Source organism: Aegilops tauschii, chromosome 7 (assembly GCF_002575655.3).
Source record: "Aegilops tauschii subsp. strangulata cultivar AL8/78 chromosome 7, Aet v6.0, whole genome shotgun sequence".
NCBI classification, from domain to species: Eukaryota; Viridiplantae; Streptophyta; class Magnoliopsida; order Poales; family Poaceae; genus Aegilops; species Aegilops tauschii.
This window is the reverse complement of record NC_053041.3, coordinates 650,813,124-650,884,868: the sequence shown is the minus strand read 5'-3', so window position 1 is coordinate 650,884,868 and position 71,745 is coordinate 650,813,124. Positions and strand designations below refer to the sequence as shown.

General features: G+C 44.9%; 3 protein-coding genes, 2 long non-coding RNA genes and 1 other non-coding gene across 12 annotated transcripts; 4 read left to right on the top strand and 2 right to left on the bottom strand.

Annotated features, from left to right (window-relative positions):
• Nucleotides 1–20,293: 20,293 nt before the first annotated feature.
• Nucleotides 20,294–34,820, bottom strand: LOC109764202 (uncharacterized). Of its 4 annotated transcripts, none has more exons than XR_012189980.1 (17): nt 34,655–34,820; nt 34,297–34,364; nt 33,746–34,195; nt 33,500–33,631; nt 31,829–31,977; nt 31,586–31,699; nt 31,354–31,489; nt 30,653–31,093; nt 26,656–26,726; nt 26,487–26,535; nt 25,735–25,771; nt 23,932–24,191; nt 23,732–23,833; nt 23,489–23,623; nt 22,996–23,141; nt 22,629–22,700; nt 20,294–21,053 (listed from the first exon to the last, which is right to left on the bottom strand). It is a non-coding gene; the product is annotated as an uncharacterized protein (transcript). The 4 variants fall into 4 exon arrangements; XR_012189981.1 differs by having other exon boundaries at nt 20,298–21,053; nt 30,653–31,090; nt 34,655–34,819; XR_012189982.1 differs by having other exon boundaries at nt 20,850–21,053; nt 23,395–23,623.
• A 5,249-nt stretch (nt 34,821–40,069) lies between these two features.
• On the bottom strand, nt 40,070–40,761 carry LOC141026518 (uncharacterized). The gene is made up of 2 exons (XR_012188737.1): nt 40,562–40,761; nt 40,070–40,211 (listed from the first exon to the last, which is right to left on the bottom strand). It is a non-coding gene; the product is annotated as an uncharacterized lncRNA (long non-coding RNA).
• Nucleotides 40,762–45,613: 4,852 nt separating this feature from the next.
• On the top strand, nt 45,614–50,018 carry LOC109764205 (uncharacterized). Of its 4 annotated transcripts, none has more exons than XR_005762988.3 (7): nt 45,614–46,062; nt 46,145–46,271; nt 46,835–47,315; nt 47,897–47,950; nt 48,721–48,812; nt 48,900–49,039; nt 49,563–50,014. It is a non-coding gene; the product is annotated as an uncharacterized lncRNA (long non-coding RNA). The 4 variants fall into 4 exon arrangements; XR_002233118.3 differs by having other exon boundaries at nt 47,897–48,065; XR_002233117.3 differs by having other exon boundaries at nt 46,835–48,065; nt 49,563–50,018.
• A 3,147-nt stretch (nt 50,019–53,165) lies between these two features.
• On the top strand, nt 53,166–55,810 carry LOC109764212 (uncharacterized). Its single transcript, XM_020323061.1, has 3 exons — nt 53,166–54,103; nt 54,802–54,921; nt 55,741–55,810. The coding sequence occupies exons 1-3, from the start codon at nt 53,166–53,168 to the stop codon at nt 55,808–55,810; spliced, it is 1,128 nt and encodes a 375-aa protein (XP_020178650.1).
• Nucleotides 55,811–57,259: 1,449 nt separating this feature from the next.
• Nucleotides 57,260–57,922, top strand: LOC109764211 (BTB/POZ and MATH domain-containing protein 3-like). The gene has a single exon (XM_020323060.1). It carries the CDS (start codon nt 57,260–57,262, stop codon nt 57,920–57,922), a length of 663 nt encoding a protein of 220 aa, XP_020178649.1.
• On the top strand, nt 57,923–58,297 carry LOC141027613 (BTB/POZ and MATH domain-containing protein 2-like). The gene has a single exon (XM_073504702.1). It carries the CDS (start codon nt 57,923–57,925, stop codon nt 58,295–58,297), a length of 375 nt encoding a protein of 124 aa, XP_073360803.1.
• The last annotated feature ends 13,448 nt before the right edge of the window (nt 58,298–71,745 follow it).

The window sequence follows — 71,745 nt, the reverse complement described above, 5'->3', positions numbered from 1 at the left end:
CACGCAGAAAGGGGGTGTTGGAATTAAGGTGAATGACAACATAGGTCATTATTTCCAGACACATAAGGGCCTGAGACAAGGTGATCCAATGTCTCCTATTTTGTTCAACATTGTGGTTGATATGTTGGCAATTCTGATAGGAAGGCTAAGGAGGCTGGTTAGGTGGGCGGCTTGGTGCCTCATCTAGTTGATGGAGGTGTGTCTATCCTATAGTACGCCGATGATACGATCATTTTTATGGAGCACGACTTGGCAAAAGCGAGAAATATGAAGCTAGTGGTATGTTTATACATGACACATGGGTTTGGACATGATTCATCCAGTTGCACCAGCTTGCATTCAACACTGGCACGCCACGCGATGCAATCTTCAGAGTTTGATTCCACAGCTGCAGATACTCCCTGCTTTTATAACAGACCAAACCGTCTTGTACATGTAGAAAAAAAACATAAAGCAACTAAAAAGGCTTGACATGATGTACACTCACCTCAGCCTTGATTCACACAATGTAAAACAAACAAACAAATATATCCCCTGAAGCCTGGGTCAAAATTTAAATAAATAAATACTTCCAACATTTTAACACACCACCTATCATCAGCCCGGTGGTGGATCTCAGCTGATGATTGGTAACATTCAATCTTGGTGTTTATTGCTATGATCATTGTGCCATGGTTGATTGCCTGCCATTCTGAAGACCACACATTGCTTGCAACTATTGTACTCTGTTCTGAAAATGCATGCAGCCTTTGAGATGATCCTAGCATTAACAAAGTGTAACAACTCCACAAAACCTGCCAATAGAGTCAGGGAAATTAGAAATAAAGCATGATGTCTGTAATTTACGTTTCTAGGTGAACGGATACATTTATCTTTTTAGATAAAGGGTGAACAAACACACGAACGGATACATTTATATTTTTAGAAATAAAGCCATTTATCTTTGAGATGATCCTAGCATCCCCAAAGTCTAACAACTCCACAAAACCTGCCAATAGAGTCAGGGAAATTAGAAATAAAGCATGATGTCTGTACTTTACGTTTCTAGGTGAACAGATACATTTATCTTTTTAGATAAAGGGTGAACAAACACACGAACTGTGTAAAAAGCCAATAAATCGAATCCATCACTCGGAATTATTTAGTTCCATATAAGTACAATCAAGGTTTTGGTTACCGAATGAGGCATTTTTACCGAGGGGGACTGGTAAACGTGGTTACCACGGTTCCGAGAAATACCGAGAATATTTCGTACGAACTTTATAGTTGAATTTTGAATTCAAATAAGTAAATGAATGAACATTTGAACCAGATACCTCTCAAAACAGGAACTGGGTTGCTACGAACACAACAGAACCAACTGCCATGGCATTAATTACATCCTACGGACTTTACTATAAATTGAGTGTTTAAATTCAGAAAATTCAAAAAAAATGATTTTTTTGCTCGGTATATGGATTTACCTAGGGGCACGGAAATACGCGATAACCATGGGAAATCTCGAAATTTCAACCGGTAACCAAAACCTTGAGTACAACACGACCAACCCTTACTTGTACCTATAGCAGGGGCAGTAGCATGTCTTCCTTTCACACAATCCTTTCCCATAAGCCTTGGTTAGTTCAACAGTAACTCTTTTGATGTGTTTAATCTTCGTAAGATCATCACTGCAATTATTTGGTTCTCTCTTTTCCAGAAACTTCTTTATGAGCTCTTCTGATGTGTCATATAGATGTAATTCTTCAAGGGTTGTGAGATGCTCAACACCATGAGGAAGAAACGTCAGTTCAGGACACACTAGTAGAAAAAGGGGCTTTCATTCGAGTCTGGCCAGCCCATTAGTTCCGGTTCTTATACGAACCGGGACCAATGGGTGCATTCGTCCCGGTTCGTGAGCCCAGGTGGCCGGCCGGGGCCTCGTGGGCTTTGGTCCCGGTTCGTCTGGACCCATTTATCCCGGTTCTAGGAACGAACCGGGACCAATGGGCCTCGCTCCTGGCTCACACCCATTGGTCCCGGTTCCAGCCACGAACCGGGACAAATGATTTACCTATATATAGCCCATCGCCGGTGAGCAGAGCACTCCACACTGCTCTGTTTTTTGCTGGGCGGCGAGGGGAGGGCATTTGGGTGCTCTAACTCACCTCCTATGCACATGAGGTGTTCGATGAAATGTCCGAGCCACACTAGTTAATATTTCTTCTCTCGAAACTCGACCTCCGAGCTTCATTTTCCCCAAGATTTTTCTAGGTTTAGCTGTCATGACGTCGGCGAGCTGCTGGGTGGTGGGAACATGGACGACGCGAACATCGCCGAGGGCCACCTTCTCGCGGACGAAGTGGATGTCGAGCTCGATGTGCTTGGTGCGGCGGTGATGAACTGGGTTAGCGGAGAGATACACCGCGAGACATTGTCGCAGTAGACCACCGTAGCCTTGGGGACGAACTGTTGATCAAGCATCGCCGTGAAAGATCGGGCCATCTACACGCGCGAATTAGCATCTCGCTAGTCCATGCCCTATCACTGCGTGAGTCCATCTCCGCACATCGGACACCGAGTCTTCGCAGCGCCATGCCCCCGAGATCCGTCGCCATCAATGTGTGAGATGAAACACCGCTCCACCAAAGAATCCATCCTCTGGTCCCTCGATCACGTGTGTATCTCCAAGAATGACGCACCCAAGGGGGGAACGACACCAGAGCGCCGTCGTCATCCAATCATCCGATCTAGGGTTTCCACCGAAGGTAGCAGAGAGTGGCCTTGAACTTCTTCACGGTGATGCCTTCAAGAAGGGCGACGCAGATAGCGCCGCCACCGCCGGCCTTGGCAGTAGCCGAAAGCAAGTTTTCATCCAGATCTGTTCAAAGGAATCCAACTCTCGTGCACGGTCTGCCGCCACCACCAGCACCACCAGGCTGAGCAGACGCGCTGTTGGCACCTCCATGGTGCCCAGAGGCCGCGAGACTCGCCGCTGCCACGCCTGACAGGCAGCCACGGTCCGGCCCGAGCACCGCCCAGATCCAATTTGGGGTCAAGAGCCCCAGGCCGCAGCCGCTGTGTAGGCGGCACCACCGGGTGGGGACAGGCCCTCCACCCCACCGCAGAGAGAGCCGCCGCCGATACTTCGAAGCACCGAGCCACGAAGCCCACCGGGAGCGACTGCGCCTCCGTGAGGAAGAAGGGAGAGCTGTGCTAGGGGAGAAGCCCGGCCGCCGCCGGCACTGCCCAGGCTTTGCCTGGCAGTGGCCCGATGCGGCGGCAAGGGGAAGGGGAGGGTGGAGGAGGGCCGGTGGCGGGGACGGCTAGGGTTCCCCCGTGTCGTCTCCGAGAGGGACGCGGGGGATGGGAGGGACTATCATCTCGTCCCTCGGTCACGCCCATCTGGGGTCCCTGTTGGTGCACATTGACAAGGATGGACCAGCTGGAGACAGTTTCTTAGGTGACATGTTATCGAACATACCGAAGACCATAAGGAGTCGAGCTGTACGCACCAGATCGAAGAGCGCAAGTATCCTGAGTCTTCTTCAAGCAGCTTGGTAATCTTAGAAAGGTACATGTTGAGTTGACAATATCAACGAGAGAGGACATGGACAAACTAAAAAGAATTCCATGTCAGCATGCATTTTTTTGAAATGAAAAGGTAGAAAATTTTCTACCTTATGCATTCAAAACAGGTGTTAACCCGGGTGACCAATGTTAATTACCTGAAGCCGGTGTTAACATTGCACACATAGTGCAACAGGGAGGCCACTACCAAACCTACGAAATCGATAGAAGGGGGGTGTACATTCTCGACGAACACCCTAGACCACCAGCACAGCCGACCAGGATACTTTTCTTCGTCAGAGATCACATCAAATACCCGTGAAGCATGCCATAGGTCGCCATTGAAAACTTGGTCGTCCTCAGCGGCTCAGCCTTCCTCCCAATCCGATCCCAGTCGATGGGATCATCCTTCTTCCTTCGCCTTCATACTGGCTTTGTACTGAACGGACATCTTCTTGTTATGCTCCACGACATGAGGATCTGCGCCGAACTGCCTCACCGTGGGGTCGAAGTACTGCTTCTTGACCTGGAGGTGTTCCTTCTCCTAAGCCTTGGAGCATATCCTCATGTTCTTCGGCTTGAGGAACCACACGTGCCCTCCGTGCCCAGGGAAATTAACACACACACGCATTATCCTCAGAGAGCTCGACCGTCTTGGCGTTGTAGGCATGCGCCGCTAGCTCGGGGGTGTCCCAGTGGCCGAGGTGCTACGTCACACAATCCTTTGTAATCTCGGCATACCACTGATTCCCCTTCTGTTTCACACCACGGTACTTGGCGCCATCTATGACGACCGTGGCAATACCTAACAAGTTACTAAAAATCGCCAAGCCTTGCCTACTAATTGGAACTTGGATGAAACAAATACCTGGAAAAACTATAATGTACAATCTACCACTTACTCCATAAAAAAAATATAAGGACGTTCAGATCACTACACTAACACTAAATTAAAATTACACTAAAATTATCTAAACTATTTAAATTACAGTAAAACTACACAAACACTAGACTAAAATCTACAGTACAACTATCTAAACTATCCATAATTACCCAAAATTCTACATTAACACTACACTAAAACTATCCTAACTATTTAAATTACACCCAAAATCTACACTAAAACTAGGAGAACTATCTAAATTACACACAAAAAACTACACTAAAACGATCCGAACTATCTAAATTTCACACAAAAGCTACACTGAAACTATCTAAACTCCCAATGCAAATCATGCATTTCCATCCTCGATGAGAATCAAGCTGTTAGCCTCATGTGCCCTGCATCCACATGAATACATGATCAAAAAGTCTTCATCAGCACTCCCAAAGCACATAAAACAACTAGCCAAGAATCAGTTTTCATGCACCGATTACAATAAGAACCTAGCTTACCGACGTGCATATTTAAGCCTGTCGGCGCGCGTCTCGCTCGGCAAGATGGGACTAAACAAAAAATTAAACAATTTATTAAAGAAAGAAAGCCGCGCCGCCCAACACGTGGTAACATTGGCCGATCCATGTGGGCCGGCCCAACTCACAGTCAAATCTAAAGAAAAAATAAAAAAGTAATATAAATAGCGGCAGCCCACCGCCTGACGCACTTAATGGGCTGGCCCAACATGTCATCTCGCAACCGTGTGTCAATTGCCGCTAGACGCTATTATTTAGTACCACCTAGCCGCGCTAGGCGCGTTGGCCAGCTTAAATAGCTGGGCACGCCTATTCAGTAAGCTTCGAATAAAAAAAACACAGCCAACCTCGCCCTGTTTGACGGGAGCAACTAGTTAACGAGCACTCCTTTGGGAGCCTCGCAACGATGAGCGCCATTTGGCGCGCTCTCAGCCATTCGCCACGTGTCGCGCTCTGGACGCTCCCTTTGGATTTTGTTTTTTTATTTTTTTGCATGCGTTTTCAACTTTTTAAACGGTTTTTTTCCGATTTTTTTTCAATGCTTTAGTTTTCCCCCGATCTTTCTTAGCTTTTCGATCAAAAATAATTTTTCAAAATATTTTTTGCGCGAAAAAAACGCGTTTTTTTTCTTTTCGCGAAAGTCACGTTTTTTCTTCCGCGAGAGGCACGGTTGTGCTTTAGCGAGAGTCACGACCGTGCCTTTTGGAAATAAAAAAAAACATGTTTTCTGTTTTTTTTCTTTCATGAGAGTCATGGTTTTGCTTCCGCGAGAGGCACGGTTGTGCTTTCGCGAGAGTCACGGCCGTGCCTCTCGGAAAGAGAAAAACAAAACGCGTTTTCTGTTTTTTTTTTATTTCGTGAGAGTCACGATTGTGCTTTTGCGAAAGTCACTACCTTGCCTCTAGGAAAGGGAAAAAATACGCTTTTTCTGTTTTTTTATTTCACGAGAGTCACGGTTTTGCTTTCGCGAGAGGCACGGTTGTGCTTTCGCGAGAGTCACGGCCGTGCCTTTCGGAAACGGAAAAAACGCGTTTTCTTTTCTTTTCCTTCCACGAGAGTCACGGTTTTGCTTCCACGAGAGGCACGGTTGTGATTTCGCGCGAGGCACAGGCGTGCCTCTTTCGGAAAGGGAAAAAACCGTGCTCCCGGTTCGGTTTTTTCGCTCGGTTTTTTTCGTTCGTTTTTTCGTGAAAAAAAATCATCAAAACCTATCAACATAAGATCTAGTTTTGAAGATCTTGACGCGAGGAATCCAATGATGAAAACGGTTCGAGATTTGGACGCACAGTTTAAGAGATAAAACGTTTTGAATAAACGGATCTACGAAAAAAAGGAAAACTCCCAGGTCGCCACTTGTCGCGACCTGGGAAAATGGAGTGTTCTTTGCAACGAGTACTCCTTAATTAGTGATTTCGCTGTTTGACACGATTGACAGACCATCCCTTTCCCCCCTTACGGGCTTGATTTTGGGACGGGCTGGATCGGCTTAGGCCCGGCTGCTAAGTACGGGTCTTTTTTTTTAACTTTTTACACTATTTTTAAAACGTAATTCAACCGGCTAGGGCAGGCATATAAGTAAATTACGGACAGCTAGGGCAGGGTTTTTAAATATTTTTAAACCCAAATTCAAACATCGTTTAGCCGAACATTTCAAATTCCATTCATTTACGATAGTTTACAACTGTTTGAACCAAATTTGAACTAAAACGTAAAAAACCATAATCTAATCCTCGTCGCTCTCGGCGTTGAGCACGACGAAGTCCACCTCCCCACCATCACCGAAGCCCGCGCCATCGTCGTCGTCGTCTCTGTCGCCGGCGCACTGTCGTCAGCGGCTCAGCGCCAAAGCCTCCCCATGCCGCTGCTACCGGCACGGAGAGACGCAACGTCTTGGTCTTGCTGAGCCCCGACATGTCTTCCAGGTCGTCGGGCGCGCGTGACGGAACTCACCCTGGCGCCGGCACCATCTCGTGTACGGCCCAAAACAGCTCCAGTATCTCGTCGGGGTCGCCGGCTTCTCTGGCCGCCGCTAGCACGGGCGGGATCTCCGCCGATGTTGTTGGGGTGACGACCACGGGTGGTGCCGGCGGCGGGGGATGGACAGGCAGCGGCACCAAGGTACAGCAGTGGAGCGCGGCAAGGTGCCCCCGAAGCGCCTTGACGATGACCTCGTCGAAGTCATGACCATCCCAGAACGCGCGGCGGCCGCGCGCGTTGTACTGGCCGCCATGTCCTACTCCTATCCGCTGCTGGCCGCGTGGGGCGGGTCCCTCAACCTCGTAACCAGGTCCGTTGATGTGCCAGCCCCGGCAGGCGGGAGGCTGGCAACCCGAAGATCCCGTACTAGGCGAGTCGTCGGCCTGGTCCACCGTCTGCGATGAGGCCGGCAAACCTGTCTTGAAGCTCGATCCCCAGCAACCTGCAGCTCCACCAACCCCTTGTGCGTGTCTGAAACGCTTACGTAAATGAATTGTCGTTTTTGTAATGTAATGCAGTATTACCTGTGGTCCGAACAGTTAGTTTCAGACTCTCCATTGATGAAAGTACAATGGAAATGTATGATCCGTTGGACCGTGGAAGTTCAATGAAAATACGGCAAATCAAGCCATAGAAAGGCCAAATAACTCCTTCACATGCAAGCGTTGAATCGTGCGCAATAGTCATGAACAATGTGCAACCACACCTGAAGATTTATATCTTGTTTTGCTCGGCTCCATAATTATAAATTTGTCTGTTGTCGTCAGTTCAGTTTTGTAATTTTGATAATAGTGACATTAATAGTGGCAATTGGTTGCTCCATTTGTCATTGATTATAACTAAATATGATCCACCCTCCAAGTTGATGAACCAGCTAGAGATGGCCATGCTCAATTACTTGCAGCAGCATCCAAGCGTGTCCATGAACGAAATGAAGCAAATCTTCAATGGCAATACGTGTGTTATTTCCCTACGAAATGTTTGTTTCTCTACTTGTTTCGGATCAAACTTTTGAATAGTATATTGTGTTCTTTTGTTAACTTGGCCATGAAACTTGGATAAGCTTGGCATTAACATGTGAGGAAGCAGTGTTGTCATTTCATTTCTTAAACTATAGCAACTAGACTACTCACTCCCTAGGTACAACAGATGTTCCATGAGCTCATGCTTCTCCCTCATTCGCAGCAGCATGATTTGTTATCAGCCCAGGTCAAAGAAAAAATAATTCAGCGATAGTTTCAGAGGTAGCGGAAACAATTTGGCGTCAGTATGCGCGTCAAAAGTAAAGAAGACCAAGCAGAAGAAAGTAGTAACTTAACTGGGTCTTCATTAGCACAGACTGTCTGTTCCTCTTTTGGTTGAGTGATCTTTGTATAGGTCTGGTTTTTCCTCCCTGTAATGTATAACTCCCTGTTGATCAAACGTCGACAAGCAAGAACAAAACACTCGCGCGCCATTCTTATAATTGTTGAACATTGTATACTCCCTACAACCTAAAATAAGTGTCTCAAGTTTAGTACAACTTTGTACTAAGGTTAATACAAAATTGAGATACTTATTTTGAGACGGAGGGAGTAGTATGAGTTATTGAACAAGGCAAGGAGGAGTTGATGGAAAAAGGCCAAAGCTTGCGGCGCAAGCTAAGCTAAGCTGGTAAATCAATCAGGCCTTAACGCCATCAGTTTTCAAACCTGAACCCTGAAGGTGTCAAGTTCAGTTAATACTTAATAGAGGTGGTGGATGGTCCAATGCCTGAGTGCCGGGGCGTTGAGTTGTTTAAGACGGCCAGCCAACACGTGGATTTGCTAGTATTTCATTTCTCAAACTGACCAATCATTTCCCTCTTTCTGGATTTCGACGGCCAGCACGTCAGTCAGAAGCAGTGTGAGGTATGAACTTAATTTACTTGGTGTATCCCAAGTATGCGCCGGCTGACGGCCAGGAACGACATCACTGGGCGCCGGCCAGCTGCTTGCATTTGCATATACATACTCAGTAGTACTCCTCCGTCCCAAAATAAGTGACTCAACTTTATACTTGCTTTGTACTCCCTCCGTCCCATAATATAAGAGCGTTTTTTACACTACACATAATATACTTAGTAGTACAAAATTAAGTCATTTATTTTGGGACGGAGGCAGTGATATATATAGCCGTCTTCAGCTTCAGGTGTAAGTGGAGATGATACCCCCATCGAATATAGGTGAATGAACCACCGAATATGTATGTTATAATCCAAGTAACTCAACGCATCTCTACATCCTCTTTACACGGATGTTTTTGTGTGGAACGAATAATAACTTCTTTACTACTCCCTCCGTTCCTAAATATAAGTTTTTGTAGAGATTTCACTATAAACCACATACGGATGTATATAGATGCATTTTAAGTGTAGATTCATTTATTTTGCTCCGTATGTAGTCCACCTAGTGGAATCTCTATAAAGACTTATATTTAGGAACGGAGGACTAGTTTGGATGTGTTGACTAATGATTCATAGGTACTTCCTCCGTAAACTAATATAAGATCTTTTAGATCGAAAATTCACAGGCATGGACGAGCTCGCATGCTCACGGTATCGTTGGGCGTCGGCTTCTATCGAGATATGGAACGGACGACGGCATATTTAATGTGTGATGCGTATGGGAAAGGCTTTGGCGGACAATGGGACGACCAGTGCAGACCTGAAGAGATCAAGTGTGTCTTGGCGAAATGGACTTGCAACCACAGGCACAACATGTGTGTCTGGGCTGGCTCCTTGCACAGCAGCAAGCCTGTCAATGAACTCAGTGTACACGACTCCAGCATCTTCAATTCTTCATCAAGGGTGCCAAATATCTGATGCACAAGGTCGCTGCACTGAGCTCGGTGTTCATGGGACAACTTCAGGCCTGCTGGTGTGTGATTTGTAGCAAAAATGCAAAATACAGAACAGCACTGCGAATCTTTGAGCACACTTCTTAATTCATAATCTGTTCGGCAGTAAACTTCACTGCATCAACTGAATATGGGTAGCCTTGGAGCAGTGTTGGACGGATGTCCCAGGCAGTTAAAGAGACTGATTCTATGGGCTTTGTCTTTTTTTTTTTCATGCGCGCAAAAGATGTGTAACTAGAGTTAGCTGTTGACACCAAATTTTGGCATTGTCAAAAACTTAATTAAGATAGCATCGAATGGAAAAGTTTTCAACATGACAAATTTCGGTATCGTCAAAATGAGAAACTTTGATTTTTGGGTCATCACCATATGGTCTCATCTCGAGGGCCGAAACTGCACTCGAAGTGCCAAAATTTTGTATTCAGAATACTGTTCGGCCGATTACGCCTCCAAGACAACCTCAGATGAAGAAGTATTCTATATGGATTATCTTCTTCTCGTCGAGCTAAAAATTTTTGACATATAAATCGTCCCAATCTGAGGTCGTATGCAAAAGTTGGAGCTGATGCACTGCTGACCGATCATGAGTAAAAACTGCCCCGGGCATCAGACACCCATGTGCGTGATGTCTGATTGGTTACGCGAGCGATTTGGCCCTCAAGATGGCCTCTAATCAAAAAACATTGAACAAGAAAGTTGTTCGTCTCGTCGAAACGGCTAAAATTGCTTTGGGTTTCATTTTCATCTGAGGTTGTTTACCGGCTCAAAAACGCCCGCAAGCTGCAGCTAGTTTTAGACCGAACGGTTCTGGAAAGTTCAAACCAAACCATCCGGATTGGACTAGGGGTTTGGACGTGAATCCAAGTTTTTTCCTTGCACGGTGAAATTTTTGAATAAGAGATAAATAAACAATTGAATTTGAAAAAAAAAAACTTCTTTCTATTTTGGATAATTTCTTTTTCAATAGGACCCTCTTTTTGGAGTGAACGATCGAATATTCCCCTATTCCTTCTTATTTTAACTAATTGTATTTCATATGGAATAAGAGGAGAACAAAAGCATTATGAGAGCCGATTGAACAACACACAATCGCACAATCACTTTTACATTTACTTTTATCTCTCTCCCTTGTTCTTATTCTTTCTCGTATTCATTCGTTCTTTTTGTTGCAGGGGACGAACCCCGAGGCCCTAGCTAGGGCGATCATGTCGACCTAGGGCAGCCCATAGCTGCCGCGTGCCCTGACGGGGTCTCTCCTGGGTGTGTTGGATTCGGGTCCTCAAAAGCACCCGTCGAATTGCTTGCGTACCGCCGCATCACCCTCAGCGTTGGAGGTACACGGTGACGTGTTCGTGTGCAAACATTAGCAACTAAAAACACAATTAGGCTGATGTAAAACAGAAATTGTTGGGTGAGATACTCACTTTGAACTTCAGGCTGCTGCTAGTTGCGAAAGTGAACAGTTTTTTTTTTATAAAGGACTTTTCATTGAATAGATATATCGAGGTGATACGATTGCATCGAAAGAAAGCCCGGCCTCTTCATAGCCAGATACACACAGCCAAAAAGTCAAGAGTGCCCTAAGAATAATAAAAATAATTCGGTACAAAGCAAAGCAAATAAATCATGTCGAGGCTAAGGTGCGGTAGATCCTATCCGTAGATCACACCGTCATCCATGGGGGTAGAAAACCTCCCTGGTCGAACGCTCCAGCCGTGTAGACGCCATCATAAAAAGGTCCCTGTCCTCCGGCCTCTGCAGGATAGACCAAGTACGAAGCCATCGTGTACAAACATGAATAACCTGCATAGGAGATGAGACACATTTGTTATTGAAGATCACATCATTCCTGGTAAGCCACAGTGCCCAGCATAAGGCCGCCGCTCCCACGAGAATATGTGCAGAAAATTGTTTATCAATACCCCGCAACCAGTTGCCGAACATATTCCGTGCACTACGTGGTGGGTAAAAATTAGAAGCTACCTGAACTATGGCCCAAACTGCCCGAGCGAATTTGCACTCGAAAAATAAGTGTCTAATAGTCTCGTCATGTTGGCAAAAGACACATGTCTTAGAACCATGCCAGTTTCGTCGTGCCAGATTATCTCTAGTTAGAATGACTCCTCTATGTAAAAACCAGAGGAAAATCTTCACTCTTAGAGGAATTTTGAGCTTCCACAATTTCCTGTTATCAACTGGAACATCACAATGAACCATTGCATCATACATGGATTTAACAGAAAATTTGCCATTCTGATGCAAGTTCCATCGAAAGACGTCCGGCTCACCTGACAGTTGAATGTCCTCCAGACGAGTGAGTAATTCATTCCATGCTGCCAGGCGAGGGCCAAGAAGGTCCCTACGGAAAGAAATATCAGGGTTTTGTTGTCCTAAAACTTGTTTGATCGTGAAAAATTTATGTCTGAAAATCCTGTACAAACTCAGATATTGCACCATTAGTGGGTTGTTCCCTAGCCAGGTGTCTTCCCAGAATCGAACCTGAGAACCATCCCTAACCGAGAAGGTCCCGAATTGGAAAAGAGAATTCCTTGGCATTCATCACGCCACTCCAAAAATGCGAATCCCCGGGTTTCCAATGAACTTGAGAAATGGCATTGGATCCCACATACTTGTTGTGAATGATTTCCTGCCATACCCCATTCTCAGAGAGTAATTTGTAAACCCACTTGCTGAGAAGAGCAATATTTTTTATCTCAAGGTCTTGAATTCCCAGCCCCCCTTGGCTCTTAGGTCTGCATAATACGCTCCACCTAGCCAGTCGATATTTCTTGGATTCATTATCGCACTGCCAAAAAAATCTGGATCTAAAGTAGTCTAGTCGCTGGAGAACCCCTTTCGGTAGGTGGAAGAATGACAACATATATAGAACCATGTTGCTTAGGACAGAATTGATCAAGATCAAACGTCCCCCGTAAGACAAGAGTTTGGCCTTCCAACTGGCTAGACGTTTCTCAAGTCTCTCTTCCACATACTTCCACTCAGTGATAGTTAAACGCCGATAGTGTATAGGAATACCCAGATATCGAATCGGAAACTGCCCGAGCTGACATCCAAAAATCTCAGCATACTCAGGTGCTAATTCTGCAGCATCACCAAAGTAAAAGAGTTCGCTCTTATGAAAACTGATTTTGAGACTAGAAAGTTCCTCAAAAGCACATAAGAGAAACTTGAGATTTCTTGCCTTGTCTAGATCGTGATCCAAGAAAAGGATAGTGTCATCCGTATATTGTAGAATAGATAGTCCATCTTCTACCAAGTGTGGAATGACACCACTGATTTGACCGTCCAGCTTAGCCCGCTCAACAAGGGTAGCTAGCATGTCGGCCACAATATTAAACAAAATAGGAGAGGCGGGGTCCCCTTGGCGAAGCCCCTTCCTTGTCTGAAAATAGTTGCCAACATCATCATTAACTTTTATGGCCACACTGCCTCCAGAAACAAAGCTCTCTACCCAACAACACCATTTTGGTGAAAACCCCTTCATGTGCAAAGTTTGCAACAGAAAGGGCCACTTAACTTTATCGTACGCTTTTTCAAAATCTATTTTAAGAATGACACCATTCAACTTTTTCCGGTGAAGCTCATGTACAGTTTCGTGCAGAACGACCACTCCATCTAATATGTTGCGGCCTTGCATAAATGTTGTTTGAGTGGGCTTTACGACATGGTCAGCCACCCCGTTCAACCGATTAGTAGCGACCTTCGTAAAGATTTTAAAACTTACATTCAGAAGGCAAATCGGTCGATATTGTTGAATACGATTAGCCTCCTTAATCTTGGGCAATAGGATAATTTCCCCAAAGTTTAAACGAGAAATATCAAGGTCTTCGGTATGTAGTTGGTGAAACAACAGAACCAAGTCTGCCTTAATCACGTCCCAAAAACATTGATAGAACTCTGCGGGAAAGCCATCCGGGGCCGGGGCTTTGTTGTGTTCCATTTGGAACACAACGGTTCGAATTTCCTCCTCAGAGAACGGGGAGGTTAGGAATTCATTTTCCGCTTCCGTAACTTGAGGGATGTCATGAGTAACAGATTCATCTAGCTGAAAATTTGTTTCAGCTGAAGGTCCAAAAAGCTCCTTGTAATACTTAGTAATGAAAGTTCTAAGTGGTGCGTCCCCCTCAATTCGGCCTTCCTCCTGGTCAAGGGCGAATATGCGTTTCTTTCTATGTCTGCCATTGGCAAGCATTTGAAAGTATTTCGTATTATCATCACCTTGCACAAGCGAATCCGCCTTGCAACGTTGGTACCATTTAATCTCTTCCTCGCGTAATAGGCGGGCAATCTGCTCATTTAGATTGATTTTTTGCTCAATCTCAACAGCAGTCAGAGGCCTGACCTCCGCTATTTTATCAAGGGAGTCGATTAAGGTAGATAGTCGCAGTTTTTCTTTTTTGTAAATGCCAGCAGTATGCTTGGCCCATCCACGAAGGAATCAGCGCAAGGCGCGAATTCGATTGTTCCATCGTTGAATGGGTGTGTTACCATGAGGTTGGCGCGCCCACACTTTCTTAACAAGGTCATGAAATCCCTCTCTAGTGAACCAACCCAGTTCAAATTTAAACTGGTGACGGTTAGAACGTGGGATTGGTTGTCCAAAATCGGTTAGCAAAGGAGCGTGATCCGATAAGGCCTCAATACGTTCTAGAGCCCGAATCAATGCTAGGGGGTATTTATATTCCCAGTCGGTGGTAACTAGCACTCGGTCAAGTTTTTCAAATGTTGGCACTGATCGGTTATTGGCCCACGTATACTGACGGCCAGACATCGTGATCTCCCTCAGATCCAGGCTGTCAATAACAACATTAAAGAGGAAAGGCGACCTAGTGTCAAACCGGTCATTGTTTTTTTCCTGCTCATATCGAAGGATATTAAAATCCCCCCCCCCCCAATTAACATGGGGTGAGGATTGTCTCGACAGGTATTAACAAGTTCTTTTAGAAATGCAGACTTAAACTCCTCTTGAGCGGCGCCATATACAGCCACAAAACTCCAAAGAAAGTTGTCGGACTTGTCTCGAAGGTGGAATTTAATATGATAATCCCCCTTGACATGGACAATAGTTGCAAGTAAGTAGAGTTAATACCTAGCAATATTCCACCGGACCTCCCGGTCGGCGGCAGTACGTGCCATTCATAGTCCAAACCACTTGAAAAGTGGTCGAGAGTACGTGTTGGAAAATCACGTTTGCCCGACTCGGTGATAGCTACAAAGTCCAACGCATGATCTTTTACGCAATCGGCAATGTGTTTGTGTTTAGCCAAGTCACCAAGACCTCTGCTATTCCAAAACATGCCTCTCATGCTGAACCAATTTTTTGTTTAGAGACCTTCGCCTTCTTAGAAGAGCGCCCTCTTTTCTTAGCTGAGTTAGACTTATTCTTGGGCACCGACGCGACAAGCTCACAAAGCGTAGTGTCGCGTACAGCATCGTCAAGGTCTACTTCTGTCGTGTCTTTAACCAAATGAGAGAGAAGCTTGCCTTCGTGATTGGCATCAGCATCCTCATCCTCCTCATCTGACACGAGAGGGTCAACAAAACTCGACAATCTAGGAGCAACCGTAAGCAGGTCGAACTCCACTTGGTTAAGAGCCTTAACCGAAAAATCTACCTCTTTCTCATTACGTCCTAGTGACACTCCAAGTCTAGTAATATTTGAAGAAACTTTGGATTTATCAAAAGACATAAAAGGTTTGCGAGAAGGGGTACCTTCGAAGTCAAGGTTGCGAACCGCCGTCCTACGCATGGCCTTCACCATAGAGTCCTCGTCTGTGTCTGCTGAACCATCAGTCCTGACGTAGTGACGCCCGCTGCGCCTCAGCGGTGAAGGAGAAACACCGGCCGCCGAGCCCATCCCGGCGCCCCTGAGAGTCGGAGTAGTCTGCTGCGGCGATGAATAAGGCATCCCGGCGACCCCGAGAGGCGGAGTAGACTGCAGTGGCGATGAAGAAGAAGATCGTATGGGCTGGTCGTCCACCTCCTCGAGTCCGGATGCCGGCGCCCCCCCTGGTGACGGAGGAGTAGATGACAGCGCTCGCAGCTGCGCCATGGCCGACTCCTGGCCAGCTCTAACGGCCGGGGAGAAGATCACTCACCGACGAGTCGGAGAGACAGGTGCTGGCGATGGTGGCGGCGATGTAGCGCTCGCAATCACCCCCGCAAGTGCCACCCCCTCAGATATAGGGCACGCGTGGCTCCCCTCGTCGAGGGGCGGTACCGACGGGTGGGTCGGAGTCGGCGACGCCAAAGACAGGGGAGCCGACGTCGTCGGAGGGGCAGCCATAGACGAGGTAGCCGGCGCCGTCGAAGAAGACTCCTTTAAAGACGAGGAAGCAGCCGTGACAGGAAGGCCTGGATGAGGGAACAGTTATTTCAGGTTGTACGTGGTGTACGCGGCGATGCGCGGCCAAACTTTGCGAGTCACTTTGTCGTCTCTGAAATCCATCCGTTCAACGAGGAACACCTGAGCTTGTCAAGACCAGATCGAGTACAAGTAGGGACAAAAAAACATGCATCAGCCAATGCCATGCATGCACACAGATTCACCACATACGTGAAAGAAAAGCTGGAATCCACCCTTGCATGCATGCATCGACACTGCTCCATGCCGCTGGTGCTCAGTCGTTATGCACCGACAGCTGCGTCCTGTACCAAACGGCGCGGTGTACCTTCAAGCTGTCGTTAAATCGAACGGCAAAGTCACCGTATGATATAGTTGCACGCTGAGCAGTGAGCACCTTTTCCCCCCTACGATCGCATTCAATACACAAGTACCAATGTGTCCTTGTCCCATTGGTACACCAATCGGGAGTAGGCGAGCTCGTTTGCTCTACCGCCGCTCTCCTTTTAGATCACTTATTAGTTTACAGGGAGTATGTCAGGGAGTATGTCAAGACCAATGTGTCCTTGTCCCATTGGTACACCAATCGTGCGATGCCTGGTCTGTCATCTTTTGGCTGTCGAGAAAGATAATTGATGTGTCCATCAAAACGGTCACCACAGTGGTGGGGCGACAGTGCGGGGAGCTGGGGTGTTCTCGCAGGTCATGTTTAGCCCGCGAGATCTGGATAGTGGTGGGGCTGGTCGGACTGACGGCCACCACCTAAATCGTACCTTTTTTTTTCTCCAAGTGCGCCTCCATGTCGAGGTTCTGGTTGCCTCCTCACTTTGTGGCTGCACGACGACCTTCAGGCCATAGTTGCTTCGACCACTCTCTCCTACGATGGCATAACCGGATGGATTAGTAATTGCAGTGAATCCCGTTTCATTGGCATAATCATCGCATAACCAGGTAGTCCTTGCTTTACCATAGTGTATTCTCTTTAATTATTTTAGCGCACATTTGCCCACATTTTTTTACATGAGCCAACCCAGCATATTCCCTTTTACTGGCATATGCCCATGATTACTTTTAATTATAGCCAACCAACATATTCTCTTCTATTGTCAAATAGCACATGAAACGCCAACAGTTCACGTCTGGGCTAGGCCACTGGCAGGTATTAAAACGACCTATGTTTGTAAGGCGCGAATAAGAAAACAATGAGTTGAAGGATCAAACTCATGAGCTCAAAAACTCAACCACGTATTGCTAGCCACTCGAACAAACAGCTCCTACTAACCAATGACCAGCGCGAATGTTTAAGAACATACTACAACATCACATTCAAAACATTTTTTGATTTTTTTGATCTTTTTTCAACTTTCAAAAATAAAGTAATAATTATGAATTGCCGAATATTTTTTGAAACATGAACAATTTTTTCAATCCTATTTTTTTCAAAAATGAGAGCATTTTTTTGATAATTTCATTAATTTTTTAAAAAGGCACACAAAATTTGAAACGGGAAGATTTTTCGAAATTCAGAATTTCTTTTGAAAACATGCACATTTTATAAAAAAAGGAACATTTTTGAATTTCTGAACAATTTTTTAAAGCAGAAACATGTTTTGAACATTCAATTTTTTTAAAATATGTTGCTTTTTTAACACGAACATTATTTTTGAATTTTCGAATATTTTAACAAAACAGGAATACTTTTCTAATTTGTATCATTTTTTTAGTTTGGAAGAATTTTCGAAAACTAAAACATTTTTTGACAAAATGCGAACATTTTGTGAATTTTGGTCAAATTTTGGAACTAGAAGAAAATTTAATCGTTCCCCACTTTTTTCAACATGGGACCAAAATTATGAAATTATGAAGATTTATGAAATTTGAAGAAAAATGGAAATTATAAAAAAAGTGAAATATTGAAAAAAAGCAAAATAAACTTGGAAGGGAAGAAAGAAAAGGAAAGAGAAAGAAAAATAAAGAGGAAAATAGAAATAGAACGCAAAAAAGAACGAGAATGGGCCGGCCAATCTTGGACGCCCTATACGAAAATCTGACTCTTGGCGCACCGTGCAGCAAATAAGGCTTTGCAGCTGCATGGGCAGGAACTAAATGGGCTGGCATCGCTGGGCCGTAACAAGCGCGGCCCATGTATGAAATTCCGGACAAAGTTCTTTTTTTGTAGCAAATGGACGCAGAAAATTTTAGTACCACCTTGGATGAAAAAAATCTTTTTGGTGGTAAACGGATGAAAATTTTGGAGAAACGCACCTTATTTTATTAGTATGGGTATAGATATAGATATAGATAGGTATAGATGTTGATCATGTCTAAAAGGCCTCACGTTGTGGCCTTAGGGACCACTCCAAATCCCATGACTTAAACATGATGATCTTGTACTTTTTTGTTTATGTTTGTGCAGATATACATGGATGGAGATAGCCTACTATTAATCTTATTTCCTATAAATGTGCATGTTGAATTTGATAGAATTCCTGGTACCCAAACTATTAAAGTCACCGTAATATGGCATCACCAAGTTGATCAGCTAAGCTACACCAATGGCAAATTTGTGTATTGATTATTCATAACTTCGTTTTATTTTATTTATTTTTTGAGGAGGAGGAAGACCCCCGGCCTCAACATCAGAACGATGAGTTTCTTTAGAGAAAAAGTTGTTAGTTAGAGCAGCCTTTTGAGATACAATTTGTTGTATTTCATCAATCAGTACACAAATCATGCCTTTCTCAGGATACTCATTCAAGAGTTCAGTTTACTAGCAAATGATTTACCGAGATTACATTAGCGACGGCTAATATTAGATTGCAGATACAGAGTTCTCGGACGTCAAACCCCCCCTCCCCCTCCCGAGCCGCCCCCCGCGTGGGCGACCGGGAGGCCACCAGATCCCGTCGGCCGGACCTCCCCCACTCCTCCTCCTCCTCCCTCGCCGCCGCCCAAGGGCGCGGCCAGGCGAAGCCTTGCCATCGCCGGCGGCGGCAGGGACTCGGGCCCTCTCGCTCGGGTGGGGCTGTCGCGGGACGGCGCCCCCGGGCCAGAGCGTGGCGGGCGGGCCGGATGCCACGGCGGGTGGTGGCGGCGCCTCGGCGACTTCGCTTCCCCGCGGCAGGAGGCCTCGCGATCTGGTGCGTTGCGGCCACCAGGGACGGCGGCGGCGTGACCAGATCGGTTCACGGCGGCGCGGCCGGATCTGTGCCCAAGCGTGGGGCTTGATCGCTGGTCTGTCGTCGGCACGGTGGTGGGTGCGACTCGTCGGCAGCTAGGCAGATCCGCGGGATTTTACCCTTGTCTGGTCCTTGACAGCGCGGGCATCTCCGGGGGAAACCCTAGATCTCCTTGGGATTGAGCGATGGCGGCGCTTTTGCGTCGTAGTCCCTCTTTAGGGCATTGTTTTGGAGTTTGCTCCGGTTAAAGGGACCAGCGACGTCGGCGGCGCACGTCTGGTGGAGCAACTGCCGATGAAAATCGCGCCGACTACGGTCATGGCGGACGATGGCGACGTCTTGGATGTCGTTCCCTTGTCGAGGCATCGTCGTTGCAGTCTGCGTCATCAGGCTCGGGATGCTCCGGGGGAAACGCTAGATCTGGGTCTTCCGGATCGGACGATGATGGCGTTTTATCGCTTTCCCTCCTGGGGCATTATTTTGGAGTAAGTGCTGGCTGGGGGGATGGTGGAGCGGTGCTTCATCTCACGCATTGATGGCGGCGGATATCGGCGGCATGGCGCTGTGGAGGCTTGGCGTCCGATGCACGGAGATGGACTCGCGCAGGAGGAGGTTGCTGTCTGGCGTCATGGTGACGTCGATGGCAGAGTGGCCAGACAAGGTAGAAGCCTCAATATGATTTGAAGACGGACTTGTGGAAGATGACGGCGACGACACACGAGTGCGTCTGACCGGATTGTGCCCCAGACCCGGTATGTGGCTCGGCTGGGGCTTCCGAATGAATTTCGGCTTCCGGCTTTTGATGTTAGGCTTAGGTGAGTGGTTTGGGTAGTGGCCCAACTAGCACCCCTTCATCATTTTGGATAGGAGTAGCGGCATATGTTGCCAAGATGATGGATTCAGGCACATTGTTGTAATACTTTGTAAGGTCCTCGAGAATAATCAATAAAGTGGCCGTACGCATCTTCCAGATGCAGAGGCCGGGGGTCATCCTCCCTTTCTGAAAAAAAAAGCAAATGATTTACATGTTACATGTTTCACACTTTATTCTTAATAAGGTGACATATGCACCCTTCTAATTCTTTATTCCTTAGTGTTAGAAAAAATTGTAACAAAGTCCCAGTGCATCGCGCGCGGTATTTGCTAGTTAACGAGAGTTGCAATTGCGAACATTCTATGCTCAGAGTAATCAAGAGGTACATGGGTTCAGAGTTGATCCATCTTTCAAATGGATTGTGTTGAAAGTTGCCAACAATGGCGGTACGCGCATTGCTTGGGTCCTGGAAACTCGGACCATTCCTTGATAGCACATGCGCGCGAACTGACTCGCGAACTTGCTGGTGTTGCGTTATGGACGGTGCCTCTGTTTCCCTTTGCACTGCTTTGGATGGACTGCACCCTGCTTCAGTCGCACCTCTGGGACGCAACGCCTGCTGCTCTTGCGTTGCAGCCGGTTCCTCTGTTTCACCTCAGCTCTTCAATGCCCCCCTTCAACTCGCCGCGCTAGCACCCAGGCACGGCACGCGAGTCGCATCTCCTTTGTTTGGCCATGCTCCTCCGTTTCGCGGTGCTCTGCTTTAGCTTGAGTAAGCTCGTTTTCAGCATGCTGCCTCCGGGGAGTCACCAGCATGGGTCGCAACCCATCATCGTCACATATATCCATGATAGATATTGCCTTCTCTTGCCCAATCACAATCCTTGCCAAACAAAAGAAACACCCATATACATGGTTGCTATCAGGGGAATAAATACCTTGAAAATGGTGGCAAGGTTACATATAAGAAGAATACGGAGTGGTGGTCCAGAACGGATTATGCAGCAGATGCATGTTTGAACAAATGGAAAGCTGCAAAATCTCTATGTGTGTATGTGTTCAACCTCTCCATTGTGTACAATGTGACAAGTGTAGATGTGCCACTGCGTACTCACGTGTGCTTATCCATCGATCTGTGGCCTGCTCCAACAATTGGTATTCAGAGGCATGGCCGGAGAAGGTTCGCGCACTCCGCCGCGCTCGTTGGGTCGCTGCAGGGGCTCAACCTCGCCCATACGACATGGCAAAGTTTGACGCGGCACGACTACCGTGAGGTGCTGATGCACGAGTGTCCCATGTGTCGAGGTCCGGTCCTCCATCATCATGGAGCTGGGTCACGATGGAAAGAGGACATGCTACCCATTAAGTCATGCCACTGGCGGCAAGAAAGTGATTGCCCAGAGCGGAGGCCAGTGCCATGAGGATTTCATCCTCTATTTCGGTATTGTCGACAAGGTGCCTCATTGATGATATCATGGACGTGAGTCATCAGCGAGTTGCGGCTCCGGTATTGTTGACAAGGTGCGTCATCGACGACACCATGGAGGTGAGTCATCGTTGAGTTGCGGCTCCGGTGGTGAAAATGATGCAGCGAGTGTGTCGTGGTGGCACACTTGCGGAGAAGGCCATGAGCAGAGGTGTGATGTCGTGTTTATGGGGGTGGCAGTGGTATACCCACCGTGTGAAGCATCATTGCAGTGCCGACGACATTGGCGTTGTGAGGCTACCACAAGACGAAGGTGGAAAAAGGTGGCGTTGGCGGCCGTCTCGATATCTCTCCTAGAAAATGGGCCTCAACAATAAAGAAGTGGCAACAAAATTATGGGGTGAATGTTGGGTTAATCTGGTTGAAATATTATTTAGTCATTCATTAGGTTAGTCAGGCACGTGTTGTTAGGATTATGCATGTGTTCAATAACTAGGTAATTTGTGCATGGAGCGAAGATGTGGACTACATGCACAAATGTTGGGGTCAAAAGTTAGTTAGTTTACAGCTACACATGCATGCATGTAAAATGGCCATGTTGCGTCAAGTTCGGCAGCGAAGTACGTGCGTGTGCGGCCGCCCGGAATAATTAGTCGATCAAGCTATTAGTGCCTTGACTCTGTGCGTGTACTATGTAGTGGGTTAGTGCGTGCGTGTTAGCTGTGTTCAGTGACTGCAATATTTTTGTTGATAGCTTACCAAGCTGACCACTTGGTGCGTGTTAGCTGTGTTAGTCTGGCTATTTAAGCAAATGTATTCAGTTCATGTGCTAAGTCGAGAGGAAGAAAGACAAGAGAAGGCATAAGTGTGTGTGCTGCAAAAGCTGTCTGTGTAGGTGTGTTCACTGCGTACTCATCCGTAGACCATATATAATTGTTTTCCAACTACGGGGCATGCAGCGTAGCAAGCTCTCTTATTAGTCACTATGGAAATGGAATAAAAAAGGACCGACAACAAAAAAGGTAGTGGTACCTCTGTGAGCCCATCAAACATGCGAGACCGACAACATGTCCACCACCGCCTAAGTTAATGGTTCTCATGAGCCTAGCAAATATGGAGCAATCAATTATTACAGTTTTTCTAATATTATAGCAAAAGATGCATATATAATGCAACATAGACGCCTACTCCCTCCGTTCGGAATTACTCGTCCAAGAAATGAATGTATCTAGATGTATTTCAATTGTAGATACATTCAATTTTGTGACAAGTAATTCCGAACGGAGGGAGTAGGTGCTAAAAAAATTGTACCATAATTTCAGACAGCATTAGTTGATAACCAACTGCAAACATGGGGTGGGGTTCCTAGTGTCGTGACACCAATATATATAGTGATTACCTGAAATCAGTGGTGCTCCACACATGAATGATACCATGATTTGTTCCTGTAATTAGAAGTGGAAGGTTCGGATGGGCAAAGACACAAAGAACTGGAGACATAGCTGGCAGCGTACAAATGCACTCCCTTTTCTGTAAGTCCCAGATCTGATTTGAAGGAAACATACCGTATGGATCTTAGAATATATTATTAATCCCTCTGTTTCAAAATATAAAGTGTATTTGTTTGGGCAACTTTAGCGAAATAAATACCAACATCACAATACTAAATCTATACTGTTAGATTCATCATGAAATATATATTCATATTTTATTTATTTGGTATATCCTATATGGTGATATTTTTTCCATATACTTGGTCAAACATTGAATATTTGACTTCGACAGAATAGAATAATACCAGAGCTTATGTGTTTAAACGGAGGGAATATTTGCTTAAAAAAGGGATCATTCCAGCCTCTCTGACTTGCAATCATAACGCGCCTACTGTATACCTTGGCAGTGCAATCCGTAGAGCCACTGACCAAATAGTGTTGATCTCCACGTCTGATAAAATCAAGGCAGGTCACATTACCATAATGCCCAAGCAAAGAATATTCAGGGTCACGAAGAGAATCAAGTCTCCAAACCTGTACATAATCAAGCATATGGAAGGAGAAATTAAGGTCTAGTAGTAAAAACTATCTTCATAATGCCATAGTTTTGTTAGAAAAAAGGATAATTCTGTCCAGACAAACCTGTACTTCGCCACGTTTAAACCCAACTACGAACCGGTTGTGGTCCCCTGGGTTAAATGAGAGAGCAGTCTTAACATGCTCCTTCTTACCTCCTCTTTTCACCTGAGAGGTAAGAGTATATAATAGATCTGAGCCGTTGATTTTATTTATTAGTGGTCTGATTACATGTTAAATTTTTCCATGAGAGAGATTGTCCTTACATCATCGTGAATCGAAATCTTTTGTGTCCTCTTCCAGCCCAGGTCTATGTCTAAAACCACTATATTTGTATAGAACATTGACAACACAGATGGGAGAGTTGGATGAACTGCTAGTATTGGACTGTCGGTCGAGTAACCAGTAGGTCCCACTCGCTGAATCTTTTCTATTTTGGTTACACACGCATAGTCGTACACATGCAGGTAATATGCCGTCACAACTACAATCCATTTCTTTCTTGCAATAAACTTGACGATGCTTACTGCAATGAGACTGGTCAAATTAATACTCTCCCCATCTTTATTTACTCTCCATATTAGCTTTGTCTTAAAACAAACTTTGTAAACTTTGAAGAATCTATCTAGGAAGAAAACGAAAGGTGGCCTCAAAGCTAACTGTTAGTAAAGTAAAAGCATTTTAAAAAAATACTCCCTCCGTTCCATATTACTTGTCGCTGATTTAGTACATGTACTAAATCAGCGACGAGTAATATGGAACGGAGGGAGTAGATCATTTTAGCAACATACAATTTTATCTTCTAATGCTATTGTCCAATTAAGTTCAACATTTTTTATATTACTACTGGTACTATTTATCGGTATATCTTGTGATTTTAAAAAATATATGAAATTTGAGCCAAGAATTTAGATCTATCTAGCAAAATAGCCATGATCTCCCCGTCTTGTTGTCCAAATAAGCACAAATTTTCCAAGATTATTACCGAGAATATTGTATTATTTATTGATATTTTAGGATTTTTAATACAGATATTTAGTGTACTAATGTAATAGCATGAAGAGGTAAAATATGGTAAGTTTCTGCTAAATGACAAGTACTCCCTTCGTCCAAAAAAGCTTGTCCCTCAAATGAATGTACCTAGCACCAAGTTAGTGCTAGATACATCCATTTGAACCATTCGGGGGACAATTTTTCCGGACGGAGGGAGTATGTGAGTAAAGGGAGTTGGATAGCGAGAAGATGCCAGCACTTCGACCGCTTTCTAGCGATGCGAATTCGGCTCATCCCGACAGCAAGTTTTATTGTATCTCTGCCAGATTCACCAGTTTAGGAAGGAAGCTAACTGCATTGGAGTGTGTGGATGAGTTGGGAAGTAGGATTTTTTTTAACTATGTTGGAGCGCAAGCTTCAGCCAGTTGAAGCCCGCCTGCTGAAATCTCCACCGAGGGGAAATGATAAAAGCTTAATTGTTACTCCCCCCCCCCCCTTCCAATTTGTTTTTCCCAACTCAAATATTTCAAAATTTCAGCTTCTAAGACCCATTGCTTTGGGAAAACGCAATTATGAATCATAACGACAGTAATTTTAGTCTAGTTTTATTTCCCCATGTGAAATCAACCACTACATCACGGAAATGGTGGAGGAAGGAAGCTGACTGCGCTAGAGTGTGTAATGAGCTGGGAAAATTTAATTATTTTTTTGTGGAAGGCTTCTGCCTGTTGAAACTCGTTTGCTGGAGTCACCACTCGGGGTAGTATATATTTGTATGATGGTATAAGCTTAATTGTTAGTATCCCCCTTCCAATTTTTTAGGCTCAGATAAAAGATTTGAAAATTTTAGCTTCTAAGATACCTTGCTTATGCAATTATTAATCAGAACAACATTAATTTTGTTCTTATTTCAGTTCCCGGTGTGAAATCAGCCAATGCATCATGGAAATGAATGTCCATGCTGCCATGCATGCTGCATTAACACGTTGTCCAACACTTAGTTATGTCCATCTTAGTTGTAGTTCTAATAAAACGTAAAAAAGAGGAAGTAAATACGAGTCAGAAATAATATATACCTTCATCGCCTGAGACTTTAAACGAATCCATCAGGTACTGCATGCCATACAAAATGACCTTGTCATGGTGTGTAGTATCATAACGTATTATGATGCATATAATACTAGTGCATGATAGTACTTCAAGAGTGCATATTATCATAGGTTCATATTTTAGATGTCCTCGTTTATTACTTTGTATGACTCATACTAGCAAATCATTTATTATGATACGGTATCATGTTAAGATGCTATTTTGCTTTGTTTTCTTATTTAATACTATGACATGTCATCAATATGCCTAATTAACATTGCATTAGGTTGTATGATACTACGCTATGACCCACCATGGGAGGTCTTAGTTCAAAGGAAAAAAGCCAAGGCATGCATTTCACTTGCCAGATATCAACACATATTCATCTTTCTGGCCTCTGGGTGCAGCCGGCTAAAAACGGTTGTGCGGGGCTTATTCAACCAGTTTGGCTAGGGAGCCACTCTTGATTATGTGGATGAGCTATGTATTCTCAAGTTTGACTGGTTGTGATCGTGTTCTTTTGTTTTTTCTTCCTTGTCTAGAACTCAGTGACAGTAAATTGATTTTGGTTTGATAGTATCATTCCATGCATCATTTGAGGAAAGGCCGAGGTAATCCCCTTTTCGAAAAAAAATCTTGCTTTTGTTGTCATGACCGTTTACATTTAGTAGCAATACATAAGTTCGAAAGATTAACACAACTGTATAGTCTCTAAGAGAGTGCATTAGCTTGTCTTTACCTCATGGTTCCATAGACGGGCATATCCACTTCTATGACCTGTTAAAATCCTGTGCCACAATAGGAAATTTATCATGCATATTATGATGCAGAAACATTCACTTAAACACAGGAGTGGAAATATGTCTATGTCCATGTTATGCTAGCTAGCAACATACACGTGCACTTACCAAGGCTCTGTTTGGTGTGCATCTATGGATCGCAAATCGTCAGGATTATACTTCACCGATATATTATGCTCCTACAAAAAGAATAACTAGTGAACATTGGAAACAAGAGTTGATTTTAAGTTGGATAATCCATATACACAGGTTGACGACATGTTGCATTGTTGTTCAACTTCTTAGCAGCACAAGAAATGTATTGAAGTCAAGACATGGAGAAACATAATTGTTGATCGAGTTAGTTAGTGTAAAAAGTTATATGCAAAATGCAGTAACTAGGACACTCATCAGTAGTGTTTACCAGAGGCCAGTGTTGCTCCACTAACAAGACACACTCTAGCTATCAATATAGTGCCTACCAGCACTGCCACTCGATCAAGGTCACTCGCTGTGGTTAGACATTGACAATCATCGTAGGGGCTCCCGTCAATGATTGGCTCAGCCTATTTTACATAATTCCTACTATGACGCACATTGGGTTGAATGCCTCGATGTTCATCATTTTACGCCTTGCTATGGTGTCTTTCTTGGTGATGTGCTTGTATCCTTGTTAACAAAATATCAGCTAAATGTTATCTCTCTCTAGCGCTAAGAGGCTAAATATCGAGAAGTTCCAATTTTAGACATCGAGTGCTACCGGCTCATAGATCTTGGGTGAACTCCATGTTCACCTACCGTTTGCGAGTGTTGTCTATTATGACAATAGCTCATTGTTATATGTGGTGTCCGACATAGTCCACCACGAGAAGGGTTCGGCACGCTTTGTTGCGCTATTGGTGTTGGTGTTTTTTTTTAATAATCACTTTGTTTGAAAATATAAGATGTATTACTTTTTTGAAAAGTCAAACTTTTAAATTTTGATCAAAGTTATAGAGAAATATATCAAAATCCGTAATATAAAATCAATATTTTTAAATTCATCATGAAATGAATTTCCATACTTTTTTGTTTAATACTATGGATGTCGATATTTTTGCTCTGAACTTGGTCAAAGTTAAGGAAATTTGACTTTCTACAATACTAATACCCCTTATTTTAGGCGGATGAATTATTTAGTTTGGCGGGTGGGGAAGATGACAGAGTGTGTTTTATTTTTATTTATATAATGCAGTTATTTGGCGGGCCTTTCATGCTGTGATTATGTGTTATCCGCTAACCAATATATATTTATGTGGGGAATTATGTCGTTGGTCGCATGTACTATTATATTGGTGCTACAATATCACATGGCGGCGCTTCTTTTTTCCAGGTGGTGGGAGGGTGCACGGGATTGATATGTTTTTATAGGAAGGTTGCTGCTGATTGATTCAAAAAACTGTTGGCCCGGGCAAAATCGTAAACCAAATTCAAAATTGAATACCTCAGTTGAATGAAAGAACTTTAAAATAGGGAACATAGTGAATTAAAAGAATTGAATGGGCCAGCTTGAGAAAGTGTTGACCCGGTCAAAATCTGTTGACCCAATTACAAATTGAGTACCTCAATTAATTGTGAGACCTTACATATTAAAGCATAGTGTATAGTATAAATTTTTTGAATGTGAGGGCTTTGAGAAATTGTTAACCCGGTCAAAATTGAGTGGCCTAATTCTAATTGGAGACCTCAATTGAATGAGGGCTCTTCAAAACTAGGTAGCTTAGTGTGAGGATTAGCAAAGAAAACACATCGAGTTGGATATTAGCTTTGTTTGAGAGAAGGTGATGTCAAAAATTAATGCACCGCCGATCTTAAAATCTGTTTGTAGTCACCGAAGAGAGTAGAGGGGAGTTGGTGCCGAAGAGATCTCATCAGTGAAGCAGGTTACACTGTGGTTTCACACAGGTTCAGCCCATGGACGGATAAATAACATGCATCCTTCCTACGTATCTTAATTGATTAATGAGAGGATTAAAATGGAGTTTCATATATATAATAAGATTGGTTATGAGGAATTTAATCCCACATACCTTGTTCTATGGCAATCTTGTTCTTTGCCAAGGGTTCAGCTGGCCCTTATATAGGTTGACTAACGCTACTACAGATCCGAACAACATCTACCCCTCATCATAGACTAACCCTTGTACGTGCGTCAGTAATGATGATCTACACTGACCGGACAGAAAATTAGGATCAGTGATGAACATCAGATAGCTATGCTTTACAGTTAGCACAGACTGGACCAACTTTTAAAGGTCCGTGATAAGTGCACCGTCCACCTCGAGCAACGATTTTGGCATCACATATTGACTGCTATAGGTGTGTGGTGCGTGAATTTGCGTCATCACTGACCACTCTAGCAGGCGATATGGTTTGGGTACACCTGTATGGCATCCTCCTCCGGTTGTGTACTCTTACTCACTGACAAGCCCCTCTAGTACATGAAAAGAGGTTGTGGCTACGTGCCTTGTTTCCTGTAGGGAAGTCGTCAGGAGGGTATCACCCAACAGTCATTCCACATAAGCCTTTTCCCAATTGCGATGTCAAGCGCATCATCCTATATCGGGCTATCACAAAGGTCGGAAAACTGTTCGGGTATCCAGTGTTCCAGACACCCACGTTGTCAAAGAACACAAGATGTATTCTTCCACAGTCGAAATTTCAGGTGGTGGCGGCCAAGGTTTGGATTCCGAATGGACGGATTTTCTCGTGGGGGGCGAGATTCTCGGTTACCACGATTATCAAGAAATGCCGAATATATTTCGGACGAAATTTATTATTGAAATTTGAATTCAAATTCTTTTGGCCTGGATATAGAGAAAAAATGAACCGGAATTGATCACAGAAGTGATAGTTTCACAGTGGAACGTGCAGAGAGGTCGCGAGTTAGAGAGTCCCCTGGTTAGTTTTTTTTTTGACGTGCATATTTTGAAAAATAAACAAAAATGGTTATGCAAAAAGGGGAATCGGACCTGCACCGTCCAGGCGACGGAAGTACATGGTTTACCATCATGCCAGAGCTAACTGTCGTAAGGGTCTTGAGATGTTAGCTTTTTCTAGTATATATTGAAGGTAAAAATTCAGAAAATTCGGGATTTTTTGCTCGGGATATGCCTTTCTCGTGGGGTGGCGAGAAACTCAGTAACCGCCCGGTAACTGTTTTCCTCAGGCAGTACTCAAAACCAGGCAGTGGCGGAGCCAGCCCATAAATGCAGCCCGGGCATGACTGAACTATGACAGCGTGGGCTGCGACCTGCCCAAAGAAATAAGTCTTCTAACCATAGATTATCAGTAGTGCTTAGCAGTAATTTTTTGGACTAGCCCGGGCAGCTGCCCGGGGTCGCCGGGAGGTGGCTCCGCCACTGAAACCAGACGACCTTATTAACCCCAGAGTATCTGAGGTCACTCGCCAGCATGACTAGCACGATGGGTGGACCGAGACGGTATCCACACACTTGGAAGGATAAAAGTGGGAGGGGATGAGCCCTAGGAGACAACTCCCTTCCACACACACTCGCCTACCTCAAACTCCTTCCCCCATGCACGTTATGTCCCCTAGATCTAAATGGTCATCGCTGCCAGATGCGGAGCACTTGCAGCTTAGAGGATTTGGACACCATGGTCAACTATGTAATCCTCTGAAGTCTGAACCGGAGAGATGGAGTGCCTTCTTGCGATAAACGAGGAAGCCCCGAACCTCGTCAACGGCAGCATCGTAGCTTTCGTGGACTTATTCAAGTGCGGATTGGCCACACACCAATAAGTTTGTTGGTGCTTATATAGAGGATGCCAACATCTACACTGAACTAACTTTTTTCAGTGTCTATGTCTATCCACTGGATGTACAAGCTGCGGCGGGTGGTAAGCAATATTTCGTTGCATGTAGTTCACCTAGACCAGGTCATTAGCTATAAACGAGATGTACTGTCGTAGCTACCACTCTTTTTTGTTGCACACAATCAGTCGGCAACTATCTGCACATATTTTGTTGTACAATATATGCATGATCAGTGCAATTATGAACTCTCCAGTTTTCTTCTATGAGCTTTAATTGGGAGAAATGTTTTGTGTAATTGAACTAACTCACCTTAGATGGGGTCTCTTCATACCGCAGATAAACAGCTTTCAGTATTACCTCATGTACCATATTCCCAAACTCTTTGGCTTCCTCGAAGAAAAGATCACACTCAGAATGGTTTTGGAATACCATGGTGTACTTATCTCTCAGTAAACTGCTCTGAATAACGAGATTGAAGTCTTTCTTTTCCTTTAGCTTCATCTCCTCTTTCGTTGTCACAATCAAATTGCATGTGGATCTGCGAGGCACAATACCGTACAATGGTAGCTTTGTGAAGCACCATGGAGACTTTCCGCTCTTGTCTACAAGTCTAAATGCCACATTTTCATCGGTGTTGTTTCTTAGTTCCAGTGAGCATGAGATGGGCTCATTCGGATGATAGGGGAAACAGAGTTCCAGCGGGTGGATGTCAAGTATAGGTAGCATGTTGATGGACCCTGAAACTTCCTGCTAAATAATCAAATCACTGGAGAGTAAGGGTGCGCACAACTGATGTAAACTAACAAATATCTACCTATTAAATATCAATCTGAATTTTACAACTTATATGATAGACCGATATGCATTGTGGGAAGAATTTATTACAACAAAAACTAGACAAGTGAACCAGATATATAAGCTCGACTTCCGAAAGATTAAAGGTGAAGTGCAAAACATAGCATTTAATTAATTTATGCAACTCTTGGTCTTAACAAAATTATTGAGTTCACCTTAGACGCTCTGTCTTCAGCATGTTGTCTCGTATCGGCACCTAACGGCTGCTTATTGCAATATGTTGATTGCTCTTGATAATCCACATTATTGATATCCATAATTGCTACGGTGTTTCCTTTTGCGATTGCAACGCTGGTATATAACAGGCATATATACCCATATAACATTATAATCTATATAACAAATAGGAATCGCTCTTATCCAGGAAATAAAAACTTTAATATATACCTTCCCATAGCACATGCGAGATGGTAGACAGCTCCAACACAACCAATATTGATGATTCTTGTAAGCCTCGGGGGGCGTATAGATATCCTATGGGGTCTTTTTTCAGCAAGTAGACTGGAGTCCATGTAGGATCGAGTACATCAATAGTTGACTAACTAACTAACGGCGTGTAAAAAAACAAATGGATGATGACTGTGTGTGCTTCACAAGGACACCAGCCATCGTTACTATATTTCAAGTTACCTGCAATTTGCGGTACTCCACAAATAAATAGCACCATCTTCTGAGCCTATAATTAAAGTCTGAAGATTGGTATGGTACAGGACAGACATAACTGGAGATATGAAAGCTTCAAGCGTATACACACATATCTTCTTCTGCAAATACCATATCTGATTTGGAAGAAATAAGAAAAATCAAAATATGCATAGTGAGAAATGCTATATGTACACCTACTATCTTTGGTGTTAGGAAAGCGACTTATCTCTATTGAAGGCCCAAGGGATTTATATATATATATATATATATATATATATATATATATATATATATATATATATATATATATATATTACACATGACTTGAGGTGCAAGGAAACTAAACATAGACTAATAAGGACTCCTAGACCAATACTAATACTCCTTAAACCCCCCTCAAATGCAAAGCGTATGCAATAGCATTGCATTTGAAGAAGTGTAATACTAAAAAAAAGATAATCCAAATCCGCATCTTGAGAGTGTCATAGTAGCATGAAGAGTCTTCAAAACCTGTCGAGTCACCAAAGAGGATAAAGAAGAGATGGCACATCAAAGGAAGACACCGCATCAATAGAAGATACAAGAGAAGTATCAAGAGAAGATGGGTTGTCGAAAGAAGATGGCACATCAAGAGAAGAAGCATTGCTAAAGAATCATGGCCCATGAAAACCGACGGCGAAAGAAGCTCGGCAGCAACAGAATGGGCTTAGATCAACAATGCAAAGAGAGGCCAGAGAAATCCTATACAAAGGACAATGACCAGAAAAAGGTTGACGGACATAGGTATCGTGGACTCACATGACATGAGAAAACACAAAATATCAACGGATTTGGTGGACGCAGCGGAAAATATAGAAAACTAAAAAGCACATGCCAGACTAATGCAATGACTAAAAGATTAGCAGCGGCAACTAGCAAACAGGCTGGCAGGAACGCATCAACTAGTAAGTACTAAGTAGGCTAGCAGAACGCATCAGCTGAGCAGAGCAGCAAAGGGCAGCGGAACAGCAGCAACACGCAGATGGACGCGTGGGAGCAGAGCAGCAGCCAGCCAGCAGGGGCACACGCGGTCTTGAGCTGGACGTGGCAACCCCGATTGCAACGGGGTAACCCGATGTGGCGCACGGGTGTGAACACGACGCAGTAGCCAACCAGGTCGAGGCAGGGCTTTGACCCATCGGACGGATCGGGTCGGCAGCCTGCCATGCGGGAGATCACGGCTGGGCAGGCGCATGCCACGGGCGTGCTCGTCACCAGCTTGGATTAAGCGAAGCAGCTGGGCGGCAGGTGCCCACGCAGGGTGGGAACGACGGCGGAAGACGAGATCGACCAGAACAGACCAATTTGGAGGGAGAAAAAAAATTGGATTGTAAGGACGAGTTGCGGCGTCTGGAGACCTAAACCTAGGCTCTAATACCATGTTAGGAAAGCAACTTATCTCTATTGAAGGCCTAAGGGGCATATACATATATACATACATACATACATATATATATATATATATATATATATATATATATATATATATATATATATATATATATATATTACACATGACTTGAGGTGCAAGGAAACTAAACATAGACGAATAAGGACTGCTAGACCAATACTAGTACTCCTTAACATTTGGCATGTCATTCAGTGAGAATGGCAGACCTTGGCAGTCTGATCATCAGAGCCTGTAACCAAAAATTCTTGATCATGGCATGTGAAGTAATCCAAGCAGGTCACTCTACCCGAATGCCCAGACAAAGCATAGTTGGATTTGGGAGAATCAAGACTCCAAATCTGCACAACAATCACATATAGGTGTCCTTAATCAAAGAAAATAAAGGTATGTTACCAACAATTGTCTTCAGCATGCTAAATTTAAGGGGTGGGTGTTGACACAGAATCACATACCTTCACAGTGTCTCCCTCTAAATCTACTGAAGCAGTAGCAATGGTGTTATTTGGGTTAACTGCAACTTGGTATGCTGAATGGAAGTTATCTCCAAATGTGTGTACACACTCCCAATCTTTGTCCCAGTCCCAAAGTTTCAGCTGCCAACCCGCAGACAGCAAATACGGCTTGTTTGGATGAACGGCCATTGACAGGAGTTCTCCTGGTCCACCGCCACCAACTCTGAAACTTGTGATCATCTTCTTTTTTTCATAGTCGTACACTTGGATGTCACCATACTCTGTCCCAGCAACAATCCAGTGCTCTCTTTCAATAAATTTAACACACGTAATTGCTGCAGAGAGGTAGGAGAGTAATTTATTTTCATGGCACTTTGCATGATGGAAGTATTAGCGGTGGTCAGAAAGCATGCCGTGTGTTGCTGAGACTTTAAGCGAATCTATTTTTCTCTGCCAAATAAACATGTATTATGACCATGTTAGTAAATGGAGATCAGATCATGGTACATATCCAATCCAAGAGGCATCGATAGCCTTTATAAAGAAACAACCTGTCATACTTGCCTGTGCATGATAGTCCCAAAAGCCAACATATCCATTGCTATCTCCGATTATTATCCTGCCACAAAAACTCAGTGAATTAATGAACCATGTGCAATATGCCATATGCCCACACGTAAAAAGTAAATCTCATTCATGAGCTCAGTCACAAAAAGAGAGTTCCAATGCCGAATAAAACTATGGACTGATCAGAGGCTCCTGAGCAAATAACACTGGAAAACTTTTGTTACTTTCTTGGCATGTATCAAATTTTTTCACCAAAACTTTTCGGAAATACAGAGATGGATGTGTCACATGTATTCAACAATGAATATGGATTTTCTATACATGTATAAAGAATGCACCCACCATTGTCTGGCCTGGTTCGTGTCCAAGGCATACATGTGTTCGTCATATTTGTTGTGACTTTTCATTTGTAAGATTATCTGATTCAACAACACTATATATGGTTAAGATCTAGCGGGGGACATCCTCAAAGTTTTACTGCACAAATATTGTAAACGAGAAAGAGAAGTTAGAATCCATACCTTGATTGTGGGAGAGATTAGCTGCGGAATATACGATCATGTGCATTCCAGAACCACCACCACAAAAGAAAACAACACAAAAGGGAAGTAACATTTACTCTATAGTATCAACCTTTCAATTGAAGAGAAAAATGGATAGTACTAAAGAACTAAAGAAGGTTGGCTTATATTAATTGCTCTAAAAAGAATGGCAGTGATTGTTTGCCATTTTTATTGCCTTTCCACCTTACCACTTGCTTTAAAGGTTGTAGTCTAGCCATGTTCCCTCAAGATTTAATGTGCAATATTTGTTTGTATATTTATAATGACACATCATTGATATTATGACGACGAACTGCGTTAACTAACAAAATTCAAGGGGAAGTCAGGGAGAAATAATAGCAAACAATGTTTCAATATTTTTCGATGTATGTGGACGGCCTTTTAATATCTGAGTGTTAATATCTTATTTATAGCTATGTAGTAATATGTTACCTTAGATAACGATGGTGTGATGTGTCGTGGCAGAGTATAAAGTGCTTTTAGCTTCACCTCCTGCACTGCATTCCCCATCTCACGGAAAAAATTGTCTGGCTGGCTTTGGAAAGTGTTTATATACTCATCATCCTCCAATATCAATGTAGCATTGTGGAGGATCACATCTATGATATACTTTTGTGGTAGCTCTTCTTTCTCTTGGGTTGTAATGATGAGAGTGAAAGGGGTGTTAGGTGGGACAATGCCATACAACGGCAGCCTTATGAAGGAGGACTCCATGCTCTTGTCCGTAAGCCTAAATGCAACATGTTTATCTGTGTTGTTTGTTAGTTGCAGGGGGCATGTGATAACCTTGTTGGGCTCAAAGGGGAAGCACAATGTGAACTGTTGAAGGAGAAGAAGCTCACTTTCCCCACCTGCAGGGCTTAAATGCGTACTGCATTCTGTTTGCGCGAGCGCATCAACTATGTGCTTCATACTAGCTGGTCTCTTCCCTGGATCGAGATCTGTGCACTCTATCCCAATCCTAGCACATACTCGTAATTGTTCCCACTGCAGTGCATCCAACATCATATTACTCCAAATTTCAAGTACCTAGGAAATTACAAACATTACTACATTATGAAACAGACAAAACTTTAAAAAAATATCTAACTGCTAATGTGTTAGATAATTAATTTTTAAACTTGACTTTGAATGCTGGCATGTATAAACTGTTCGTACATTCTCAATAGCAATCTGATATCCCTTCTTTCCAGTCAATATCTCTATAATTATAACACCAAGACTATACAAGTCAAACTTGTGTGTGATTGCAATTTTTTCACCGCAATAGCATTCTGGTGCCAAATATCCCCTGAAAAGAAATATGGTTTGATCATTTAGTATTATAAAAAGTAAGTGCAGTATAAGATTACATTATATGTAAACCAGCTAAAAAAAATAGCATTCAACATGCTTTGTCTGTCTTACATAGTTCCAGCCACATTTTTAGTAATGACCCGTGTTTGGTCTTCCTCAAAACACCTTGATAGTCCGAAGTCAGTAATTTTCGGCATCATATCCTCATCCAACAATATATTTCCGGGTTTCAAGTCTAAGTGCATAATATTTTTTTGGTGAAGATAATTTAACCCCTCACATACCCCCTTTATTATATTGTAGCGCTTTCTCCATTCAATTTCTCCAAATAAATCTGCAAAAGGCAGATGAGAAATGGGACTTAATTTAGATAATTGGCTTCCTTAATGATATGCAAGGTAGCACACTATACGGTAACTTATTTCAGCTATAATGTCGAGTAGTTTGAGGCAATATCTTCTGGAGAAAATTTAAATGGAATCATAAATCTACCAGTTATATGACCATCAAGACTTCCTTTAGGCAGATATTCAAAGCAGAGCAATCTTTGTTGTACATCTGCCATAACCCATTTCCCATTGTAGCTTTCCATATTTCCTTGTGTGTCAGAACAATATCCTAGAAATCGTACAATATTCTTGTGCTTCGCCTTCATGAGACACTCAATCTCTCCTTGAAATTTTTCCTCGTACATGTACGTATTGGACAGTCTCTTTACGGCAACAACACCATTATCAAGTATTGCCTGCAGCAGTGAGATCATGCAAGATAAACTTTGTGTTTTCATTTCAAATAATCATTGATCAAACCAGAGTGATGGAAACTGCTGGCAGCATGAGAGGGTATAATGTACCTTATAAACCACCGCGAAGCCACCTCTTCCAACTTCCAACTTATCAGAAAAATCATCTGTGATTTTCTTCAAAAGTGAGTATGGCAGGGCGATGGGCTCTAAATCTTCATCGAACAACATGTTTTCCAGCTCAATTTCTGTTATACAACCTTGGTGATCCATTATTTGGGCACCTGGGTCAGTTATGTACCAACTCAGTTACCCTAGCTTGAAACAATACGGCACACGTTATTTGTGAGGCCACTAGCTAGACCACAATTGCCCAAGTAATTAAGTATTCACGAAATAATATTTACACAAGATATCTGCATGCTGTGTTGTCAGATAGACAATCTAAGCAATGACGTATCTTCCATATACTAGACACTGTGTTGTCAGATATCGACCAAGATGTAGGTACGTCACTAACTATGAGAAGTTTGCAACAACCTAATACTCCCACCGATAAAAAATAAGTGTCATGGTTGAAAAAGATGATTGATGGCATGTACTGAATTGACGTGTGCCAGATGTTGCCCAGTCTTCTCAAGTTAACAAGGGAGGGAAGGAGAGATGTGATATATCCTACCAGGGAGGTGATATGAGAGCTTGATCTGCATACAAATATGAATAGATTACATGATTCCATGGGAATTATTTCGCTAATCTAGTTTGACTGACCATTAGTTTTGCCAATAATTATGGAAAGTTCACTCTAAACATGTGTTTAATGACACAAGCAACGCATGTACTCATAAATTTCAGTCCAAAAATCGTACACTTACCTGACAACACATGCCACCCAGGAAGCTACATTGTGAACATCCATCTTTCAAATATACTTCCTCCATCCGAAATTACTTGTCAAAGAAATCGATAAAATTGGATGTATCTAGAACTAAAATATGTCTAGATACATCCATTTTTCCGATGAGTACTTCCTGACGGAGGGGGCATATCCTAGCTGGTCTTACCTTGGCTTAATTTCACTGCGACCTTTGAAAGATGGATGTTGTAGTGCAACCTCGCCACTCCTCGCCGGTCGGCTGTCTACCAAAGATGGCCGGATGGATGGTTGCTTTCCAGGAAGACCAGACGCAGACGACTGACGAGAAGAACTTTGGGGTCTTGTCTTGGACCAAGTAGTAAGTTTACTGGTCGGAGAGTGTGAGCGAGGAGGAAAAGCAGCTCAAGCAGGCGAACCGGCCGGGGTGGCTGTATACGGTATGTATGGTGTGGAGGTATCAATTTGCTGAATTATTGCTGAGAAAGAGACAAAATGCAGAGACTGTCGTTACACAATATATATATGCTGTCCGGCCGTCATAAGATGTTGTTTAAGCTATGCTGAGTAGGATGTTGTCGTAGCACGCTGTATTGTATATTTAGTAACCAACCTGCCATTGGTATTTTTCAAAGTCTATCATGTGATCCGCATCATCAAGCACCGAAAAGGAAGACTACATCTGCAGACACCATGATCAAAGTCACTGCGTAGTGAGTAGTAGGTAGCTTTCTCGAGAATTGATAGAATAAAAAAGTGTAGTAGATGTGATTATAATCTATAGTGCGTGTCCATCTCAACCGCTGCAAATTAGTACAAGTCCCACTTGTCTACTCCGTCTGGTTGAAATTAAAGTAGACATATTTGTTACTACTAAAGCAAGTGGGAGTAAATTACAGTTTGGTGCAAAGGACAAGGATAGCAAATCGATCCCACTTGCTCTCCTTGAACAAGAAACAAGGACGAATATGGGTGAACCACTAAAGAGAAGGCTACCGAGGTCCAAACCATGTGTTTGTTAACGATAGAAAATGCTCACCAATTCTTCATGATTCTTTGGTGCGAGAATCATTGAAATCCATCCGCTCCGCTCCCATGGTTTCTGCCTAACACTTTAGCAGTATTTTGAAACAGAAACGGAACGATCTCCAATGAATCGCAATCAAGGTCTGCAACCAGTAAATGCTCACAGAATAATTTTACAGTTACTGCTGATCTAATTGCCAGATGACAGGAGATGGTGGGTTTCATGGATGAGCCAACCTTCATGGCGTGGAGACTAGAGACGAGACAGAGGGGCATTGCGGAGATGCCACTGGCCAGCGCCCCTCTCTGCCTTGCCCTGGTTATAATCGCCCTCCCATCTTCGACCTTGGCCTTGTGCCCCTCACTGTCGCTAGGGTGGAGATTCGGGGGAAGCTGTAGAGCGTGGGACACTAGAACTATATACGTCCCAGCAGAAGGGGGGCACAAAGAAGCGGGGCTAGCAGGGGAGGGGGAGAGGCCGGTGGCCGCCGTCGTCGAAGCTGGCAGAGAGTGGGAAGGGCGGCCGGCCAACCACATGGAGACACGGGCCAAGGAATTAGCATCGATCAGAACCACTAAATCAGGATCAGATGTCAAATAGGAGCTCGTTGTCTGCCTCACTGCATGTTTTTTTTTCAAAAGGAAGGATTACCACCGACCTCTGCATCGGACGATGCACACACATAAAAAAAGCACAAAGTACGAAGTTCAGCATAAATCCCAAGAAAAATCTGAAAAAATGGAATAAATTGCCACAATCGGCAAAAATAAGGTAAGATGACTAGACACCTATACTATTATTGAACCGCCATCCAAACCGGTTCTATGTATCCTGTGCTACCGTCTCATAACGATTGCATCCATAAGCGAACTAATCTGTGGTTGAATGGTTAGAGGGACAGTGGTATCCCAGCCCACCAGGATTCAAATCCTGATGCTCGCATTATTCCTGAATTTATTTCAAAATGGTGCACTACAGATGCGCCACTAGCACCACGCCATTAGATTTTATTACTAATGGCGCACCATATGTGCGCCATTAGTACATGGTGCGCCATTAGTATACCGTTCGGTGCTCCACTGGTATTCCCTCTAGGTGCATCACTAATAACCTTATAGCTGCGCCACTAGTAATAAAGGAAGGTGTGCCACTAATAAGGGCTTAAATGCGCCACTAGTAATGTATTTGGAAAACAAAAAAATCTAAATTTACAGAAAACAACCTATAAGGAAAAATAATTTAAAAACAAAAAATGAAATAGAATCATAATTTTTATTATAGTAAGAATATTACAATGTCTTTACAAGTTTCCAATAAAAGGAAAATTGCAAGGAAATAAAAGAAAATCCTAAAACTAATCTTCTAGTAATCTTTTCTTCTTTTTCTTCACTTTATCCCTGCAAAATGTAACAAAATAAACAGAAAGACAAACAAACTATTTATCTGACAGAGCTAAATAATCAGGGCATTTACCTTTTGATAATATTATTATACTATACTACCAGTATACTACTCCACTTGGATTTTTTAGATGAGCAGATCTGAGATAGACATCTGTTCAAGTGGCTATAGGTAGGCTTGAAGAATTCTCATCGGTTCAAGTGGCTACAGGTAGTTGCACAGCTGGAATATAGACTACTAGTACTATTTGAAAAGAAAACAAGAGCAAAACTGAACGTACTAGTCAGATCCGATCACATTGAGCTAGAAAGAAAATTCATCAGGAAACAGATGGCCGGCGACTTACTTCCAGACGTTGAGGATCTCGTTGTGCCCGGCGAAGACGCTGCGGAGCGCGTCGCGGACGGACTGCTCACAGCGATAGCTGCAGCAGATGATTGTCCTGCAGGTAGTCCAGCAGCCAGGAATTAAAGATAGGAGGGCTAGAACTGAAAGAACTAACATCTTAGAAAGCAACAGGAGATAATTCATATATGCAAAATACATATGAAGTGGTATTCACCAAATTTGTTGAAACATGAACGAATTGTTTTAGCAATACCAATGATACATGTCAAATTAATTGCTCCTGTCATGACAATGTAAAAGTAGTACTTGCATGCCAATGAAGACTTGCTAGTGTCGGATTCTATGAGGTTGAGGACATGTGTAATTGTGCCAAGTTCACTTGTAATGCCATTATTCATGATCTGAACTTTATTAATCAATTGGGGTAGTCATGGTGTACTCAGTTTTATTACGGTGGCCAACTTTCACTATGTGTATATGTTTGAACAAAAAAACTGTGAAAATAATGATAACGAATGGAACCGAATAGGTTATCAATAATTAGAGATGTAGTGGGCAATCAGGAACAATACTTAACAGCATGATCCTGGAGTACTTTACATTTATTCTATGCCCTTACAGTGAAGTTACTGCATCATATTTCAGCTACAACAGTTCAGTATTGCAAATATGAACAAGACTGGGAAAAAACAAGAGCTATGAAAATTTCTAACAACAGAATCACTTCAGAAAGTTTAATATCACCAACTATCAAAATCTATGGTTAAACTACAGGGTGCCGGTTGAAACACACTGCAAGTGTTTGGAAATGGTATCATACTGGACACTGATCAACCTTGAGTTCGGCATTCCTTTTCAAAACAGTAGCTTATACCAAAACAGTAGCTTATACCATGTCATTAGCAGGCGGCTGCCCTTGGTTCCTCATCTTCCAGAGCAAGTGAACTCTCTCATTTTTAACTCTTGTCATGCAATTTGCCCTAAGCTGTGGATCAAGGCAACAGGGGACAAGGAGAAATTATGAGTAATACGAGATGAAGGCACATAAAAGTTACAAGATTGCATGCAACACTGACAGGCAATGCGAGATGGCACCCTAGAGGCAGTTCAGTCCAAAACCTACTCTAAAGATTCATGGTTCCTAACAAAATAGCAGAAAAATGCTTGACTTCACGACACAGCTGACACCCTATTGGCAGTTCTAGGCAATCAACCGAACACCTTGCGCGCATGGCGGCAGCACCCGTTGTCCAGCAATCCAAGAGTAGCATCACGCTTCAAACTCCGGCCTGCTGCGCGCGGCATGACAGCATAGAACTAGCCGCGCCGCCGGCGAGATGGGCTGGGAATGGAACAAAGTCAACGAACCTCCTCTCTCCAGTTCGGGCGGCGTGATTTGTTGGGAACCCTCCGGGGGCGAGCCGAATCCATCGTGGCGGCTGGCCGCGCCGATCGCCGGGAGACGAGGCTCCCGCCGGGTCTGGCCCCTTCGCCTCTGCTCTCTCTTGGTCTCGCCGGCGTGGAGAGCGAAGGCCAGGGGACGCGCGCTTCTCGCCGCGACGCCTGCTCCGGGAACGCCTGGGGGAGATTTGCCTCGCGTGACAGAGGAACAGAAAATCGCGAGAGGACGGTGGATGGTGGGATTGATGGTCCGGCGCGAGGCGGCGAGGGGAGCTCCTCCTCCTGCAGCTCGACGGCCTCCACACCCCGGAGCAACGCCCTCACCGGAGGACGTGGTCGCCAGCTCTCCTCTGGATCCGGTGAGGAGGGTTGGGGAAGGAGCTCACCACGGCTCCATGCCCTGGATCTGGTGTGAGGGAGGGGGAAGGGGGCTCGCCGTGGTCGGGAGGGAGAGGAAGAGGCGTGCGGCCGGGGCTTCCCGATCTAGATCGAAATCGAGGGAGGTGGGTGGGTGTGTCAGGAGGAAGGGGAGGGGAGAGAACGTGACTAGAGGGAGGGAATAAGGGGTGATAGCAATGGCGCACTGGTAGGGGGTGCGCCATACGTATAGATAGCAATGGCGCATCTCTTACTGATGCGCCATTACTAGTTTTAACTAGTAATGGTGCACTATCCCCTGGTGCGCCATTAGTACTTAAAAAAAATATAAAAAAATTTACTAGTGGCGCATCGTGGATGTGGTGCGCCATAGTATTTGGACACTAATGGTGCACCAACACATGGTGCGCCATTAGTATATAGTAGTGGCGCACCACATGTGTGGTGCGCCATTAGTGTCCATATTATCTATAGCCCATTTCCTAGTAGTGATTCTTATCCTGATAACAAATTACTAATTTTTAGTGATGAGTTCATATCCATATGAGACCCAAATTTACACTTTGCAGCACAGGGCCCTTATTTATAAGAACGGCCAGAGCTCTAATGAACCACAAGCACTAGCAAACGAAATCAAACACAAGCACGAACCTTTTTATCAGCCACCTCAATTACACAATACACATAGTACATGTGTACAAACAGCAAATAAGCAACAGTGAGGTGGGTTAAGGACTATACCATATTGCGCATCCTCAAGGTGTCTTCACTGTCGATGTCCTTGAAGCGGCGACTGTGTGGTGTCGAAGAGATACTTGAAGCGGGGACAATGTGGTGGCAGCGACTACTTGGTCTAGGGTTTGGTGGAGGCGGAGGGGGAGGGGGAGGGGAGATGTAATCAGATCAGATGTGGAAGGGTGAGGTGGAGGTGGAGTACTGGCCATCAGTGGGGGCAGTGAGGCGGGGTCGTGACCGGTGGTGGAGGTGGAGTCGCGGCCGCCGGACGGTGGCGGGAGGGAGCGGCTTGGTTAAGGGTTTGGTGGAGGCTGAGGGGGACGGGGAGGAAGTGGCCGGCGGTTGAGGCGGAAGATCGAGGTGGAGCCATGGCCGGTGGCGGAAGTAGAGCCGCGGCTGGCGTCGGAGGCGGAGGCGGAGCCGTGGCCGGGTGTGGAGGTGGAAGACAGGGATTTGGGGGATTTGCAGGCTCCGGGCTAGGGGTATGGAGTTCCGTATGTATCAAATTACCAACATGAAGGGCTGAGTGTAATTTTAAGCAGCCCGGGCATAGATAATATGGTCAATTCACCTTGGTGCTTTTTTGGCTTGCCGCCATTGCTGCGAAAACAGGACGCGTGCGCGCAGGTTTTCTTGCCGCCCGGACATATTTAGAACGTCCTAGAAGATATATTACACAGACATATTATATTTGACATTTCTTACATTATGTTTTTGTAAATAATTACTAAAAAATTGAGACAATGATAATCACTATAGTTATTATAGGGTATGTGCCAACCTCAGCTCGTATGGCTCTTGTGTATCTGAACAGTCAAATAAGACGAATGTCCATCTGATTACTTGTTTCGTTGCCCGTCAGCACACTAGATATGGATTGATCACCCCCTCTCCTCCGCACACCAAATTGTGGCTTGATTACCCTTTGGTGTTGACTCGTTTACCCCTCAGTCTAGACTTGATTGCCCCTCAGCACACTAGATCACGACGGTGTACCCCTTGGCACACCATATCACGACTTGATTACCCCCCTCAGGGCTGGCTCAATTACCCCTCAACACTGGGTAGATTGCCCCTCGACACACTAGATCATGGATTTATCATCCCTCGACACAGCAGGGTGCGACTTGAATACCCCTCAGGGTCGGCTTGATTACCCCTAAACACACCAAATTGACAGGACGACACTAAGCGGAATTGCTATGGAGGAACACTAAAGGCATTGATGGGATCGAGGTATCCCATCCTAGGATGTTGAAAGGAACGAGAAGTGATTGGTGCCGACCATCGATCGAGTAACGGGGGATAAACCCACGCGTTCCTCGCTGCACACGAGAGACTTCTATGATCTTGAGGTCCTCAATTCATGTGTCCACGTCGATGATGTGGCCCCGAATAGTCGAATAATATTAAAGCTAACTTGATTAATCCTCAGCACGCCAGATAATTGTAAGGAAGAGATCATCGAACGGTTGCCTTGCAACGTTTGAAGACGTCGATGCTTGACTCCGTGAGTGGGAGAGAAGGGGAAGATTATTGGTCGTCCCATAAGAGCTCCCTCGCCCTCCACCATGATTGGTGACCGTCTCTCTTGTAGTCACCATTGCTCATTGCTTATTCTGTAATAACCTAATAGTAAGGTAAAGGCGTGCTTCGTTGTGTGTTATTTTGGTGATCTATTCAGATTCACTATTCGATACACAACGAGGATTGCCAACCTATATTGGTCCCAAATGCTTATTGCTTCGGTACTTGTTGATTTGTTATATTAAAGGACGACACTTTATACTCGTGGATGAGGAACACAAAAGGTTGTAAGTGGGCCGGGGCCTTCCACACTCGAAGATTGAAGGAGGGATATGTGATTACCGTCAAGACATTGATCAATCTATGATCAACAACAATATGTGTACCCATCGGGTTTCTTGACTAGCTAGCACTCTCTTCGGACTCACCTCTAACCATCGTCATGGAAGATAACAATGGGGGAGGGATCATCAGAGTGGCGGTGCATGCCCATGCACCCCAGAGACTCAGATCCGCAGCCTCCCTTGTGGCCTCTTTCATCTCTCTCTCCCTCGAATTCTCTCTTTCTCCGACCTACATACTCTAATGACCCAACACTAGACGATTACACACATCGGGCACAGTGAAACATGACTTTCATCCTAGTATTTTGTATAGCGCAATGACACATATATAAGTTTTTTTTTGCGGGAATATATAAGCCTTGTTTTACTCAAATACTAAGAGAGTCAAGGATTTTACCTAGAGCTCATTTTCTAACCTCCTAAAGGAAGTGGAAAATCCATAAACAGGGCAACTTAGAGGAAAGTGAATTACCATGTAAAACAATTAAGAAATAAATCAACACACATCACACGTGTGAACAGTACACATAGATGGTCTCCCGCGTAATTTTCGGCGGACCGCGCTCTAATATTTTGATGGCCTGCCCCATATTTTGACGTGGACCCACTGTGCAGTGAGATGGGAAAAGAGGCGGCTGCCCGTGTGTAGTTTCCTCCTCCCCCGCTCTCCCAAAACGAGCGCCGCCAGAGTCAAAAAATTTCCCCTTCTCGAGCCGATCTTCGTCGCGCACGGCGCCGCCAGCCGACCAGGTCGCCGCCGCGTCGTCTTCTCATCCGCTGACCTCACGTCGCCGCTTCCTTCCCCGTCCCCGTCCCCGTCGCCCCTTCTCTCAAGCTGCCGGCTGGCGCTCTCTGTTCCCCGGGTCGTCCACTCCACGCCGTCGGTTCGACCCAGGAGCGGCAGGGGTAGAGGCGCAGTTCTACTCCAGGCTCCGCATCCAAGTAGTACGATTCCTAATTTTTTTGGTCGACCGGTCATTTTGGTTTGTTAATCTTCCTGCACTGACCACTTGCTGCTGCTGATGGCGCATATTGCAAAGTATGGCGAGGTTGAGTATCTCAAAGTAGAAATCTCAGAGACGCCGCTTCCTGCCGTCTTCGTCCGATGGAGGAGGTTCTTTCATGATTCCTTAGTTGTTTTCGTTCGATTTGTTATCTCCCGGTGCTCATCTAGGTCTTCTGTTGCCCCCTTGTAGTTCTAGGGTTAGCTGTTCGATCGGCGACTGCCGCGAGCTGGTAGCACATCAGCTTGCTATGATCTGCCTTCTCTGTTGATCAAGGTTGCTTTGCTGGTTCTGCTCTTGCTCGGCCATCCCGTTGCAGGTGCTCATCTTATCCCGTCTTTCTATGTCCATATTTTATTTTTGCACCTGTATTTAAGCATGGATTGTGCCCTAATCATAGATTAAAATCGCGGGAGAAACGATTTCGCGGCGGCCTCTCCCAGCAGCTATAGCAGCCGCCATAGCGGGCAATCGCGGCAAATAGCGGAAATTTTTCTGGTGGGGGAGATGATTCTGGAGGGATTTGTTGATTGTTGAGCCATTTATAGGGATATGTGGAGGATTTCGCGGCAGCAGCCATAGCGTAGCGGCGAGGCTCCTGGGCAGCTATAGCGCAGCTATCGCGGCTATTTCGCGGGCTATTTTAATCTATGGCCCTAATAGATCTACTATTTTTGTTGGGCTTTCTCTTTTGTGTGGGGTTTCCTTATTTTGGTTATTCATTGTTTGTGGCCTGATGTTTGCTGTCAGTTGTTCGTACGTGAATAAAAGAAAATCTCGTGCTGCTCAGTTACTTTGTTTACCAATCATTCCCTTTTTTTTGTTTATAATGGAGTATCTGTTGAGTATCCTTTTTTGGAATAATCTTATATTTTTCTTCAGGTTGCCACCGATGGGAATACAGCCAATGGACAGGTTTTGCTTGTCAGCGACCAGAACAAGAACAAGTCAATGCTTATCTGTATATTCAACTTTGTGGATGATTGGAGGCTCTATGTTCATAGTTTATATTGGTCATCTTTATATCTGGGCCATGGTCGCTGTATTGGTCTATCATTCATCTACCGGTTAATTGACCATAGAAAGGTCATGGCATTAATAGTATATATTTTCCTTCTTTCCTTTACAGAATAGATTATTATCAGGATAACAATGACTCAATACATTGCTTGACAGAATGATTGAGATTAACTATGAGGGAGTTTATTCCTAGCTTCTAGCCCTACATAAAAATGGCTGATGGTTCAGTTCCTCATTTGGTGATTTTTTCTTATTCTCCATCTATATTATACCAAGATGATGCCCTTGAAAGAGTGAGACAAATACATCATCTGCTCAAGCTCACAGTTGGCCGAACTGAAAGGTTTTATCTTTCTGAAAATTTTCCTCTAGTTAGTAAGGGGCGGTAAATGCAAGCACTCTTAAGGCTTTTCCAGTTTCCTCTAATCTAGTGGCAGCACATTGATGCTTCAATTTTAAGTGGGTCATGCTAGCTGAACAAAAACTTAATTTTGTGTTCCTTGTACCTAATTGTGCCTTCACGGTTCTTGTGATGGTTGCTTGTGAGTGTTTGTTTGGTATCTCTATATAGGATTTGAAATTGATGTAAGATGTGTGCTGCTACAATTTTCTGAAGTAACTTACTGATACTGATATGTGTGAACTTATTGCTACTGGAAATCATTCCAGTAAATTAGTATTGACATTATGTCCTACTGTTAATCAGGGCATTATTTCTGCTGCATGCCCAAGTATTTCCACATCTTGTTCTGGTGATATAGGCTACTTATTGTTAGTTCATTGTAGGTCTCTTGAAGCTTTATATAAATGTTTACATTTATTCTTACATAATAATACTAAATGGAGCAGATGGCCGATGCTCACGCTCTGTTTTGGGGCTTTTGTCGCTTTTCTCTGAAATTACCACCCTTTCTTATTTTTCAGGTTCTTGATTGGATTACGTATTTTGGGCACTTTGCTGGTACCATCTTCCTTGAGGTGAGAGTTGATGTATGTGGTGATGTGCATGTGATATTGTTGTGCGTGCCAGTTTCATATACCATTTCCACACTGCTGCAAGAGGGAAAGAATATTAGTGAAGGATTTCTCTATTGTAAGATTTCTACATTCCTCAGTTATTGTATATCCAAGCAAGAATACTCCTGCCGTTATGGATGATGCTTATTCTTTTAGCCCTTCAGAAGTTTCTGAAAAAACACATGCATTTTACAAATATTAGAAACTATTTAAAAATCATTTACTACTATGTTGATGTGGGTAATTCACCTGATTTGACATAATGATTAGCACGTCTCAACGTTTCATCATTAATTATACTGAGCATCATCTCTAAAAGGATAGAAGGTGCCAAAACATGTCAGGAGAATGATTCTGGGGTGCTGGGCATTGATATTCGAGCTATCTTGCTTGGCATTAACATTTTTTAATATTTAATATACTTCTGCACACACCAGACAAGTAATGGAAATAGGAAAGCTTATATTAGTGAGATTGTCTGCTGATAAAAATATGTATTGTTGCACCTTGAATCGAGATAACTTCCGCAACCTTCACTTTATTGAACTCTCCTGAAGTTTATAATTCAGTGTACCTCTTTTCTGGATATGGTAATTTGAAAAGAGTGTTGCTGTTGCCACTTTTCTGGCATCCTTTTTTTACATGGTATCATATGTTATTTATGCGTTTATGTGCCTTCCTCGCCGGCAATACAGTAAACGACTACAACTTCATTTTTTGGCATGCTACAGAATGACATTATCTTGAACGTCCTACAAGGAAGTTGCTCCTGATGCCTGCAAAACCTTTTGAACCTAATAAATCATGCTATGTCTGCTCTGAGGTATTTTGCACTGTCTTAAGATATCTTGTTCTTATATTTTGTTCCTCTCGTTTGTATCTGACATGAAACTGAAACTGAATGCATCAGACCCCTCTTCTGCTGGATGTTAACACCAAGGCCACAAAGCTTAGGGAGGTTATCGACAAGATTGGCTCTACACTTGTTTTTGAAGATGCTGATGGCTTAGAGGAAGACGAGACTGCAACTATGCTTTAAACCTTGAGAATGTACTATCCTCAGACTCATAATGTTTCCTGTTCAAGGCAAGGGCCAATGGAACAATGCACTCCAATGCCATTTTTCTCCCTTTTAAACTATGCCCTTGTGTTTCCATATTGTCGATTACAATATATTTATTGCCAGCCTTTATAGAATATTAGTTATGATGACTCTTGCACAATAAAAACTAGGTGGTCATAGATGATTCTAGTTACTTACTAGCTTAGAATATAAATGAAAAAACTTTATACAATTTTGCTAATTAAAGTTAGCAGATGATTTCCCACTGTCCCAAAGTAGTAGCATGATACTGAAACTACTGTTGTTTTATAAAATCTTTTCACATAAAGATTAGTTTATCATGCATTTTTTCCACACATTCCATGCTTAGTATCATACCTCAAATACATTGATAGATCGCTTTGTCGGAGAGACAAATGAGACCTGAACACTGTATTTCTGTCCTATCCACTTTTTCACTTCGGCACTCTGTCAATGACTAGAGCTTCATTTCTTCTGTAATCCATGCAGGGAAGTTTGACGAGGAGAAAGAGACTGACAGAATGGTTTTATCTGGATGGTCTGCTCCGGTGGAGGAACAAATTAACAGTAATGGGGAGAACAAATCGACAGCTTCTTCATCCTGTGCGCATGCCACTGATGACACTATTGAGGATCCATCGACTAAACCTCGGATGAAGCGCAAGCTGGGTGAACTATTGAAAACAAAGGAAAAGTGTGTTGCATCCAGTAGTGCTTAGGTGTTTTGGTTTGACAACTCTGGTTGATATGTGGTCTACGCTATAGCAGATTGTATATGCTGATTCAAGTATTCTAGCAATTTACCAAGTTAAGCTAGTCTTTCTTTGAATTTATGGCTGATATGAATATGATGTATGATGATTTTTTGCGGATTTATGAATTATTTGAGCTATGGCTGATATTAATCCAGATTTGGGTTTTGTTACCTTTGTTCCTAATCTACATAAATTGTTCATGTGAATCCAAATTTATATATTTCAAATTATGGATGAAATGAATCAAAAATATGTAAACTCGTTAGTGAAAGCCAACTCTTTCATTTTTATTCGTAAAAGTAGTTTTGAGAACATAGTGCTGGTCAGCTGGATGCGATGGGATTTCCTGTGCATAGAGCTGCCTTGAGTGAGTCGACCCATTTAACATGCTACAGCCATTGCCCCATTTAGCATGACTATAGCAATTGCATCACCATGGCTTTAGCAGCATACTGTAGCAGCACTTATTTTTTTATTGAAAAAGAATATCCTTGAAAGCGCAAACAGTTTATAAAACATCTGAACATTATTTAAAAAATAAAAATATTTATTAATCTGGAAACAATTTTTGAAAACATGCACAAATTTTGAACATTTCTGACCATTTTTTAAATTTGTGTAATTTTTTAACTGAAAATATTTTTGAAAATGCGAGCAACTTTCTAAAATTTCCAAACAATTTTTTAATTTATGAACTTATTTTTGAAATGGGATTTTTTTTAAATTTGCAAACAATATTTTAAAGCACGAACATTTTTGAATATTTGAAACAAAAAATTGTGAAGAAATTTGACAATGGGTACTTTTTCCAGATTTGGAACACAAATTTGCAATCATTTTTCAAAATTTGTGTTTTTTCAGAAAAACAAAGAAGGTCGGAAAAAAGCCGGTGGCTACGGGCATTGCAGCAGCGGTTTTTTATTTTTAAAATTTTCAAAATTTATTAGAAAATCGAATATTCTAGAAAGCGCAAACATTTTACAAATTTCTGAACATTTTTTGAAATATACAAATATTTTTTAAACAACGAATTTGTTTTGAAAATGTGAACAAGTATTAAACATTTTCGACCATTTTCTTTGTGTATTTTTTAAACTGTAACTATTTTCAAAAATGTCGAACATTTTTTGAAAATTTTCAAACAAATTTTAAATTATGAACTTATTTTTTGAAATGGGAATGCTTTTCAAATTTGCAAACAATTTTTTAAAGCATGGGCATTTTTTTCTATTTGGAACAAAAGTTTGTGAACAAATTTGTAAACCGGATTTTTTTTCAGATTTGGGACAAAAAATGAAAGCACAAACAATTTTTCGAAGAAACAAAGATAGAAGGAAATAAAGGAAAAATAAAAATTTAAAATATAAAACCAAAAAAGAAAAGAAAATAAAACTGAAGACAGCCGATTAAAAACCATAGGAAAAATAGAAAAACTATTAAAAAGCCGAATCAAAAGCTTCTAGAATGCTGCTAAAACCGGACAACATAAACGGACCAGCCCAACTACATTCGTTTGTTCCTTTCTGTGCGAATGGCTAGCATCGTCAAATATGATTTTTCGAGACTGAGCTGCTCGAGTTGTGAGTGCGTAAACATGGGCTAAGTTGCAGGGGACCCTAAGCATATAAAAAGAATAACACTGGGATGGTAGGTCCAATAGCAACAATTAAGTCCAAGAGGTGTGACTCGTGTTATAATGACGGCTGGGTCTGAAGCGAGCTGACCACCCGAGTTCTATACGACAATATGAGATCTCTACATCCCATATCAAACTGACAAGTTGGGTCAGACCATTTTGATAATCAGGACTATCGTGAGCACGACACATTAGGGGCAAAAATCAACGCCCGCTCAAAATTGGAATAAAAAAGAACAAAAGCCCGTTGCTAAATCCATGACGATTTACATGTTGGGATTATGATGGCGAGGCAACATTTGTCATAAAATCGTCACTAGTTTTCAGGGTTCGTACTCCTCTTGATGATCCATGATGGATCTAGACTAACCGTCACAGATGGAATAACATTGATGACGGTTTCTGAAACCATCACCAGAAATCCGTCATAGATTAACAGGTTTCTTGTAGTGTGAGCTCGGCTCGGCTCAATCCCGCAACCCGCAGCGCTACGCGGCGGGCGGAGGAGGAGTGCGCGAGGGCCTCTTCTCTTCTCAAGCTCCAATAGCATATAGAAGAGAAACCCTTATAAGGAGGTCCAACTCCTCTTCCACTTCCGGGGTGGGACTAAACTTCTCACTACACCTAGTGCCATATAACCCACATGGGCCGTTAGAGATTTTTCAGAAATTGCTATATGGGCCTAGAGCCCATCTCAAATTTCAGCACTTTGTATTATTGGCAACATGTTTTTTGTGTGTTGAGAAAAAGATTAAGAGTATGTTGCAAATATGATGAGAGGTGAGTGAATCTTGTATGTTGCTTATACATGACAGGTGTTTGGGCATGATTCATTCATTTGGATTTGGTTGTAGAAATTCGGAGATGAGCAGAGCAGACCGGGGGAGATGACAGTTGTATCATGTAGTAGTGTTTTGTGACAGTTGAAGCTCTAACAGGTTTGGCATTCACCTCGAATGGAGAGAAGCCAGGGTTCCGCTTTATACCTTGCCAACTGCAGCGTGATTTTAGAGGTGGACTTGAAACTCTGAAGACTGAAATTTCTTAAGAAATCGACACTTTTTAGTGTGGCGCATGGTCTTTGCTGCAATCAAATTAATCACGCCCAAAAACAGTCCCTGCTGCTTATTGCGAGTAAAGCAGAGTACCACGGAGTAAATCAAAGACCATGTTTTTTGGGCATGATGCATTTGGTTGTAGCAGCTGTATGTGTGTGTTTGCTACCGCCGTTGTAAAGAAGTGTAGGGTGTTTTGGGAAATGCAGAGTTTTGAACCTTTGCAGCAACCAGGTTGCGGAAGAGGATGGAATGGGACGCCGTGGAGAGTAAAAACAGTATAGTGCAGACTTGTAGACTGTAGTAATCTAACATCCCTGAGAGCACATTTGTTTTTTATATTAGGGTTTGTTTATGGCTCAACAGAACAGTTATTTTATTATCTATAAAAAATCCAGACTAGTAACATGCATTTAGTTCTTCTGTTTATTTTTTTATTTTTTTTCCATCATTAAGCCAGCAGGGGACGAACGAACTGGGCCTGGTCCGTCAAGGCCCAAATATGCTGTCGTGCTGCATGCGTGCGAGCAAAGGAAACCCACTTCGATCCACCCCCGTGCTCGTGCGTACGTGCGTCTTGATGATCCGCCTCCAATCCCAGATCAGCACCTCCGTCCCCACATCAACGCACGCCCGGCCGTGAGCAATGATTTGCCGCCGTGGCAGGTCCCCGGCGGCCCTGGAAGATGACGACCTGCTGGGGGAGATCCTTCTCCGTCTACCTCCTATGCCGTCCTCCCTCCCGCGCGCCTCCATCGTCTGCAAGCGCTGGCAAGGTCTCGTCACCGACCATGGATTTCTCCGCCGCTTCCACGCGCACCATCGGGAGCCGCCCCTCCTCGGCGCCTTCTTACATCATCCCGGTGATAAGCTCAAGTTTACTCCTATCCTGCCCGCTCCGGACCGCATCCCTCCTCCGTACCTCGACAAAGGGGCCCGCTTGCTCAGTTGCCGCCATGGCCGCTTCCTCATCATACACAGGGAGCACGTGGATGTCTTCGTGTGCGACCACACCACCAGCAGCCAGCATCGTTTGCTAATTCCACCCGAGTTCAAGGGGCGTTACATCAATGGGGCGGTGCTATGTGCTTCCCGCGAACGGGGCCACGTGCACCGCGATTGCCACTCCACCCCCTTTAAGGTGGTCTTGCTGCTTGTGCATGCTAAAAATGGTCGACCTCTCACCTCTGTTTATTCCTCTGAGACCGACACATGGGCCGATCTCATCTCTACAGATGTTCAGTATCATGGTTGTTTTGACGATTATTTTAGCACCCTTGTTGGTAATGTACTTTACTGGTCGTTTAAGTATGTGATGAAGGCTATACTTTGGTTTGATTTGGAAAGGCAAATCCTTGATGTGCTCGAGGGGCCTCCTCATATGTATCATTCAGGCAACCATCAGATCATCCAGGTAGAGGATGGCGCAGTTGGTCTTGCCATGATGTCTCACCATTACAACAACATTCAAATGTGGCAGAGGAATGTGAATTGCCACGGTGTATCCACATGGATGTTGTGGAAGACCATTGAGATGCATAACATTCTTGGGATCCCTCCTCAGGTCGATGGACAGAAGACCTGGTTGAAATTTATACTAGGATATGTTGAGGATACCGATGGGATATTTTTATATATGAACGGGAGTGTCTATATGGTTGAACTAGAGGATATGCAATCTAGGAAGCTTTGCCAAGCCCGTAATACTATTACTTACTGTCATTCTTTCAGGAGTTTCTATGCACCAGGTGATAGTTCATTCCTAGTCCTCATATTGTAGGAGTGATCTAATCTTTCTATATTTTGTTCGTGGATTCTCGAATACCTTTGCTAGATAGATATTGATCATAGCGACTGTACTGTTTAATATATGTTATCATCCATATAAAATGCTAAATGAGTAACTGGATCAGATGTCAAATGTTTAACTCATTAGGCATGTTTGAAACCTCAGAGCTAGTTTTATTCTTCTATCCAGTATCTCTAATGTTGTTGTTCAGAAATTGTTTAATCCCTCGCTAATGTGTGAAAATACTTTGAAAGAAAGTGAGCTGATCGATACAACTATTAGTTATGTGTTGGTATTACCTATTGATTGACTGGCTGTTATGTAATTATTGATTTGGTTGTTCATTCATCTGATAGCATGGATGATTTGGACAAATAATTTACTAGCTCTGCACTACTGTATACTCGATGGTAGCTATATATTGTATAGCTTAATTGTATGAATGCATAATCGTATATGGTATGTTATGTACTTTAATTCTTGATGTGAGCAGGTGGAAGGGAATTAAACTAGCCAGCGGGCCCTTTAGATTTAGAACATGGATCTCTATCATCGTGCTGCACAGCTTGGTTACATCAAATTGCATGCGTGAATGCAGTGCAGACCCTGGATGGCAATGGAGCCAACCAAACACTAACATTTGTGTTGTTGCATATTTTGCAAAGACAAGTATTATAGCTATTGGAGGCAGAAGTAATGCTGGATCGGCAGTTTGTTTCTTAGATTTTTTTCTCTCCATATCTTTGGCAAGGACAAGTGGTGTTTATTTTATATCATTGCTACAAACATTGATGCGGTTGATAGAATAATTAATGATGTAGCCGCAAGGAGACTGCAGACTATTTGTGATTTCTATATATCTTCCAGTTGCTTGGTGTAACCTGAAGAATTCGCAAACATTCATAACGTTGTAGGCTTGTAGCAGGTTAGTGATGTATGCATGTTTATACATGACATTGTGTCGGGGCATAATTCATTCGGTTGTAGCAGCTGTTAGTGTTGACTGTCCTTAAGGAGTGGGGACATGACAGTGTAGAGTGTTTGTCATAGTAGTGTAACTGATTTGGGACCTGGAGGGAAACCCAGCGTATTTTTTTACCTTGCCAAGTAGTTGTGGATGAGAACAGCTTAGTCCTGTCGAAAGTCTCATGCCAAGATCAGCTGCAGCAATTCAGACTAGTGATCTAAATTTTTCTTTTTGAGGAACAAGTGTACATGACTACTCTACCACCAACACTAAGTCGGAAGCTAACTCTGCGGTCAGGTCGTCTGGAACGCCCGCCATCAATTGCACGTCCACCTGTCTTCTGGCACGTGCCGCTAGAAGGTGGGCCATCTTATTTTGGTTTCTGCCAGCGTGCACAACATAAGCCTCACTGAAGTTTGCAAGTTCTTGTGGCAACTCTCCAACCGAAAATTTTAATTTTCTCAGGGATATTAGCTTTCCAAACAACATCCCAGATGCTATGGTCCTCCGCCTCATTTGTGGAACTGGAGGTTGAGTGACTAGTTTGGTTCTGGATTGAGACCGCCAACCTATATGCACTCCGGACTGAGAAGATACCAGATCGAGTATTTGCCTGTTTCATCACTATGTATTGATATTCATGAACAGTATTTGTCGAGAATTGTCACAACCAATATTTTGAATGAACTGGGTGATGCTGTTGAAGTTGGCATCTTGCTTGTTTGCAAGTGCAACGGTTGTACATACATGCTGGTTGGATCGTATGGATGGAGACTGAATGTATGCTCAGATTACACTCATGGAACTGGGTTCAGAAGAAAACACCACTCGTCCCAGAGGCCTCAACTATGTAATGGTGCCATGGACGGATGGCGTCGATCGACTTTGGACCTGAACTGTCTGACTCCAAATTAAGCAAACTTGCTGGCATGATGTGTCTTCCTTCATTTGCTGACGGTCCTGCGATCGTATTCGCACCGAAAAACTTCCTTCCTTCCTTCCTTCATTCACTCACTCAAAAGAAGAACTACCGACATTGCCAAGATCTCACAAGAAACAAGAGAGCAGAGTCGAAGTTGCATGTAATAGCCTTCCAGACGATGCTGGTTCTTTGCTTTCAGTCGCCCCGGCGCCGAGCCACCTCGTCGCGGCTTTGCATTGCTCGCGAGCAGGCCGGCCAGGGCGGTGAGGACCATGAGATGCTCTTCGTCCTGGACGTCGGCATCGGCTTCCTCCTCCAGCAGCGCCGCGAGTGCCTCCTCGTCGTCCGAGTCCATCACCGAGCAAACCAATCGCCAAACACCTGGCGGTCGTGGTGGGCGCACTGTCGCCGGTATCCCGCCCTGCACGGCCGGAGCGCCGGAGAACTCGCCTAGGAAGGCGATGGAGAGGTTGCCGCGGCGAAACCCCTCTCTTTTCCAGCGGGGAATGGCCTATCTAGCAGTTGTGGCGGTGGGCAGCGTCGGGATCGGCAAGGTGGTGGGAAGTCGCGCGGGGGTAGGGGCGAATCTGGCCGTTTGTCTTGACTTTTCGCCTGAAGTGTGGCCCAGACGTGGTTTTTGCTTCCGCCGGAGCCCCCGAGCGCCCCCCCCCCCCCCCCCCCCCAATGTGCTGGGTTCGGCCTGGCGTCGCTGAGCCCAAAAATGGGCCGAGCCTGCAGATTTCGGCGTCTTGGAGGCGCGTTGGGGGGATTTTTGATGCCGGCGCGAAAAAAGTCGCCCCGGGGGGCCTGTTGGGGGCGCGGCTCAAGATGCTCTTAGCTGTAGTAGAGTCCGGCTACAAGTGCTAATTGTTAGAACATTCCGTGTACGTAGGGAGGCCATACATATTCAGCCAACTATGTGGCGATAAGCGTGTACTAATACGAGCCGGAGCCGGAGTCAGCTGGCCCTTTATAAGATGGGGTGATGGTAGCCTTGTAACACGCAGAGGCAGGCAGGTAGGGGTGTGCGGAGTTGTGGCTAGGGATTTTAACCGATCCGGCATGAGGTCGCACAATAGTGCGTCTGCTATCGTTGCAAAGGCCGTGCCGGCGTCCCACGATGTGGCGATAAGCGGGTACTCGGCCAGCAAAATCTATTATACCCACGGCACGTACATCAAATCAGCAAATTTCGTTGCCGGAGGCCGTCGCTGGTACCTGCGGTACTACCCTAACGGCTGCTGCTCAATCGACAGGGGACGTGTAACATTCTTGCTAAGCCATGATGACGGCGACAACGGCCAATACAAAGTGCCAGTGGGCTATAATATTTCCTTGCTCGGCCCGGACGGCAATCCAGTACAAGGCTACATAACCTTCCACAAGACGACCGTCGGCGAACCAGCAGACTACGAAACGGCCGGACTCATCGGCGCAACGGACCTGGAGCAATCGGCTTACCTCAAGGACGATGCCTTCACCGTCCGGTGCAAATTCACCGTGCCAATGATCGTTACGGAGACCGTCGTCCAGCTGCCGCGAAACGAGCCAAGCAGTCCGACTCCGACTCATGTACCCGCCGACGTGCACGAGACTCTAGTCCGCGTCTTCTCGGACGAGGTGCCCACTGACGTGGCCCTCGAGGTCGGCGATGAAACCTTCCGGGCACACAGGTGTTTCCTCGCGGCTCAGTCACCGGTGTTCGCTGCCTTGTTCACGGGGTAGATGAGGGAGAAGACCGCCCCTTCAGTTCGGATCCACGACAACCTGCTGCCACCTCATGTCGTTGACGAGAATGACAGAATCGCCATGACTCAACATCTGCTTGTGGCCGCGGACAGGTATCACCTCCAGAGGCTCAAGTCCATCTGCGAGGAGAAGCTACGCAGACATATCAACCCAACCACAGTGGCCACTACGCTGGAGCTGGCTCACCGGCATGGCTGTCACACGCTCAAGGACGCATGCTACGATTTCCTTGCTCCTCCTATAGGCAATCTCAAAGCAATTCTCAAGAGCAAGGGCTTTGAGCAACTCATCATCGATTACCCGTCGGTTGTAGTGGAGCTATTAGCCAGGGTTGCTCCCTCACCTCGTTGACTTCAAACTTAATTACGCAATAGTACTACTATATGTGGACACTGTTATCTTTTCCTTTAATTCATTGAGACTAAGAAGGTCCGGCAAGGTCTGATAAAATCTCATGTAAGTAGTACGTTCCATGGGTTCCACGTCTACTTCCATTGCGATGGTCGTACGCGGTCTCCAAATTCAACCCTCACAGTGAATGTGCTTGCATTCAACAATATCGGAAAGTATAACTGAAACTTCATTGTACGAATTAATATTCTTTACGTAAAATTAACAAAGTATTCCTTCCAAGAAAGCGTCCACTGATCCACATACCATCACTGAAAAAATAGAGCGTTGTAGCATCGCTAATAGCACGCTACAGCATATTGAGAATTGTCTAGCTAAATATATCAGTGTACAACGTCACGCTAAGAGCATCTCCAACAGCCGCCCAATGCGCGGCGCCTAAAAAATGGGTTTACAACGCGTAGGTAATTTTTTTAAGGCGCTAGAAGACGTTTGCTCCAACAAGCGCTGCAAAATATGCTGCGCGCGCGAGTCCAGCGGTCCCACCTGCAGCAACCCAGAGTTTGCAGCGCGCGCGACCGGGCGCACAGAATATGCTGCGCGCGATGCCTTTTTAATGCGCGCTGCATTACTTATAGCGCGCGTGCTTTTTTTGTGCGGCCGCTGGAGACTCCAAATCGGGTCCACGCGCGCTAAAAGCAGTTTTTATTCCGCGCTTCGCTTATATAGCGCTTCTGTTGGAGATGCTCTAATAGCACGCTATAGCGTGATGTAACACGCTAATAGCATATTTTGAGGTCGGCGTTATTTAGCCATATAGAGGGGAGCGATGATGATTAGCCATGTATCAGACACAAATTTATCGACGGATGGAGCCAAACATTGATCGATTGTTCATCTAGGTAAGGAATCCCTCTCTGACAGGAACTCTAGTCTTTCCACAGGCAGCGAGTGAACTAGTGTACTACTACTGTTCCACACCGGCAGCAAACTTGTACAAACACATCCCACCGTTGTGATATGCTTATTGACTTATTCCTCATTCTATTCTTCCTTGGCTACAGTGAACCCATTTCGTTCTTACTAAGTTTTTCTTTCTTCCTCTGTTTTTGTTTTGGAACAAATACGAACTCCCCCCTTTGCCAGTTCCCGATGATATGATACTGCATAAGTAATGTTTGAATGAATGGCTACATGCCTCAGATTTATCCTAACAAGTGCTCGTGAGTATAAATGACTTTCCGGCTATAAGTTAGCTACTTGACTCGTGTAGGAATAAGAGGGTGTTTGGTTCAGAAGTCCTAGGACTTTTTCTAGTCTCAGGGACTAATAAAAAAAAACTCTCCAGTAGAGTCTTTTTCTAGTCCCTGTAGAAAAAGTCCTCCTGTTTGGTTCCTAGGGACTTTTTAGGGACTTTTTCTAGTCTCTGGGACTAAAAAGTCCCTGAACCAAACACCCCCTAAACATGACGTGTAGTGCTCTATCCTAGTCGGACTCTCATTAGGCACCTATAGTAGTAGTAGGATTACGAGTCCTAACCGAGTAGGTTAGATTGCTAGTCGTAGATGCTATATATACCCACGTATACCCCTGTAAGAGCATCTTCAACAGGTGCGCAACGCGTAGCGCGGTAAAAAAATGTTTACAGCGCCAGAGTCACGATCTTTTGCGCGCTGCGGAGCGCTAGCTCCAGCGGCCGCTGCAAAATATAGCACGCGCGAGCCACTCCAGCAGACGCGCTTTATTTCTTCTCTTTTCTACTGCGACTCGATACACATTCGGGTCGGACTATATAGGCATAGATTAAAAAAGTTACATAGGATAGATAGTACATAGGATAGATAGTAGCTAGGATAGATAATATGATGGCCTCCTCCAACAATAGATGAAAAAACTACTCATCCTCGGACTCAGGCTCCACCTCGGTGATGTCCTCCTCCGACGTCTCAATGTAGGCGTCAATAAACCGATCATCGTCGGAGTCCCAGGTCGACGCTACTCCTAGCTCGATGTTGAACAGAGCGGCCGCCTTCCGCGTACGCCTGTCCTCGCGAGAGGCGGCTGGCTCCGCCCTCTTCTCCTCCCTCTCCGCCCTCCTTTGCACTAAGAACTATTGCTCGTTGATGACGTCCTGCCGGAATTGTTGGCGCCACTGCTCCATGGCTTCCTCGTCCATCTCGGCGAGGCTGAGACGGCACTGGCGCCTTCTCAGGACGATCCTCGTCGGTGATAAGCCGCAGGGGAGGTGCCATCTCCCGCGTCGGCACCTTCGGGAAGTTCATGTCCCACCGTGACTGCCGGAGGCGCCACGCAGCTGCGTCGTACGCCGAAGGTGCCGAGGCCGAGGCACATGTCGCCCGACCGAATCTCGACGGAGAAGGCGCCAGACGGGCGCGCGCGGACGTCGCTGTAGCCCGAACCTCCCTGGGTGCGGGGCGGCATGGTGGCGCTTCGGTGGCGAGTTAAGAAAATGGCCGAGGGCGCGTGGCAGGTCGAGAGCGATTGGAGGGCGCTGCATTTTATAGGCGCGCCGGACGCCGCGTGCCAAATCTAGCGCGCGCCCGGCCTGTTTTTCCCGCGCGCGCAATCGTTTCTCGCGCGCCTAAGTTTCCCCCCTTCGTTGGAGCGCGTGAAACCGTCCCGCGCGCGCAATCGTTTCTTGCGCGCCTAAGTTTCCCCCCTTCAATGGAGCGCGTGAAACCGTCCCGCGCGCGCAATCGTTTCTTGCGCGCCTGAGTTTCCCCCCTTCGTTGGAGCGCGTGAATTTGTCCTGCGCGCGCTAAAATCGCATTTTACCCCGCGCGCGTTTTTTGCAGTCCTGTTGGAGATGCTCTAATTTGTACCACCAACGAAAGAGAAAAGCAATAAAAAGCAAAGGCTCGACACTGGCCTTTAGCCATCAAATCGATCCAGTATTGTTCCATCCACGTTCGCCAAGTTACGCAGGAGTTTCGTCTAGGGCGCCAACGTAAATCGATTCGATTCAAAGAGTTGGCGTCTCACGTCACTACGTACGTGTACTGTTGCATGCAAAATCGATCAAGCTGCTAGCTTTGCACTACGGGTGTGAAATCCTGGTGATTTGATCTAGGATTCAAAAGCCAACATCAAGCAACTTGATGGACGGGTACCAACATATAATAATGATACATAGCTTTTGGTTGCAATAACGGCCACGCTCATATCTCCCTTCTCACCTCTGGGAGGGGAACTAGCACTTTCAAATCATGGCAAGTTTAAACATTACTCGTGATCGAATCAAGAACGCCGTGCACGCTGACTCCAGTATCCTGATGATTTTTTTTTAAAAGGAGGATGACCCCCGGCCTCTGCATCTGGAAGATGCATACGGCCACTTTATTGATTATTCTCGAGGACCTTACAAAGTATTACAACAAAGTGCCTGAATCCATCATCTTGGCAACACATGCCGCTACACCTATCCAAAATGATGAAGGGGTGCTAACTGGGCCACTACCCCAACCACTCACCTAAGCCTAACATCAAAAGCCGGAAGCCGAAACATATTCGGAGGCCCCAGCCGAGCCACATACCGGATCTGGGGCACAATCCGGTCAGACGCACTCGTGTGTCGTCACCGCCATCTTCCACGGGTCCGTCTTCAGATCATATTGAGGCTTCTACCTTGTCTGGCCACTCTGCCATCGACGTCACTATGACGCCAGACAGCAACCTCCTCCTGCGCGAGTCCATCTCCGTGCATCGGACGCCGAGCCTCCACACGCCATGCCGCCGATATCCGCCGCCATCGATGTGTGAGATGAAGCACCGCTCCACCATCCCCCAGCCAGCACTTACTCCAAAACGATGCCCCCAGGAGGGAAAGCGATAAAACGCCATCATCGTCCGATCCGGAAGACCCAGATCTAGGGTTTCCCCCGGAGCATCCCGAGCCTGATGACGCAGACTGCAACGATGATGCCTCGACAAGGGAACGACATCCAAGATGCCGCCATCGTCTGCCATGACCGTAGTCGGCGCGATTTTCATCGGCAGTTGCTCCACCAGACGTGCGCGCCGACGTCGCTGGTCCCTTCAACCGGAGCAAACTCCAAAACAATGCCCTAAAGAGGGACTACGACGCAAAAGCGCCGCCATCGCTTGATCCCAAGGAGATCTAGGGTTTCCCCCGTAGTTGCCCGCGCTGTCAAGGGCCAGACAAGGATAGAATCCCGCGGATCTGCCCAGCTGCCGACGAGTCGCACCCACCACCGTGCCGAGATGATGGTGGATTGATTATTTCCTGTCTGTAGCTACTTCTCTGGCGAAGCAGTGGACAAGTGGATGTGGATCTGCGAGCTCATTCATGGCAGTACACAGGACTAAGATGCTCGTGCACATGCGTTGCATCTACTAGTATTCATGCACTTGTCCCCTCCTTCGCCCATCCTCACTATATAAATACCAAACTGGTGATGTACATTGTAGAGGAATAGGATGCAACTCTCAATGTATTGATAAGTGCATATGCATAAGTATATATAGTACATAGGGCAAGTCATATCCTCAACTATACACAAGGAGGAGACTTGGAGTACAAGAATACATGTGCTAAATACATATCTCAACACCCCCCGCAGTTGAAGCGACACCGTTACTGACTCAGAGACTGGACCGGATATCCTCAACTATCTCGACATACATTTCTCATTCCGAAGTCACTAATTAGTAGCTATAGCAGACTAGGCCGCACCAAAAGAAGTAGCTAGCCCACGGGCATGGGTTCCATCAAGCGCAACTACAGCGGGTGGGCAGTCCTGCCTGTCGTCGCCGGGATTCTTCTCCTCGCGGCTGCGGTGATGGCGGAGGGGCGGTCGACGAGCTGCATCGCCCAATGCCCTAACCTGGAGGGCTTAACGGCCTGCCTCTACCGCTGCTGGTTTGGCCGCACGCCTCTGCATCTTGATCTGGCCGAGTGCGCGGCCGAGTGCGCGGCCAACTGCAAAACGCATCCCCGAGATTTGTCCGGCAAGTACTACGCATGCATGGTCATGTGCCAATCCGGGCCAGATGCCGCGAACGACAAGATCCTCCACATCAACGACGGGAAAAAGGAGGAGAAGAAGCTGCAAGAGGATGTCGAAGCTCAGCTTAGGACCAGCGCATGCGACGAGTGCGGAAATACGACAGAAATCATGGAGTACATGAGCTGTCTAATCCGCAATAATTGTGATTAATTAGCGTGTTTCTTCTTGCATAAAATAGGGGCCGACACAGAGGATACCGTGGTGTGTGGAACGGGCTTGCTGGTCATGCACCTAGAGTAATGCGATCCCATACTGTGAACAATGGTGAGATCAAGTTGTTTGCTTCCTATTTTGCATCAAATAAATACGTATCTGTCGAATCCTAACTAGTTTTTATTTATTTATTTCAAGACTCGGCCCTTCTTTGAGAGGCAACGAGGAAAAAAAGAATGTATTGCAATTAGAATTTTAGACTTTTTTCAGTAAGATATTATGTATTAATGGTAGTGGACCTGACATGTATTTAATGAAATTTATGTATGAAATGTAAAAGATGACATTGATGTGGTCTATGTTGTGTTGTCTATATTATGAACTAGATGATACCCTGCGCGTTGCTGCGGACCATTTTATAATAATCAATTGCTTCGTACACATGTGCAACCTAACAAAAATAACAAATGCACATTTTCTTAAAATTTCTAGAAATTCTATCAATATTAACTACTGACAATTAAATAGACTTCCTGCAAACAAAAAACAACTAAATGGACTTGCTAATAGAGTTAGAGAAATGGACTTGCTAATAGAGTTAGAGAAATGGACTTGCTAATAGGTTGTTTTGCTCCATTGGGAAATAAACTGTTATTACTCTTTTCTATCTACTTTTCTAATAAAGTTGTCGGCGCTTCGGCGCTTTGTATTCGGCTAAATAAGTAATAATTCTTACCATCGCTAAACTTGAAAGAGTTTCGTTTTACTATGAAGGAAGCTAATGGTGGGAAGTTACTAAAGAAAGGTAGTGCTTTGATTAAAATGAAGCAATCAAATAAAGTGGGTAGATCCAAAGTGATCGGACCCTTTCCCAAACCCTGCACAAGCGGGAGCTACATGCACCGGGCTGCCTATTTTTAATCAAATAAAATGGGTGAACTCAAATTGCAAGTAAATTGTTAATGTGGAAAGGGTAATAGACAGAATAATGCATAACTTCTCTATTTAGCGTCCTTTACTTTGACAAAACTAAGGGCAAGGTATAATCTATCAACGATAGCACATGAAAACTGTGATAATGTGTCCATAGTTGAAATCTGTAGTAGCAACCAAATGAGATTATGCTAGTGTAGTAATCAAAATGTTCAAATAAATGTATGACAGAAACCCAATAAAGTTACATTATTATTTCTGCTCCAAATATGCTGACTCTCGCCAAAATAACAAAACCATTGGCCTTCGGTCTGATTTGACTTGTGTATTCTGTATTATAGACATTGCACCTAAATTGAGCTTCAAAACAGGTTACATGAGAGGATAATATCACATAGTTATCTCACCAACTGCCAGGCAACCGGAAGCATGCTTGAAACCATTTGATGCTCCTATCCGTATGAGAAATATAAAGTGAACCGAGCCAATCAACTCATCCATGCTTATACTGTAAAAAATGCTTAGTTCAGTGAGTTTAATATAAAACTTAACAAAGGAGGAAACAAAATGTACCTGTGGACAGATGATCGAACAGGGAGAGCAGGGAATGCTATTGTAATTGTATGCATGGACAGGGTGCCAACAGAATCCGTTTGAGCCACCTGCAAGAAATTTTGTGGCGTGAGATACTTGTATATTAATGGGAGTGGCAACATACTATAAAGCAAGAACCACCAAATCGTCCTAGAACCTCATCATCAGCAGAACAAAATCTGAAAATAAGCTTGCCATCCATCACATATCGGTTTCACAATTTTTGACTATAATAGATAGAACCATGAGAATTATATTTCCATGGTCTCTAAATAAGTATGGGAATGGTGATATGATAACTCAGCGTCGAAAATAAAACTGAGATATGGGATCTTGTGCTCTCTAAATAAGTATGGAGACTAACGGAATGTGCGTATGATAACTCAGTATCAAAAATAAAATTCAGACATGGGAGCTTGGTGCTCTGTAAAAATAAGCAAGGAGACTAACAGAATGTGCATAAAAGACCACACTATTTGCAGGATCTTTTTTATGGTTTAGTCATAAGCGTCTGAATTAAGAATGTGATCGATTTGCTTGCGCATCAGATGCAAAATCAAAAGATTGCACATATATAGTTCCACCTCACATACCTGAATCCTAAAGAGATAGATATGTGAGATACCACTGTTGCCCTGCAGGTTGTCCATTCTTCCAACGTAAGAGCATGTCTAGTAGAACCCTCAAACCCTTAAACCATTAAAGCAGTTTTAAGGATTGAGAAATGCCAGTTTTTGGCACTTTTAAGGGTTGAAAAACAGGAACAAAGACTAGAACCCTCAAACCCAACCCTTATAACGGAATATTCCATTCCTCCACCTTGATTTCGGCCGTCCTCCACCACGCCCGTCTCCGTCGGCGAGGAGAGCTCGGGGCGGCGCGGCTGCCTCTGGCCCGCCTGGCCTTTGGCGCGGCGGCGAGGAGAGCTCGAGGAGGCCTGGGGCCGGCCTGCCTCTGGCTGCAGGAGGCGGCTGGGGGGCGGGAGGCCGCTGTCGATGGTGGGCGGGGCGCGGCAGGCGGCCTAGTGCGAGAGGCGGCGGGCGGCGGCTGGGGGAGGTCGAGGAGGTGGAGGAGAGGTTGAGGAGGCCGGGTGGCGGCCGGACGGCGAGGAGAAAGCTCAGGGCGGCGACGGCGGTCGCGCGGCACGGATGGGTGCTGCGCGGAGCGGGAGGCGGCGGGGAACGGCGGATCCGGTGGCGGGGAGCGTGGCGCAGCCGGCGGCGGGCGGCGTGCGTCGAGGGGGGCGGGGGGCGGCCAGATTGGCGGCGGGCGGCGGCCGGCGGCTCGGAAGGGAGGAGGCGGGAGGTTGGGGACGGGATTTTCCCTCCCGCGCGACGTGGGAAGAGGAGTGCGGGTTGGGGTCGAGTGCGCCTCTCCAACCCTCACTTCTACAGGTTGGAATTGGGTTTAAGGGTTGGACCCTTACTTTTTTTAAGGGTTTGAGGGTTTAAGGGTTCTAGTATTTGCGTTTTTTTGTTCCAACCCGGAAAAAAAGCGATTATTTTTGAGGGTTTGAGGGTTTAGGGGTACTACTAGAGATGCTCTAAACAATCAAGTCCTCCATACTACATCGCTGTATGTTAGAACCTGATGAGAAAAATGGTACACTCTCACTGTTACTGTGTTACACGGTCTTCACAGTCTAAAATGAAAGCATTCTGAATTTTTGATCATCGATGTCCTCGCCACTCACATGTGTATTCTCTTATCTCTGGTTCACATACTTAGACAATCTGATTGATGCCTCACCCCAAATATATATATAAGCCTACTACTTGAATCTCTACACATAACAGACACACACTAAAGCATTGAAAAATAGAGAGAATCAAATAAAGAAGGCGAGGGAGGAAGAGCCTGGACTGAAGGCATCCCTCCTGATCTCAACGGTGCGCCTCCTAGGGCGTGGTCAGTGGCAGCGGACAGCACCCTTTCCCCATGGCGTTCCCGAGCGGCGGACGACATCTGGCATGGGCGGAGACCCCTTCCTCTCCGCCCAAGGGCTGCAGTTCAGCAACCGGGGCTGCCGGCCTGTCGAGAAGCCACGCTGCATTGAATGATAGGAAGAGCACATCGGCAACAACATCAGTCCGCTAGGCACTGATTCCCCCCGGTGGAGGCTTGTGCTTGTGGATGGGCGGCGGCCGATTTGGCGTGGGCTGGTGAGCGCGGAGGCAGTGTCTCGCAAGATTTGCATGGGCAAACCAAGAAGATAGAGCAGCGGATGCAGAATTGGATGGAATTCTCGCAGCATATATAGTTGAGGGATGCAGGGTTGTGAAATTAGGAGGGTTGAAAACACAGAGGGGAAGCAGAAAATTAGAGTCGAACTGGCGCGTGTGGGGGATGAGATGGAAGGGCGTACATTTTTTTTCGAAAAGGGGATCTCCCCAGCCTTTGCATCACAGCGATGAACACGGCCATCTTATTAAATCAAACCAAAAAGGTTCCAACAAGGTCTAAAAGTCTCGAACTGAAAAAATAGAAAAAAGCTCACACAGAGCCAAAAAAGGCTAGAAACACAATCTAGCCAAATAAAGTACGCCACAACCTGCTGGCTAGAGAGAGATAGGTATACTAATTTCCTGTCCTATTACATGACCGCCATCCAAACCGGATGAAGATATCCCTAGCTACCATCTCCCAGCGGACAGATCCAGTAAATGCTCCCTGGCCTCCATCTGAGTGAGTAGCGACCACGAACGGATCAATGCCGTGGCTCGGAAGATAACCTGCAAAAAATGAACACGTGATGTTCTGTTAAAAACCAGATCATTTCTGCAATTCCAGATAGTCCACAGCAAAGCGCATACTCCTACACGAATATGTCTCGCTAAGTCGGGCTCAATCCCATTAAGCCACGTCCCAAAATGTATTGACAGATGGAAGGGCGTACATATATTTAAACGCGAACGCGGCGACGGCTAAGTTCCACAATTGAAGGGTAACTGACGGCGAGCTACTCAGAGGCGATGAATGCAGCGATGTCGTTTCGTGTCCGAAGTAGAGCCGCCGATGAGATAGTGGCGGCAATAAGAGCGACAGCGGGGAAGATGAACTAATAATTGAGTTTAGTGCGCTCGTGGAGGCGAAAGGGCTGGTGGCGGCGAATGCCTCTGAGCATCGATCGACGCTGCGGAAGGGCTAGCGTTCGCTTGGCTATATTTTTCTTGAGGCATTTCGCTTGGCAATAAGAGACGCAGCGGCATGTCATGGCATGGGCTATCTTTTTTTCTTCTTTGGGTTGGATCGTTCAATGAAGGAAGCCGACTACAGCCCACGTTCGACTTCCAGCGCGCCTGCAGCGGTAACAGCGAAAACATATGCTCGTGAGACCAGGTTGTGGTGGGTCCCTTAGCCAGTAACTGAAATCTTACTTGGCAGGGCTGTTGCAGTGGTTGGTCCCATATGTAAGTCACTAATAGAATGCAGATGTGGCAGACCTGCTGAGATGGATAGGCTGCATGTCGAGAGAAATAACATAATGGGGATGAACTATTTAGGTATTATAGATGTGCCCTCTATTGTGCTATTGTTCATGTGATCTAAAATGTAAAACAAGAGTTGTAAAAGATGACGTGTGAAAGTATGTTCTCAAAGAGTACACATCACGTAGGTAGATAGCTAGTATAGATCGATGCAAGTGGATACATACATATTCGTTGAAACAAGTGGGCATATAGGATAAACTTGCACATGCATCCGGGCACAGGGAAAGCTTGGAGATGCCCCGCAGATCCATGCCTTGCATTAACTACAAGCAAATAAATTTATACTACTTGTCGGTGTTATCACCATGCGATACAGCAAGCTCGATGACACCGGCAAGTAATCGAGCTACTCCCTTCATCCATATATTTAGGGCCTAATGCATTTTTCGAGATTACCTTTGACTATTGATAAGATGAATAGTACATGAGATGTATAATGTGAAAGTTATATCATTGGAAGCTCCTTCCACACACGAATTTGACGATATGCTTTGTGTAACTTGCATGTCATATATTATTGCTTTAATATGTAGTCAAATTTAGGCTCAAAAAATGCATGAGGCCCTATATATATGGATAGAGGTAGTAGCTATACTTGCGCTAAAACACGGTGCGGCCTCCTATCAGTGTGTGTACATAAATACCACCAAAGTATGCCTATCATATATCCTCGAGCCAGCTGGTTGCTCCCCCTCCCACTATAAAAGACGCCAGCTGGTGGCATGTGTTCACTTCGTATATACAAGTGCATGTGTTACCTTTAGAAATTTCATGGAAGTATTTGGTGGTGTTTTCTCGCTCCTGATTGTGGTCAATCCTTACCAAGGATGGTGTACGGACCAGGCAGCCCTCACCTAAGGATTTTACCATGTTTGAACACACCGATGACGTGGATCTGTGGGCTCTTTAGCCATGTTTATCAAACTAGCAGCATATGATTTGTTTGATCCCGTTGCAACGCACGGGCCCTTTTGCTAGTATACAATAAAAAGAACACTCCTATTTGGCAAAGATAAAGCTTACTATCCTGTACTTATTATGTCACAATTAACATCGATCGTCTAAAAATAATCAGTGTTGTAGAGACTAAATAGCAAAGCCGACTTAGTCATGAACTTGCTAATCTCATATCACTGAATTAATTAAAAGTTGTGGTTGCCGGACTGACGTATTGTTAGACTAATCAACATGTTTCTTTGCTTTCCACTGAATCCCTGATGATCTTTGCCACGCGCACCACCCTCACACGCCCGAGGCTCCACCACCGGTCGGTGCGCCTGTGCGTCCACGGCCGAGGCAAGCCGTGGCCATGGCGGCTCGCGAGGCGTTGGCTGGAGCCATGCTGTGCGACCCGGAGGAGGGTTGGTGGGAAGCTAACCTTACAGCGGGATGGAGCTTCCACGGCTCGGACAACGATCTCACCTGGGTCGGGCCAAGCCCCTCTGTGCAGGGAACCAATTGTTTTTTATTTATTTGGCAGGAGCCCGATTGGTCATAAAAAATTATTTACAGTGACCAGATTGCTTTTAGAAATCTTTGCGTTGACTCAATTGCTTTGTAAAAACATTGGCAGGGTTCTTCTGTAAAATGATGACTTGTTTGTAAATTTGGTAAATAAATAGGGAATTGGAGGATAATATTTACATGGAATTTTATTGATACTGGCGTGTCGGCCTCACCTGTCATAACGTCCTACCAAACGGACCAATCTAACAGTGTTAACTTTATGCCACATCAGCCATGACGAGTGGACATGACCTGTCATAATCACACTTATAAACTAATCAACATAGTAGTGCTTTCTGAAACCAAAAACCAATTTTGAGGTATGTATCAGCGGAAAAAAAGAGGTAGTTGTACGGAAAACTTGTGGTTATAAGTTCTGTACGATAATATGTCTGGTCGCTTTCTTATTGAAATATTGGCACAAGTAAGAAAAGAATGATGCATGGCCATATGTCACTCATTGGTAGTTTGAAGTTTAATTGATCGCTTGAGCGTGTGAATTAGATAGCCAGAAAACTTAGGTACGTACATGAGCAAAAAAAAAACTTAATTAGGTGCGTACGTACATGCATTAATTGCATCTCAAGTCTGTCGGCGTCCGTACGTCAATGCACCGTATTTATTTGTTGTTTGCATCGTAGATTCGGGACGAGCTTTCCGGAGACGACGAATTGGTTGACGACGGCGCCACAGTTCGCTGGTCGTGTCCCAATCCGAGTATGGACCAAGAAACGAGCCGAGTTCAGTTCGGCCTTTGCTTGCACCATAAATAGAACAGGCACGCATCAAATTAAGCCGGTCCATGAACCAGCCCTGACGGCCGGAGACAACCTACGTGCTAGCTAGCTTGGTCCACAGACACGACCGAGAGTAAATTGCAGAAAACCACCACTTTAAGGGCTAGGTTTTCAGAAAACACTAGGTTACAGTTTCTTGACAAATTACACCATGTCTTGTATAATCTTTTTGCAAAAACTACTGATTGGCGGATCTGGCTCGGTTAAGTGCGTTTATGACAGATGGGGCCCCTATTTCGCTGATGTGGCATAGCGTTTACCAAAGACAGCATTACATGGGTAAAAAAGCGAAAACACCCCCAACACTATTGTCAAAAAGCGAAAACACCCTCCCGATTCAGATCGGGATCTGTCTCCAATCCCCTCCCAGGCCGGCGACCCTCCCCCTGAGCCGGCGACTCTCCCCAATCCCCTCCCAGGCCGGCGACCCTTTCCCCCGAGCCGGAGCTCCTGGTGGTGACGAGGCCAGCCTCGTCCGCGAGTCATGGCGTGGCGGTGGATGCCGTACTGGAGCGTGTAGGAGGCGAGGCCGAGCGCGGCGGACAGGAACACCACCGCCGCCACTCGCCGTCATGGCTGCTGCTCCGGTGGCCGAAGCTGCTGTCCATCGAATCGGCCTGCCCTCTCTCCCCTCGAGCCGCCGCCTCTCTCTCTCCTCTTCTCCGCCCCACGACGGCGGCAAACTGCGGCAGGGGGGAGGCCAACGGCAACTACCACGCGCGTGGAGGGTGGGGGATGGAGGGGCGCACGTACGACATGTCTCGAGGCTGGGCGCTAGCAAGCTTTGCTCCGGCAACGGTGCTGCCAGGCGCGTGTCGTCGAATGCGCCGCCGCGCTCTACACCCTCGGTCGCCGTCGCCGAACACACCGCCCCGCTCTACACTGCCGGTCCCCGTCACCGGATGCGCCGCCGCACGCACATGAGT

What these genes read in the sequence shown, in the direction of transcription:
- LOC109764211 (XM_020323060.1), top strand. Translation starts at nt 57,260, where the DNA reads ATGAGGTCGCACAATAGTGCGTCTGCTATCGTTGCAAAGGCCGTGCCG.
- LOC141027613 (XM_073504702.1), top strand. Translation starts at nt 57,923, where the DNA reads ATGAGGGAGAAGACCGCCCCTTCAGTTCGGATCCACGACAACCTGCTG.
- LOC109764212 (XM_020323061.1), top strand. Translation starts at nt 53,166, where the DNA reads ATGATTTGCCGCCGTGGCAGGTCCCCGGCGGCCCTGGAAGATGACGAC. An exon ending in GTCGATGGACAGAAGACCTG is followed by an intron (nt 54,104 to 54,801) that starts GTTGAAATTTAT and finishes TGATGTGAGCAG; the next exon opens with GTGGAAGGGAATTAAACTAG. An exon ending in TGCAGTGCAGACCCTGGATG is followed by an intron (nt 54,922 to 55,740) that starts GCAATGGAGCCA and finishes TAATTTTCTCAG; the next exon opens with GGATATTAGCTTTCCAAACA.